Source organism: Callorhinchus milii, unplaced genomic scaffold, assembly GCF_018977255.1.
Source record: "Callorhinchus milii isolate IMCB2004 unplaced genomic scaffold, IMCB_Cmil_1.0 Scaffold7, whole genome shotgun sequence".
Classification (NCBI taxonomy): domain Eukaryota; kingdom Metazoa; phylum Chordata; class Chondrichthyes; order Chimaeriformes; family Callorhinchidae; genus Callorhinchus; species Callorhinchus milii.
Genome location: NW_024704748.1, coordinates 25,473,106 through 25,534,053, shown reverse-complemented (window position 1 = coordinate 25,534,053; position 60,948 = coordinate 25,473,106). Strand labels below are relative to the sequence as shown.

General features: G+C 39.9%; 1 protein-coding gene and 1 non-coding gene across 2 annotated transcripts; one reads left to right on the top strand and one right to left on the bottom strand.

The window, feature by feature from the left end:
- Positions 1–4,565: 4,565 nt before the first annotated feature.
- On the top strand, positions 4,566–52,262 carry LOC103185424 (WD repeat-containing protein 11). Its single transcript, XM_042336883.1, is given in 30 exon segments — positions 4,566–4,708; positions 11,914–12,025; positions 13,910–14,063; positions 17,866–18,039; positions 18,789–18,972; positions 20,170–20,335; positions 21,083–21,197; positions 21,773–21,971; positions 22,877–22,986; positions 24,146–24,322; positions 25,095–25,179; positions 30,805–30,911; positions 33,941–34,016; positions 35,000–35,076; positions 35,079–35,107; positions 35,825–35,949; positions 36,649–36,796; positions 37,708–37,814; positions 40,211–40,325; positions 40,752–40,923; positions 43,289–43,397; positions 43,741–43,803; positions 44,324–44,389; positions 44,626–44,797; positions 45,301–45,396; positions 45,805–45,970; positions 47,684–47,781; positions 49,081–49,226; positions 49,471–49,550; positions 51,483–52,262. Coding segments are annotated over 30 exon segments (3,678 nt in total). The 5' UTR covers positions 4,566–4,622; the 3' UTR covers positions 51,647–52,262.
- On the bottom strand, positions 7,696–7,767 carry trnal-caa. Its single transcript has one exon. It is a non-coding gene; the product is annotated as a tRNA-Leu (tRNA).
- Positions 52,263–60,948: the final 8,686 nt, after the last annotated feature.

Here is a 60,948-nt window from a genome sequence, read left to right as displayed (position 1 = left end):
TCTTATATGATACAGTAACTTCACCTACTGTGAATTTGCCTTTCAAGATGCTATTTGTGTCCTTGTATAGTAGATTTTGATCAGTTGCATGATTGTTATTATTATATCAACAGTATTTAGCACATTGACTATTCTACCACATTGAAGTGCTCTGGTGTGCTATCCTGTGTGGAGGGTGCTATATAAATGCATGTTGTTGTTGTATGACATCCATAAATAGGTAAGCAGCCAAATATAACAATTAGTTTAAATATTGTAAAAATTGTTATTAGTTTACCTGATTTTTTGGGGGGACCAGGTGTTAACTTGCAGAACTTAATATCTCTTCAGTACATTACAATTGTATAATATCATCTTTAACATAATCAATTTTCATTTGTTTCCATTACTTTTCAGCTGTGATCTGATGTCACATGAAGTTCAGGCTCAGTAAATCAACTTTGACACTAAACCAATAATTTTCCAGCAATCAAGACTAGATTTGGCAGATGTCTTGTAAATCATGATTTCCCTGGAGCAGAACATTGTTTGATAGCGTAAAGGTCAAAATGCAAATTTACTTAAAAATATCATCATGCTAAATATCTAAACAAAATTAGAAGTAAGCCTATTCTTGTAAAACGTTGAGGTGGATTTTCTTAATTAGGAAAACCAGAAGCCCATGACGCCAACTTATGGGAACATTGCTCCAAATGGGGCTCCCTCGAGTTGGATAATGTGTGTGACATGTAAGTAATGTAAGTAATCCATTTCTTAAGAGATCTGCTCAATAATACTGCAAAATTGACCCAGTTGGAATTTGGTGAATCTTCACTGTCCCTGGCTTCTTAATAGATTTTGCAAAGGCAAGAATTTGTCTGCAGGATTGGAGAACAATTCCTTTTTTTAGAAAACAGTATCAATTAATTATGTATTAAGATATAGAAAATGCACCATTGGATGCAAGGGTTGTGGAACATATTTATTCAGGATTAACATGACACACTTTTATGCAATAAGCAACCCAAACCGAGTAAGAGATAAGTGTTGATGGACTACACTTTATTTCCAATTCCTGTGTAGGTGGTGAAGTATGACAAGACTGAATTGATTATTCTATTTTCTACCATGGATCCCCAAATTATTAATAAAATCACTTCAACAGATTTTCAAACGCTCTTGCATTTCTACCCTGGAGTCCCAAGGCTCACCTCGCAAGTGAGAGACCTGGGTTCGATTCCCAGCAGGACAAAACCTTGGGCAAGATTCCTTACTCCACACATCTGATAATAATTTTTCAAGAAAAAAACTATGATAAATTGGTTACTTTAATCCATGGCTGTTTGTGGGACACTGCTGTGCACAATTGGCTGCCACATTTCGCCCACAAATGTACAGTATCATTGAGATAATTGAGAAAATGACTCAATATGGTGCATCACAAATGTTCATTGCCTTTTCTCCCTGAAACAAGTTAAGGTATGCATTCATGGGTAAAAAAATTAAATCAACAACAACTTGAATTTGTATCGTGCCCTTCACACTGAGTAGAATCTCGGAATGCTTAAACTAATATCAGTACACAAAGATTTGCTTCTGAAAAATTAGCTTGTTTAATGGATGCCATCAGTACATCATAGAGCAGTTGACTAACATAATTGTAACAAAAATAATTTATTGATAATAAATAATAATTTACACAAATACAGAATATAGAGTCCTTAAACTTCTTCTCCTTAAACTCCTTTGTATTAGGGTTGGGACTAAACACTCCCATCCAATTTCAGAAGGATGATTTTTAACGCAGCCTCACTGAAGTTCGGAGTCCTGCAGCTCAGTGGTTAGAGCACTCGCTTTGCAAGCGAGAGACCTGAGTTCAATTCCAGGCAGAGGGCGAAACCTTGGGCAAGTTTCCTTACTCCACACAGAGCCTAATAATAATCCCTCCAAAACCAAAAATAATAATAAATTGGTCATTTTCAATCCATGACTGTTTGTGGGACATTGCTGTGCGCAATTGGCTGCCGCGTTCGCCCACAAATATACAGTCAATTCACTTTACAGTGTGTTCTGTGAAGTGCTTTGGGACGTCCTCCCGACGTGAAAAGCGCTATATCAAATGCAAGGAATATTATTATTATTAATAGCAGCATTTTTTTAAATCTACTTGTGGGAACAATGATTCAATACTGCTTCATCAGCTACTGTCTTACAGTTAAGTTCCTTTAAATAACTGCAGAAAAACTGCTTCTGGATTCAATCTGGGACCTTCTTGATCTGTATGAGTTTATTCGACAGTGGGTGGTGCACTTTGTTTAAAAGGAGCTACTTTAGCATTAGATTAAATTGGATTCTTTTTTTATATTTGGCTCGCACTCTCATTCACAGCAAGCAATACAAATAAATAATAATAATCCTTGCATTTGATATCATGCCTTTTATGTCAGGGGGACACATTAAAATGCTTCACAGTATAGTGCAATGACTGTGTAATTGTAGGCGAGTACGGCAGTCAATTTGCACGCAACAATGTCCTATAGATAGCCATGATGCATTTGACTCATGTAGTTCATTTCTTCCACTACTACGCAAAGCCTACCCTTTCGTGGACTCCATCCCACGCTCTCAAACCTGTGGGAAAAGTTTTGAAATAGATAATCCCTGATCCATAAAAGTAATCAAGCAAACACTCATGATATTTTTTCCATCTCCTTATCTTCACTGACCTCCTTCCTGACTTCCTTCCCTTACTGACAACATGGAGTTGTTCAATTCCAGGCAGAGGGCGAAACCTTGGGCAAGTTTCCTTACTCCACACAGAGCCTAATAATAATCCCTCCAAAAAACCAAAAACAATAATTAAATTGGTCATTTTCAATCTACGACTGTTTGTGGGACATTGCTGTGCGCAATTGGCTGCCGCGTTCACCCACAAATATACAGTCAATTCACTTTACAGTGTGTTCTGTGAAGCGCTTTGGGACGTCCTCCTGACGTGAAAAGCGCTATATCAAATGCAAGGATTATTATTATTATTATAACATAAACCCCTAACTGCCTAGAAAAGTTGTGGCTGATAAGACTTTTATATTAACATGTTTTAAAACAATCTTAAATCTCACAAATCTAAAAAAATAACAGGTTTTAATCTGAAATCAAGTGAACTCTGAGTCAATTTGGATGGAAACATGGATCGAAGCAAGGGAATCAAAACTAATTATTGTTAATTGCTTACAAGTAGAATATAAACGTCAAAATAAATATCGAAAGCATGTGGGAATGGGATGATTTCAATTGAACAGCCTCCAATTAAAGGCGGCACAAAGTGTGAAGTACCCAAAAGAGGATGGTAAACTAATTGGATTGCTGTTTGCTGCAACGTACGAACGTACACGTGAGCCAGGGAAAAGACCACATTTCATTCAGCTTGGAAATGTATTCCATTCGTGTTTGTGCAGCATCAAAACCACAATACAGTACCACTAGATTTAATATTGTATCAAAAAGACAATCAGAGTATAATAAGAACAGAAGAATACATGAGGGAGAACAACAACAACAACAAAAAACATGTGTAAAGCGCCTTTCACGTCGGGAGGACGTCCCAAGCCGCTGGAAAGACGGAGTTTCGGACCCGAGTTGGGGGTCGGGGAGAGTGGAGGGCATTGGGCGGAAGAAAGGTGACTGAACGCACCGTCGAAGAGGGGGGTCTTGAGATGGGTCTTGAAGGAGGCGAGGGAGGGGGCGAGGCGGAGTGACTGCGGGGGGTGGAGAAGAGAAGAGTGAAGGTCATCGGAGGGGGATAAGGAGAAGGGATTCGGATTTGGTGGAAAACCGGGTCAACTATAAACGTCGGCGCCAACAATTTCACGGCAGATAAGGATCCGTCGCCGTCTTCGGTGCCACATCTTCCGCAACACGCATGGGACGGAGCCGTAATAAAAAAAACATAACAATGACCCTCGCGTGCGATGTAGCGCCTCATCACGTCTCCGAGACCTCTCCGAGAAGTTAACTTTGAGTAACCAACGCTGAGGGAAGTCACAGTAAAGCGGACATCGTCATTCTCCACTCCTCCGCCACACGGAATGATAATTCATCATAAGAGAACACACGGAGGGGTGTGGGGGGCGGTGTCGGGGGGGGGTAACAGGACTTTGTGAACACCCCGTGCAATACATTCGGTCACTTCAGCCCACGACGGTGCGCCATCGGCCGCCGCGTCTTCGCCCGCAAACCACGCAGTCACTACGCTTTACGGTGTATCCCGCGAAGCGCTTTGAGACGTCTCAGAGCCGCGAGAAGGCGCTGGGTCAAAGGCCAGGATTATTATTATTATTATTATTATTATTATTATTATTATTATCATTATTGCTGTACAACATAAACAACCCGCCCAATTGGGCGTGAAATCCGCCTCCATTGGGCGTGAAAACCGCCCCAATCTGGTGACGTGGCTGCGGGACGTCTTCCCTTCCCTTCCCCTCCTCCCGCCCCGGAACCTTTGTCAGCGGCGCCCGGGACCAGCCGGAGCCCTGAGCAGCGGCACCCGCGGCCCCTGACATCACTTCCTGTTTCCATGGTTGCGGAGTCGGGGTCGGTCGCTGTCCGGGGCTGAGGCTCGAGCTCGGACCGCAAACACCATGTCGTCGTTCGTCGTCAACATCAAACTGTCCGCCAGGACCCTGACCGGAGCTCTGAGCGGCCAGAACCGGGGGGCCGTGGACTGGTGAGTGACCCGGGGCCCGGGGCTGCTGACAGGGCCGGGCATCATCCCCCCCCCCCCCACACCCCACACACCCCTCACACACTCCCCCGCCCCCCCCCCACACACACACCCCACACACCCCACACACCCCTCACACACTCCCCCGCCCCCCCACACACACTCCCCTCACACACTCCCCCCTCCCTCACTCCCCCCCACCCCCATCCCTCACACACACCCCCCCCACCCCCTCACACACTCCCCCCCACCCCACACACACACCCTCACACACTCCCCCCCCCACCCCCACACACACACACACCCCACACACCCTCACACACTCCCCCGCCCCCCCCACACACACACACACCCCACACACCCCTCACACACTCCCCCGCCCCCCCACACACACTCCCCTCACACACTCCCCCCCCCACCCCCTCACACACTCCCTTCACACACTCCCCCCCACCCCCCCACACACACCCCTCACACACTCCCCCCACACCCCCTCACACACTCCCCTCACACACTCGCCCCCCCACCCCCTCACACACTCCCCCTCCCTCACACCCCCCCTCCCCCTCACACACTCCCCCCCACCCCACACACACACCCCTCACACACTCCCCCCTCCCCCATCCCCTCACACACTCCCCTCACACACTCCCCCCCCATCCCCTCACACACTCCCCCCCCACCGACCCCCTCATACACTCCCCCCCCCCCATCCCCTCACACACTCCCCCCCCCACCCCCATCCCCTCACACACTCCCCCCACCCCACACACACACCCCTCACACACTCCCCCCCCCCCACACACCCTCACACACCCCCCCCCCACACACACCCCTCACACACTCCCCCCTCCCCCCCCCCCCTCACACACTCCCCCCCACCCCCACACACACCCCTCACACACTCCCCCCTCCCTCACCCCCCCCTCCCCCTCACACACTCCCCCCCACCCCACACACACCCCTCACACACTCCCCCCCTCCCTCACCCCCCCCTCCCCCTCACACACTCCCCCCCACCCCACACACACACCCCTCACACACTCCCCCCCCCACCCCCATCCCTCACACACTCCCCCCACCCCACACACACACCCCTCACACACTCCCCCCTCCCTCACCCCCCCCTCCCCCTCACACACTCCCCCCACCCCACACACACCCCTCACACACTCTCCCCCACCCCCATCCCCTCACACACTCCCCCCACCCCACACACACACCCTCACACACTCCCCCCACCCCACACACACACCCCTCACACACTCCCCCCCCACCCCATCCCTCACACACTCCCCCCCACCCCACACACACACCCCTCACACACTCCCCCCCCCCCCCCACACACACCCCTCACACACACCCCTCACACACTCCCCCCCCCCCACACACACCCCACACACACACCCCTCACACACTTCCCCCCCCCCCCCACATCCACCCCCTCACACACTCCCCCCCCCACCCCCTCACACACTCCCCCCCCACCCCCTCACACACTCCCCCCCCACCCCCTCACACACTCCCCCCCCACCCCCTCATACACTCCCCCCCCCCACCCCCTCACACACTCCCCCCCCACCCCTCACACACTCCCCCCCCACCCCTTCACACACTCCCCCCCCACCCCCTCATACACCCCCCACACCCCCTCACACACTCCCCCCCACCCCTCACACACTCCCCCCCCACCCCCTCACACACCCCCCCCCCACCCTCACACACTCCCCTCCCCCTCACACACTCCCCTCCCCCCATACACTCCCCACCCCTCACACACTCCCCTCCCCCTCACACACTCCCCACCCCCTCACACACTCCCCACCCCCTCACACACTCCCCACCTCCTCACACACTCCCCACCCCCACATACACACACCCCCACATACACACACACCCTCATACACACACCCCCTCATACACACACCCCTCACACACTCCCCCGCCTCACTCCCCCCCCCCCATATCCCCCCTCACCCCCCCCCCCCCCACACACTCCCCCCACTCCCTTACACACTGGTTTTAGGTGGTGAAATTCCAGCAGTGTTAAAGGCACAGTGGGGTCCTCAAAACCCGCCTGTTGCTAACTTACACATAATATTTGCGAGAATAGGTAAGTCGGGTGCGTCCCTCCATGAACCAGGAGTGCAGCTTGAAATGATCTGTTGCTCAGGTCTTTACTGTCTGTTATGCTCGTAGGGTAAAAAATAAGTAGTGATGATGTGAACTGGGGAGTTTTTTTTGTACGAGGTAGAATGGGGGAGTTGATGCAATGGAAGCTTTCTTTATCTTGTCGCATTAAGTGCACATTTTTTAAAAAAAACTATTATTTTCTGGCATAGCAGAATGGCTAGAATTCATTTGGCTTGGATAATCCATTATTGTTGAATTGGTAGAGAGGGAAGCTCACTATCAATCTCTCCGTAAACATCGGGTAACAACGAAGTGTGGCAAACTTGATCATTCTTTTGACCTTGTGCTTTTAGAATCCAGTCATTTGTTTCAACTCAGTGGGTGTATGAGCAACTGCTTTTGAAGAATTACTGAACCTGATTGTGCAAGGGAGCTCAAACTAATATGCAGTTTGCATTGTGCGAGAAACAAAGCACCTGATTAATGGCTATTGTATTGATTGCTTTGAGATAGGTCAGACTAGGGAACTCTTTTAAACTTCAGGTTGCTGTATTGGGAAAATAATAATAATTACCCTTGCATTTGATGGTGCCCTATCATGTCTTCTAGACGCCCCAAAGCGTTTCACGGAATATACTGTAAAGTGAATTCAATGTATATTTTGTGGGTGAAACGTGGCAGCCAATTCCGCACAACAGTGTCCCACAAACAGTTTTGGAATGAAGTGACCAATTTATTATTATTTTTGAAGGAATTATTACCCCCGGAAAAACGATGCGCCAATCGACTAACAATCTGGTTGCTACTGATTGTTAGGTTAACAGAGGTGTGTGGAGTAAGGAGACTTGTCCGACATTTTGCCCTGCCGGGATTCGAACCCAGGTCTTTCGCTTTTGAGGCGAGTTCTCTAACCACTGAGCTACAGGACAAAGTGATTCTTTATGGTGTATATTTGACACTCCATTATACCTCATTTCAACCTTTGGCCCTACACCTAGGTTGAAAACAAATTCTTAATTAATCACAATGTTTTTAAAATAGAATTTTGTTAGCACCACTTCCTTTTCCAAGTGATATTGTCACTGACAGTGTTCCTTTACCGTAAATAATTATAAGATTACAAAGAACTAGCATTTATTGTTTAATACTGACTTATGATGATACCTTCAGGCAATGAGTTGGATAATTTTCTGAGACAGATGGTTGTTAGGGGACTAATTAGCATACAGGTTTGAAGCTGAAGCACTGCTGGGTATGTGATTACATCTCTGCTCATGTTAGTTCATCTCACAAAAATTGTCATGCTCAGTACCTCGGGTTATGTTACAGTATTAATATTTGCTGTTCAAATATACGTATTTATAAACAAATCCAAAATAGGATAAACAGAATTTTGTTAATGAAGAATCTTTGTTTAACAAAAGTGTTTTGCAAATAATAATAATAATCCTTGCATTTAGTATAGGGCCTTATCATGTCATCGAGACGTCTCATAAAGCGTTTCACAGGATCTATTGTAAAATGGCTGACTATTTTGTGGGCGAGCCTGTCAACCAGTTTTGTGCACAGCAATGTCCCAAAAACATCCATGGAATGAGTGGCCAATTTTTATTTTGGAGATTGCTGGCCCGGACACTGGGAGAAATTTCCTTCTCTTTTCAAATAGTGCCATGAGATCTTTAATGTCCACCTGAACAGATAATAATAATAATAATAATAATAATAATCCTTGCATTTGATATAGCGCTTTTCATAGATGGGACCTCAGTTTAACTTCTCATTCCGGGAATGTTGACACAGTTCCTTCAACTCAAGTTCCTAGGTTTGTTATTTGCATTATGTTTGGATTATACAGTTTAGCAAAATACACAATCACATTTCAGTAGTACAGCAATGCAGAACAGGAAACAACATTTATACTTCCTATTCCCAATGATTTTCTCCAGTGTTCAGAATTGCCTTGCAGTATTTTTTTTAAAAATGTTCGTCTTGTGACTGGCCCTTTGATAAAATTAAAAACATTTATATAAAAAAAAACTTTAGAGCAGAGGAGGAATTGATTCAGGCAACTTGTATTTTGATATTCTGCTGAACACATTTTCCTTAAGGTGGTCTTGGCTGTGGGACTCCATACGAATTACTTCAGATTACATCAGATTTCTGCTGCATTTTGTACCTTTTTTCTTGGCAAATTGCTGGAAACAGCGCAATATAAGGAATACAGTTATAACATAATCAAATTAGTGGTTCAGATTGGTAGGAATTCTTCATACTGCGTTCCCTTGTGTCTTTTTTTTGGCAGACTTCTGTTTCAGATGTTAGTGTTTTTGAGCTATTACTCAATGCTCTTTGCAGCTTTTAAAATACAATTATTTTGGAGCTTATAAGACGTGCCAGAGAACAGGAGGACATGAGGTCACATCTGTTCTTTTTGGGCATGTGTTTTTTGTTTCCTGATTTTGCTCTTGCATTCAGAAGAGGAAGTAAGAAATTTCTTGGACATTTCGAGCAACTGATCTTAGTAGTGGTGAAAATGGACCATCTTCACTTTTGGCCATGCAGTGTCATTATCAAGCATTTGCCTCAGTATTAAAACCCTCACCCTGTGCTTTAACCCAACCTTAGAAGAGGTCCCTAACTGCACGAGTCATGACATTTTCAATTTCCTGTACCAATTGTAACTTGTGGGCTCTCGGAACGAGATTGCCAATTTAGAGAAAGTTTTGTACTGTGGATTCCTGCCAACTAGAAACTGGGGAGAGACTTGTCAGACTCATTTTATGTTAGGAACCTTGCAACCTACAGGGAGAGAAATGGTACAGATTTAAGAGTTATACTTGAAAAATATTGATTTTAGCCAGTTTCCCTTTTAGCGAGTTCTCCCTCCCTCCCTCCCCCCTCACATACACACACCAATTCATTACATCGTGAAACACTTCTCAATCTGTATATTTGTGGGAGTAAGTATTCTTTTGCAATTTTAATGTATTCAGTTACTTCAAAGACTGTGCTTGTCTATATTTATGCACTGCTTTGTAGCCATCAGTTATATCAATTAGCTTTGGGACCATGCGAGCTGAGCTCATTTGTGCGGGACTGGATGAGCCAAGCATCAATATTAGTATTCTATTGAGAATCTAGTGATACAACAATTTGGTTGTTTGATAAGCCCTGATAGCCCTAAATGTGATCGGAGAAGTCCAGATTCGATGTAGAACAGTCATTTTTGATATTGGATTTGAAAAGTAAATATTAACTTATGCATCATGAGATTGTCGGAATATTTATTGTGGTATAATTGGGACAAGATGTTTGGTGTAATTTCTAGCGGTCAAAGTGTACTGTCTTATACCTTGCTCGTGTCATGGAGAGATTGAAATTTAAACTTGAAACAGTGGTAAAGATTAGTATATGTAGTTTAAATGTGTTGTTGCATACCCCTGCAGACATAAATTACTGTTAAGTTATTGTATGGACTTTCATAGGATTTGTAAAAAAGAAAATAAGCGTAAAATAAACCTTACGTTTGATATAGTACCTATAATGTCAAAAGCATTGCATGCTTGCTGTAATGTGAAGTGACTATTGCGTTTGTAAGGGAACAAGGCAAACAATTTGCACACAGCAATGTTTCACAAACATTCAAAATCAACATTTGAGCAATGACATTTTGGTTTGTACAAGCGAATACATTTTGAAGTATATTAATTTCAGTTGCTATGTCATGGGTGCTTTGGTAGTATTATAGCTTATGGTTTGTCATGCACCTAGAATATTTTTGAATCTGTATTGCTCAAAATCTTAACCATTTCCATGTTCAAATGATCTTGCTTTAATACTTCAAGTGAATATGCCTGCTGCACAATTTGTAGTAGATATTTTTTGCTTCAGTAAGTGCTGTGAGAAGCTACTTTCCCTCTTACAAAAACCTTCATAGCCTTCCAGCACATCATGTTTGAAGGCTTTCTTATGCCACTGTCAGTCTGTCATTCTGATTGAAATCAGCTTCTTGAGGAAAGTTGTTTTGTACTTAGCTGTAGATGATCCAGGATTTGTTATACTTTTATAAAGTTGGCTACTGCTTATTATCGGACAGATTTGTTTAGCTGCAGCCGAAGTATCAAACATTTTGTTGCGTGAATTAATCGGCATTTCGAGGAAATGGCCTGGTATCTACTATGTTAAACAAGCTCAGTATGTTTGAATTCTAATGGGGGGGGGGGGGGGGAATGTTCCTGTGCAAAGGAATGGTAACAACTTAGTCGCCCGTTCTCTGGAACTCTTCTGGACACCTTCTCTGCTTTCAAAATGCATTTAAAATCTACATCTTTGTTTGTGCCTTTGGCTATCTACCGCCCACCCACCCCCTGCCCCCGGGTTCTCACTCCATTTCTATAAAGTGCTTTGAGGTGTTTTCGTATGTGAAGGGTGTTAAATAAGCGCAAGTTGTAATTATTGATTGACTAAAGCACAGGCACTACTGTGAAGTCCGAAAGAGAACTAGCGTACAATGAAAACTCACCTTAAGGTCACCTCACTGATGTGGTCAATAGGAAGAGAATCATGGAGTGTATATACCACCACTTTCCATTTCCTAAAGTTCTATTTAATTCTGTGGAGAAAAAGTGGCCTTGTGTATTAGGGGCATTCTCCATAAAATAGATAGAGCAAAGGAAAGATATTGCATCCTGAAGGCTTCTTTTATTTCATAATGATACATTTGACTTAAGCATAATTGTGCTCCTGCAATTTACTTAATTTAAAATGCACTCGTTCCCCCACGTAAATTCATCCACAGTTTTTGACTTTTATACTGTTTAACTTTTTTTTAAGATGCTGAAAACATATTGGTACTCAGAAGATTAACCTTTACATATTTTGCATTCTTTGCTTGAGGCTGTGCAAATCTGTTTCTTTTGAATTTGCATGTTTTAGGTTTCAGTTGTATTATTTTACAGTTATATTTAAAAAAAACATTTAATACCAAACAGAACTAAAAAGACACAAAATGCCTTGAATGTTTACCATGTGTATTTTGCTATAATGTCATATTTACTGCATTTTGTTTCTTTCAGGGGTTGGCAGGGACTATTAGCTGTTGGCTGTCATTCCCTTGTATTGATCATTGATCCTCGCACTTCGCAGACTATCCAAGTGCTGGAACGGCATAAAGCAAATGTTGTCAAGGTAATTATAATTATTTTTTATTTTATGTTTTTCATTGGGAACAGACTTGTTTCTTCCATTCCCCGGTTAAAATGAGACCACTATACAGTATGTGTTGATTGATTTAAAGTGCACCAGTAAACTTATTATTAAATAAATACACTTGTATTTATTCTTGTAGCAGATTTTTCAAGTTGCTGGGAAAAGTTGCTGCTTGGATATAAAAATCCTGCACCTGAAGACAAACCATGAAACAAAATTAAAGGGTACAACAAGTCCTTTAATAATAATAATAATCCTTGCATTTGATATAACGTCTTATCACATCTTCGACACATCTCAAAGTGCTTCACAAAATATATTGTAAAGTGAATTGACTGTATATTGTGTGGGAGAAACACGGAAGCCAATTGCACACAGCAGTGTTCCACAAACAGATGTGGATTGAGTGAAGAAATTATTATTATTTTAACTATAATTACCATCATCAATTCATAAGAAATCTTTGATGTTCTGCAACTGATAGAATAGCAGACTGATGCATATGTACCTACCACTAGCTGAAATGCAGAAAGTCTAATGTATCTGCAGATCGGTGGCTTTACATTTTGAATTTATAGAAGTGGAACTATAAAAGGCCTAGAATAAATCTTATGAGCTTTACTAATTTTGGGAGCACATTCTTTTTATGTTTTTAAAGGGAAGGGAGAAGTAAACAAAAAACACAGCCAATCAGAAAGCTAAACGGAACATGTACAGACAAACAGAAAATTAAACTCCCCGAAGTATACAACTAGGTATATTTACAGAACAGACACAAGGTCTTCTGCTCATTCAAATGGCTTCATTTGCAGTTTTAAGGCTAAAAATAACGTAGCATTGCAGTTTGCTCTGAAAGGTTGTCCACATGATTTTATTTTTTCTTGTAAGGCTTATCAGCAATTGACTTGTTGGCATTGGCCGACAATATCTAGGCAGTTAGGAAACATTACCAATTAAAATTCATTAACTGCTTATCTGATGTAAATTATGCATGACATGGCTGATCATCAACTCAGAAGCACTGTGGTTACCTTGTTGTTCAATGTAAGTAATTAATAGACTTGATTTATTCTGTGGTCTTTGATGATATTTTCTATCCTGAACAATTCCTAAGGAAGAAAAAATTCAGGATTAATGGATTGATGTGGTAAATAAGCAGCAGGTAGTAACAAAATAGTTACTGCTGTTCCCATAGCCCTCCGAGCATATCATTTTTTATTTTGAAAGTTTGCTGAAATGATTGCTGCTCTTGAAGTGCCAGAAAGCTCACACATGGAAAGCGCAATCCAGTGTCTCTTTGAAGACCACTAGTGACTACCAACACCTGAGGCCATAAGCCCTGTAGTTGACATTATTCAATTCAAAATATTAAAAGACCCAAACAGAGTCTGATCATTAAAGACTTGTGCTGCTCTTACAGAGTGTGACATAAAAGACTACAGTACTTTGACGGGAGAAGGAATCAAGATGGCTAGTCCTTGACTTGGACACTTGCATTTGGTGCAATAATGTGACATTTAATCTTTGCTTGAGGGGTTTAGGATTTGGAGAATTGCTTTAGATGTGTATTAAGTGCTTTAATTGACTTAAACACAGATTTTACATAATTGAGTAGTTTAGCCATCCTATCTGTTTTAATTAAAACAATACTATGTGCTTTACTGCCAACTTTATAAGGGTTGGTTTTTCTCTATATATATATCGTTTGGCATTAAGTTGCAAGGAAGTAGTGTGTGAAATTTTTTGTTTTTTATCCATCACAGACTTATGGACTTTGCTGCCAGTCGATGACTTTTTCCACTATCCGTCTCCACTGTCTTATGGCTCTTAATTTAATTTCAATCTCTGTATTAATTGATGCAGGTGAAATGGGCCAGAGAGAACTACCACCACAACATTGGCTCTCCCTATTCCCTGCGCCTGGCAACTGCAGACACCGTAGGAAAGATCATTGTATGGGATGTGGCTGCAGGAGTAGCTCGATGTGAGATTCAGGAGTACACAAAACCCATTCAGGGTAAGCAAACGCGTCTTGATACAAGTGAAATCTGTGTGCATGTCTTGCTGTTGATAATAGTATTCCTTTTGTTTGATATATCGCCTTATCACATCTCATCTCAAAGCGCTTCACAGAATATACTGTAGAGTGAATTGACTGTATATTTTGTGGGTGAACGTGGCTGTCCAAATAAACTGGAAGGAAATGAAATTTTGATGCTAAAATTACTGACCTTGATGGAGTGTGATTGTAATTGCAAATTCACACTCCAGGGTAGTTGCCTTTAATGACCAGCAGAACTTCACAATGGCTTATTCTGATTTTTAAGGTGGTAAAGTCGCAATCAGTCCTTTTTTGAAATTTAACCTGGACAATTTTAGTCTGCGCTGTAAATTTATGGTAGGTAGTAAAATGCATTTTGAAAACGCTGTTAAAATGTTCAGATTTTTCTTTGTGTTGGTAGAGAGCGGTAATGAAAAGAGTTGGGAGGTTGTATTAATAGAAAACTGAAAACAAACACAGAGGGTTCAGCAGTCCGGTACACACACGATGGGTCAAATAATCATCTTGCCTTTTGGGATTTCACTCACAAAATGTTCACAATCACTCCACCTTGCAGAGTATCCTTTGAAGCACTTGGGGACATCCTCCTGACGTGAAAGGCTCTATGTCAAATGCAAGGATTATTCTGTTCATCTGCGCTAAACATTTCTTGCTTACACACTTCATTGAGGATAATGAATCCACTGGATTGACTTGAGTCTTAACAGTTCTCGGGCTCATTTGTAATAAAGTAAACAGGACACTTACTTTGTTTCTTCCTTTCTGCTGCTGTGGTCTCCCCACACCTGAGATGATGGACGTAGGGGAATCTATTTATAATAATCCTTGCATTTGATATAGCGCCTTATCACGCCTTTGAGATGTCTCAAAGCACTTCACAGAATATACTGTAAAGTGAATTGACTGTAAATTTTGTGGGCGAAACGCTGCAACTGTTTGGCGCTAACAGTTGAGCATTCACCCGGTAGTAATGTATATTGATGGCGTTATTCTGGTGAAGTAATCTGGATTATCACCTGATATCCTTGTAGCAGTTCTGTTGCAGTGATTAATCTTACAAGTTCCATGTCTTCCCATTTCAACCACAATCATTGGGTCTTATATCACAAGAAAAGGCCATTTGGCCCATTGTATCTGTGCTTGTGAAAATGTCAGCACCCAGAATGGATGATTATTATGTCCATAGATCTCCAAATACTGGAATGGCCACTGCTGGGGAAAAGAACACAATTGAATTGGAATGAGACCAATTTTTAAAATATATGTTCCAAACATAGCCAATCCATCACTGATTTCATTCGATAATTTCATTTTAGTATTTAGAAATCTTGTAAATCACTTGCATTTTGCTATTGCAGTTGTTGTTGCTGTCTGAACTGTATAAAGCTAATGCCTTGTTGTCACTCCTACCCCCACTCCACTATTATTTTAAACGCAATGATTTTCGCGCAAACTGTTTTCCTAATGGCATGAAAACATTGAGAAATGTGGATGAACGTGTATCTCAATCCATAGTCCTTACATTTGGTAAGTATTAATCATTATTGTGGCTTCTGAAACTCACTCACTAAACATATTTACAGGGAAAATATGCAGATATATTCATGAGCTTTTGAAGCTTTCCCATTACGTATTCATAGAAAATACTTTACAGAGCATCAATCCCCATTCAACCAACCCAGATTAGCCAACTATGGCTCTTTAGCGTGCCAGAGTAGTTATGATGTAACTTAATGATATGAATATTGTCCGTGAACCTTTTTTGTTCAGTAGTTTAAATGCACAAAATACAGTACACTTGAGTTATAAGTAAGCTCGCACTTCAGCGAAGCACCTTATATTGTCACCCAGTATTTTGACGAAGCTGGCAAAACTGGTGATGTTTGAAGTGGCCAGAAATTGTGTGGGATGGATGAGTTTCAGTGAGCTAAGTGCTCTTCTCCCCTTCCTAAATACCTTTCATACCATATACTGTAAGGTGGTGTGACCTTGTGTATGTATGTAAATGACACACAACTAAATTAAGTGTAATTCTAGTGAAAAAGTTATCTTGTTTAAAATGGAACCATTTCTGAGATTCTTGTACAATTTTTAGGATTGTGTTCGTGTATAATAAGGGGTGGATAGACCTTGAAATTTTAAGTGCAAGGATGTTCAGTGACTGGGGTTTCAGCAGGTCAATTAGTGCGTTGCTGTAGTATTACGTCTAGTGCTATATCAAGTTAAATAATAGACTTTTGCTTTAATGTTCAATTAAAAATATTTGGTGTCTTTGAAATTTTATGTTGCTATGATCCTATGATTTATGTTGCTATGGACCAGGATTCTGCATGAAAAGAAGTATAAACGTAAAATAATTCTTAGATCTCTATGACCACAGTCCCATTGGAAACCTGGTTTGCTTTTGTAATCTGCAAATAACCAACTCACCAGTTGCCTCTGCTCTTCAGGCACTGACCTACCTCATATCCCCCAGCGTACTTGCCCCTCATTTGGCGGTCGGGCCTTCAGCCTTTCTGCCCCCACCCTCTGGAACTCTATTCTGGAGTCCCTCCACCTCACACCTTCCCTTGCCTCCATCAAAGTCCATCTCAAGACCTTATAATAATAATAATCCTTGCATTTGATATAGCGCTTTTCACGTCGGGGGGACGTCCCAAAGCGCTTCACAGAACACACTGTAAAGTGAATTGACTGTATATGTGTGGGCGAACGCGCAGCCAATTGCGCACAGCAATGTCCCACAAACAGTCGTGGATCGAAAATGACCAATTTATTATTTTTTTTGTTTTGGAGGGATTATTCCTCTTTGATCACGCCTTCAGTCTTCCCAGCCCTCTTGCCCCAACCCGCCCCACCCCCCCACCCATCTTGAATCCAACCCCCAGCTTGGGTGCAAATTCTTGGGGGTTCTTAATATAGTTCTACCCGTACCAGGAGAATATAGAATAGGAAAGGTGATCTGAAGGATAAGGTTGCAGATCCAATTTATCTTTCACTTTTTCAGTCCACTAGATAATCCTCCGGTGTGATATAGGCAGAATCTGTGGTTGCTTCTAGGTCAGCCATAACAAGCACCAGTTTTCTGTTCTCTCCAGTTTTCAAGAGCCACTGCCTGAGGTCAGGGCACGAGTAGAGAGCTCTCATCTGCTTCTGCCTGGCTGAACAAAATAATTGGTTGAAACCACATCACGTGTTGAAAACATTGAAGGCATTCCCAGTGTATATTGTCACTGGTGTGTATGTTTCTTACCCATATACTCCCTCTTCACATAAGTGTTTTCATTGAGTGAGGGAAGTGGCACACTAAGCTAATTTTAGCAGCCAGTGCCAATGTCAAGCACCGAGGCAGTCAAAGAATGGGCCAATTGAATACTAAAGATCAACTCAACAATACATTTAAATTCCAGTCCAGAAAGAGGATCTCTTCCTCTGCCCCCTACCCCCCCATTGCCTGTCTGCATGAAAGTGTCAAATGTATATCACTTTTGTGCTGTGGGTTTTACTTATGTTTGTCTGTCACCCTTACATTCAGTACTGATGGACTGATCTGAGCAGCTAGTCGAGTGATTTGATCTCAAGTCCTAGAATTGAGGTGACGTTACACTAACTTGCTGTACTAATCACTCCCCAGAGTGATATTGCTGTGCTAATCACACTCCTAGATGAATTTTGTATGTTATGGTGGTCATCATCTGTACTTCTGTTCTCAATCCTAAAGAAAACCTTGTTCATATTTTCTACTTTTCACTGATAGATATGGAATGGCTGTGGAATCAGGATGCCTCACGGGACCTTCTGTTAGCTGTTCATCCACCGAACTACATTGTCCTTTGGAATGCAGATACTGGTACAAAACTGTGGAAGAAAAGCTATGCAGAAAATATTCTCTCATTTTCATTTGATCCCTTTGAACTATCAAATCTAGCGTGTAAGTTACTTTTCCCCTTATCATTAAATTGTATATAACAATTCAATTTACTGATGTGCAATACTCATTATTCTACATATTTCATCCATGTTTTACTCTTAAAAAGAAACATCGGGTGTTTAGAAGTATCTTCATCGTTTGATGTTTTTAATGCATCTTTTGATTATAAGAGTTTTGGATGAAACAAAAAGGCTCTCCAAATCATTTGATCTCATTTTTGATATCAATATTACCGTTCTCCCATTGCAGTTCCTAATTGTTTGAGAAATTAATTCTGTTACAACTTAGACATGTTCAGTTACTAGAATGTGGTAGATTGAACCCGAGTGCACAAGGTCTGGATGATGAAGTGTTGGAAGAATTTTACGCAATATCTGTGTTCAGTGTTGGATAAAGGAACATGACTAGTCGGCACAATGTGATGAGTGTTCTGTCTTGCTGTGCTAGAAAAAGTAAAACATGGATTTACTGTTGTAATTATTACACCAAGGAGGTTGCCCACCAGGAGACACTGAACAGGGAAGAAAAATCAATTATCCAGTTCCCCAGTCATTTTTTGAATTCCTCCTGCTTGCTAGCTGGAGAATATTGTTAGCTGAGGTCTTAAAGCAATTTGTCTTTTCCTTTTGCTGGAGTCTTGTATGGGAATACAAATTATTGGAGAATGGGGGAAAAATATAGTTTTATGAATATTGTGCAACTATTATATAAGCGATGATCAGAAATGTTTTCTTTTGTCTCTATTTTAGTGTTGACCAGTGAGGGGATAGTGTTCGTCTCAGATTTTTCACCTTCCAAAGCTCCTAGCAGCTCAGGAAAGAAGGTTTACATATCCAGTCCTCACTCGAGCCCGGCCCACACAAAACCAGCAGCAACTGGTGCCAAGAAAGCCTTAAATAAAGTCAAAATACTCATCACTAATGAAAAGCCCAAGTAAGTTGCATTTTAAAGATCCTGTGCTATTTTTTTGTGAACATTTTTGCCTGCACTGAAGCGAAATGTTTTCCCACTGTAAATTCTTTTCCAGTTTGAGATGCTACTGGAATCTTTGCACGAGGCTTCCGAGTCAGACTGGATTGTTAGTGGATTTGAACGCTCTCCTCTGGGAACGGAGTTCAAATTTAGGCCAGTCTGAAGTGCTGAAAGGTTTTTGTCTGCAACTTCATATTTGCAATCTTTTTCTCACCTGAATGCAGGTTTGAAAATAAAATTTTTCTGGCACTCTGTTTCAATATTTTATCACACATGCTCCATGTGAAAAAGTGGGTACATTTCCCTCTTGTTTTTTGTTCCCTTTTCTGTTTATTGCTAGGACAAAAACAACAACAACAAATTACGTTTGTATAGTATTCTTCACGTTGAGAGGATGTCCCTAGGCACTGGAAAAAGGGGAAAATGTTTTCAATTTCTTCATTTCTAATTTTATTAAAGACCATATTTACACGTTAAACTTTCTCTCATTCGTAAACCCTCCTATTATTAAGTTCTGTTGTAATTATAAAGGCTGTACTTGTAGCTTTTCAGACTGGGATACAGGTCTGATAATATTTTAGATTGCATCATGGATCATAAATTAAATGGAATTGTGCATTTGCAGAATTTGTATAATCTGCAAAATATTAATATTCTGTCTCTGCCCACTGAACTCCCATCAGCTTTATATGTTTTTATTTAATGCTGCATTTGTGCAGTGTGTTTTGACAACAAACACCAGCAGTGTTAAGTATTGTGTTATTTAGAAAAAAAATTATATAACTGTGGGACATGTAAAGCTGACAGAACTTGATGTGCTTACGCTCGAGTGTGTGGCTGCAGTTGTATTGCATCAGTGAGAGGTTTGAGACCCACAATGGAGCTTCTCACTGTTGTTAAATGTTTAATCTCATAGCAAGCATAAGAAGATACACTGACATTTTTTGGCCTTCTCAGTGCACTTTTGTGGACTGAATTATGCATGTTTAACCTCCTTTCACGTATCCACTTATACATATACATGTTGCCGATTGTGCTGAGGATAGCAGTCACCCGTGGGAAGATTGTGCACTATGTTAGTTCTTTTAACTAACTAAATAAAATGTTCACGTGATAAAGGATTTTTCAAGCTTTTCGTTCTTTGCCAAATTGTTATAGTGCAGATTCTGTGACACTGAACGACTGCCTGCAGTTGTCATATCTGGCTTCCAAGAGGAACCATATGCTGCTTCTATACCCCAGAGAAATCTTGATCCTCGATTTGGAGGTAAACCAAACCGTAGGAATAGTGGCAATTGAACGAACAGGAGTTCCTTTCCTACAGGTAAATATGTGCTTCCTTCTGCTAATACTGGTGCATTCATAAGCCAATTAATCTGTTTACTATAATTATGGAGCTAAGTCTGATTGTTATTTATTCAATTTAGCAGCATAACTTACTGTCATAAGCGCTTAAAAAAAGGGTCCTTTTACTAAATTATAGTATTCCTCTGCATTTTAGTTCTTGTATTTAGAAAATAGATTTTTATGATCAATTAGGGGCTGCTCTTTCAATGGAATGGTATGTTTTCCAAAGATAATAAGTGGCGTCTGGTTCAGCTTTTCAACTATATCTGATATTTGAAGTTCAAATTTGTAGAGTTTGAAAATGTCTATATAAAAAGAAAAGAGGCATTCACTGCACATTGCCATTTGAATCTCGGTTGCTGCCATTACATTTTGATTCTAGCACAACTGCAATGATGATGCCTTTCGTACTTCTGCAAGGGAAGGTGATGAATATTTCGGGTACCAATAAAATTGTTGATTTCCATCAATCTCAGAGGAAAAATCTTAACTGTTGAAATTAGCTTTATTATTAACAATCCATCAAAACAAAGCTTTACTTTGAAATCTGTTCATTGGAGATTGCTACATTTTATTTCATGTTATATATATAAAATCCCGTCACATCCCGAGCTACATTATACTATTAATTTTTCAGTATGGCATCATTCAGAAATAGGTACCAGTGAAGCCTGCGTGAATTTTTTATTTTCTCCCCCCCCCACCCCGCCTTCCTCCGTACTAGGTAATTCCTTGCCGTCAGCGAGATGCTTTGTTTTGTCTTCACGAAAACGGCTGCATAACATTGAGAGTCCGCCGATCGAATTGCAATTTGTTGGCTCTCCCTAGTGAGGAACCAGGTGAGCGTGCAAATTTCATTAAAAGTTTTTTTTAATATATTTATATATTAGATTTTTCTGAAATTATCAGTATTTCTCACTGAATTTTGCTGAAACAATATTTTGTTGTGAGTTTAAAAAAATCTGTTCTTGTAAACTGGGCACAAGACTTTACACAAGGTTTTGTTTTTTGCAATCATGGCTTTATTATTCTTTCTTTCCCCCCTCTCTCTCTCTTGCCAGACAAGCATTTCACTTTTATAGTCCTAATTCGCTCTCGGGATCTTTCATGAGCATAACCAAGATCACAGTATCTTGAGATCTTATAGATATCACAAAATCACACACACAGGGTGACCAAAACGTCATGATATCCTATTGTCTAAAAAAAAATCATAATTTCTTTAAGACTTATTAGACATTGTGATGGTATTACGACTTTTTGGTCACCCTGTATATTCTTTATTTTTGTTTAGCAGCAAATATAATAGTGCAATAGTTAAAACTCAAGAGAAATAGTTAATTCCTACCGGGCACAGTTTAGTTGTATTTTTTTTAAGCTTTTGATTAATATGCCATTTGTCTAATTGTTTTAGATCCGGATCAGCCAGTTCAGGAGCTAACCTATGACCTTCGCTGTCAGTGTGATGCAATCAGAATCACTAAAACAGTGCGTCCTTTTGGTATGGTGTGCTGCCCGGTCAATGAGAATTCCGCAGCTCTGATTGTAAGCGATGGCAGAGTGATGATGTGGGAGCTAACATCTAACCAGCTCTGGCAAAGTACTACCTACAGGTAATGAGGTCTTCGTGGTTGTTGATTCTGTAGGAGAGAATGCAGCAGCTGCAGCTTTTACTTATTGTGTGTTTGGTGAAAGATTATTGCCAACTTTGGCTAATCCCATTCAGATCATAATGGATATAGATGGAGAATACCCTTATGTACAATTTAATCTATTCCTTTCAGATTTCCCACTTTGCTGCTTTCCCGTTACAGTATCGACTTCTTAACTGAGTACAGAATTGTGGCCTGTAGCTTTCTTCCTGGTAACCTGTTCTTGCTATGGATGGGTTTGTGTGAAAATAAATGTTTTCTCGTCTCTTCTAAAATTGCCTTTCACAGTTTGAACCTGTGCCCTCTTGGTCTGCTGCTTTGGCTTATTATTCTAGGTTTAGTTTCTCAATCCCATTTTAGCATCTTGTACACCTCTATAAAAGGTTGGAACCAGAATTGTAAATTAACTGGCGGATTATTCTACAATCACTGTACATAATTTTACACCACTGTGAATAAGATTACTAACTCATGTGGGTAGATTTGTCCTGTGGATTCCGAGCTGGGTTGAATCTGCCTGAACTCCATTGCAAAAGCGGGAGAAGACCTATCAGTCTGGCTGTGACTTGAACCCACCATAACACAGGCAAAGGGATAATACATAAATCCATCTAATCCTCCATCCTCTCTCCACCATTCTTGCACTTTTTTTTAAGAATAGTAGAATGAGTGTTTTAACTTGTTTCGTTTTGTAAATTAGTATGGAATTATATGTTTCATGTGAGCCTTGTGTTAGTTTGCTATGTTTTGGGGCTAATCCAATTGCAGTTCCACGTGGAGAATAATTGATAAACAGGGATCTCTTTGGTGTGCTTTGATATTTTTATTTCCATTTAGACTGTTTACTTGCTGCTTTGTTGTAACAGTCACTCAGGTTCCACTGCCTCCCCTTTGTACCGTCCTGTCGCATTTTGCGGTATTCCTGTGGACATCCATCAAAAAAAGCTGCCAGATCTCTCCTTGGATTCCATGATAGGTAACTAACTCTGCAATGTGTCCCTAAAGTTCTTGCACTTCTGTGACATACACCAAAGGGGGCAGTCTACCTACATTTAATAATAATAATCCTCGAATTGCTTCATGCACTATTGAACATTTAAAAGGGAGGAGATGTAAGTTTGATATAAATTTATTTTTTCGTTTAAGGTCATTTCACTCGTTTTCAAATCCTTACATGCCCTCGCAACTCCCTACCTATCTGATCTGCTACCACGCGCTGCCTCTGCTCGGCTGGCTCCAGCCTCCTGTTTGTCCCTCATCCCCTCCGCTCTACCATCAGTGGCCGTGCCTTCAGCCACTACTCCCCGAAACTCTGAACTCTCTCCCTCAATCCTTCCGCCTCCCTCCCCACTTTCAAATCCCGCCCAAAGACCTTCCTTTTTGATTGTGCTTACGGTCACCTCCTCCCTCCCTTTCACTCAGGCTCGGTGTCGGACTCCGCCACTGGCAAGCGATCCAGGACTCTAGCCCACGTGAAGAGCGCTGTATAAATGCACATTGTAGTTAAGGAACGAAGACCTCTTTTTATCTTTTTTTCCTTCCCTGTGCCTTCTCATTTCTTTCCATGCTCAGTCCTGAATTGGCATTAGCGATGAGACTTGACAGCAAGTGATTCTGTAGGTGGTTGTGCAAGTCAGCATCCACTGCCAAATAATTGATTCTTCCCCAGAAAAGTGCCTTTGTCACATACTCGAAGGAAAAAAAAACCCTTACTGCCACTTTCTACTTCCCACTCTCACCCTCTGACATCTCTGAGTAAGCCTCCCAATTAACAGACAATTCTGTATTGTGAGCCTATATCTGATAAGGAAATAGGTTAGATTATGCTTATGTTTCTCCAGTTCTATTTGGCAATCCAAATAAAAATAATTGCTACATTTGTTTTATTCATATCTCTCAGAATTTGGGCTTATGCTCCCTCTCATTCCTCCATACTCCAGTGAAAGCAAGGTCATGTTCTACGAGGTTTTCTTCCTAACTTTGACTCTCAAACCATACTTGTTTCTGTTCTCTGAACACTTGTGTCTTTTTAAAGGTGTGATGCACAAAAGTAATTCAAATGGGGCTTCACCAATAATCTATGCCAGGGTAAAATAATTTGTTTTGTTGCTTGCTGTGTTGTTTCATGAATATAGGACAAAGCATGGCGGCTGGTGAAGAGCAATCTAAGGTTTGCGACCAACAAGAAGTGCAATTGAAGTTCTTGCTTACCGGCTTTTTGTCAGGACTCCCACTGCCTCCCTTTGTCATACGAATGTGCCCACCTCTCACCACCAAAAACATAAAACACTATCAGTCTCTGTTGTGTGTGGGTGAGTACTTGAAGATGTAGGGTGAGCACTCTGTTTTCTCAAGATTAACTGGAAAGACTGAGCAAATGCCGTAATATACAAGGGTTTCGTTTATGTTCATCCGTAATTATTTCTTCATCAGAAAAGGGGGGAAGAGGGAGATTGAGTTGAAGAAAGAGCTGTGTTTGTGCAAATAAGCTTCATAAACAGTGTTGTCTCCCACGCACAGGAATCTTGTGTCATCTGGGAGCCTTAACACATTGCAGTTGTAACTGCTGCTACTTAGTTGACACATGGTATAATAGAAATATCGTTCACTCCACTATACAGGTTTTCCTATTGTTATGTTGATAAAATGCCTTATTCACTGAAGTCCCAATTTGTTCATATTTCCATTATGCGAGTGTTCATTTTCATACCCCTTTTCCCTGGAGCTTTATTTAATCTTTACTTGGTTTGGAAAAAAAAGTTATCTTAAGTGCAGTTAGATTTTAATGAGCTCCCTTGGCCTTACTGTAAAAATGAAAGCCAATTCTGCTGTGAAGAGTAGTGATGTGTGGGCACATGGGGCTTAGGTATTGTTACTCGTATACCAATGTTAAATAACAGTGTGCAGATCATTATTTCACTGGAATTAATCACTGCTCCTATGTTGAGTTAGTTGACAAGCAAATACTTTTGCAAACAAAGCAAAAAAGATTTATGACCAAATTGATAATGGATAGTTTCTTTGATATGAATCTAACCATGAGTTTATTTAAAGTCTGATGGGTATATAAAATGTCCGTTTCAGGCACCAGCAATGGATCTATATTGGTTTACCATCTCACCAGCGGATTGTTGCACAAGGAGCTAAGCATTCATTCCTGCGAAGTGAAGTAAGAGTTATTGTAGTGTCGCTAGCATATTTACATGTCTATTAGTAAGCAAGGAATTCCCACTCTCACCAAATTCCTGTTGTGGGGGCCTCACTCTGTTCCCACCTCATTCCGTTCATTGCACCAGCACAGGCATCATCAAAAGAAGTACGGAAGGGAAGGAAGTAATTTAAAGTGTCATTAAGTTCAATATAAGTGAGCTGCTTGTTAGATTGGGCAATTTAAATTGGATTATTAAGAAGTTGATCCCATTGGACAAATGTTTTTGGAAGGTGAACTTGTTTTTGCTCCCCTTTCTCATTACTGTTGTCTTGGGTAAACGTATATACGGCCACATTCAATTTGTTATTACTGATAAAGTTGCACATCAAAATACCATCAGAAGCTTTACAGCATGAAATATCCTCCAGATTTCAAACAAACCGACATTTATTCACCCATATAATTACTCGGCAAGGACAGCTGAAGTTTCATTGTTTAATGTAACACCTGCTTTGACGCAGAGAAGCTGCCTCTAATCACTAATACTTCAGTGAAGCTTTCCAGGAATAAGAAAAATCTGAAATGATCGTTTTTAATAATATTCACATGGTACTCAATGAACTGTTATTGCTGCAAGCCGTCGCCAAGTTTGCAATCTCTTTTTAAAACAGCTGTGAAGTGTTAATGATCAAAAACCTACTGTCACTTTCAAAGGCCAGCGAGTCTATTTGCTTGCATTTAATTTATTGGTTTATCCTTCCTGTACTCTTTAGAGTACAGCTGGAGTCTGAGTCAAGGCACTTGACAGACGGGCAAAGCCTGAAATCTTCTGGAATGCACTCCCCCCAGTCCAAAATTATTCATCCTTTCAACAAATTCCGAGGAGAGGAAAGAGGAAAACATCTTCAAAAGAGAATCTTTTTCTCAGATTTCTTTTAAAAAAATCCTTTTTCAGATGAGCACAATTAACATTCTGATAAGAAGCGTGCATGAAATGGGTGCACATCAATTTAAGTATATTAGAGAACTTTTTAAGCTAAGTGTTCACTTATTATTTAAAAGATGCCCTTTGAGCTTCTCAAATCTAACACAATAACATCTGCAAGAATCCTTCACACACATTCGAATAGATTTCTATCTTTGTTAGTGTATCTGCTGTTATTATCATTACTGTATTTCTTATTGACATATAATTCAACACAATCATAAGATCAAGGAGCTATGCTGTTCTAGGCAACTGTTAGGTTAACTTGCATTTCTTAGCATGTATTTAGATGTATTTATTTTCCATAGAAGATTCTCCAATCTGTAATTCTTCTAAGTATTATTTTAATGTATGCGGAGAGTAAATGCAAACAACAAGATTTCCAAGTAAACAGTAATGCTAGATCTATCTACTTTCGATGTTGTCTTTTTGTTATTTGTATCCTTGACATATAATTTTTCCACTCTCCTATCCGCTGTCCTCTCCACCTTAGAATACATGGACTTGAATACTTGCCTGTAGGTGTGGGGTTACCTGCAGTTGCAGTTCTTGTGAACAAAACCTTTAGACATTTTATTTTGCTGCATTTGACCCCTTCCTATTGGGGAAATAAAATCCAATAAAAACGTACTCCTAGTTATAAAGGTATTTCCCTATAAGAATTGTCATTTTATTACGGCATTTCAGACCTACCCCTTTGTGCAAAGGCCACTCTGGTGATGTTTGTGATGGGAAGGAACTAGACTTTATTATCCTTCTAACCAATGTAGAGGATACGTTTCATTTAAACATTAGAAAAAGAGTTGAACAATTAACTTTTGGTACATTTTCCAGAATAGGGATGTTTCCTCTCCCTCTGGCCTTCAACCCTCACCGACCCCTCTTCTCCTCTCTCCCTCCTCCACAATATCCTCTCCTCCACACTCGATACTCTTGCCCCCATCACTTCCCGCACTGTCTCCTACTCCCGCTCCTCCCCCTGGTACACCACCCACCTCCGCTCACTGAAATGCCAGGTGCGGGCTGCTGAGCGCACCTTTGTCAAATCCGGCTTAACGGTCCACCGACAAATCTGGCTGGACCTCCTCAAAATTTACCGCTCCACTCTAGCCTCGGCCAAGTCGTCCTTCTACTCCAGGATAATCCTGGAGGCGAAGAACAACCCCAGGCTACTGTTTTCCACCACATCCCGACTCCTCCGTCCCCCCCGCCACCCCGCGCAGGTCATCTCCTCCAACCTTCACTGCGAGGAGATGCTGGATTTCCTTGAATCCAAGATCAAGGGAATCCGCTCCGCGGTCACTTCCCCTCCAACTTCCACCAACCACCCACCCCTTCCCTCCCACACTCCGACTCCTACCCATCCTCCCCTACACACCTTCGTACCCGTTTCCCCACCCTCTGTCACTGAACTCATCCTATCCCTAAAACCAACCACCTGCTCCCTTGACCCCATCCCCACTCCACTCCTTATCTCCCAGCTCCATTTTCTTGCCCCACACATCACTGACATCATAAACCTGTCCCTCTCCTCTGGCTCTGTCCCCATTCCATTAAAAACTGCCATCATCACGCCCACCCTGAAAAAACCCTCCCTTGATGCGTCGCAGCTATCAAGCTACCGGCCCATCTCCAACCTCCCCTTTCTCTCCAAGGTCTTGGAAAGAGTTGTCGCCTCCCAACTGCGCTCTTTCCTCTCCACCCATTCTCTTTTTGAACCCCTTCAGTCAGGTTTCCGTGCTGCTCATAGCACAGAAACTGCCCTGGTCAAGGTCACCAATGATATCCTGACTATCTGTGACCAGGGCTCCCTCTGTCTCCTCGTCCTCCTCGACCTATCGGCAGCATTCGATACGGTCGACCACGCTATCCTACTCCACCGCTTGTCCTCCCACCTCAACCTTCAAGGCACTGTCCTTGAATGGTTTAGCTCTTACCTTTCCCACCGTCTTCACTTCGTCTCAACGAATGGCTTCTCCTCCACCCCCCGTACTGTCTCATGTGGTGTCCCTCAGGGCTCTGTCCTCGGTCCCCTCCTCTTCACCCTCTATATGCTCCCCCTCGGTGACATCATCCGCAAACATGGGGTTAACTTCCACATGTATGCGGATGACACCCAACTCTACCTTTCCTCCTCTACTCTCAACTCCACGACCACCGATGTCCTGACAGCCTGCCTGTCCGACATCGAGTCCTGGACGAGAGACAACTTTCTTCAGCTCAACGTGCGAAAAACCGAGGCCCTCCTGATTGGCTCACGTCAGCGCCTCCGCACCTCAGGCGCTGACACCATCAGCATCCAAGGCTGCACTCTCCACCTCTCAAAGCCAGTCAGGAACCTCGGCGTTTTGTTCGACCCTGAGCTGTCCTTTCTCCCTCACATCCGCACCACAACTGGCACCGCCTTCCATCACCTCCGGAATATCGCCAGATTACGGCACTACCTCACCCCTCACGCTGCTGAAACCCTGGTTCACGCCTTTGTCACCTCAAGGCTGGACTATGGGAACTCTCTCCTCGCCGGCCTTCCCGGCACCTCCCTCCACAAGCTGCAGGTCATTCAGAACTCTGCAGCTCGTGTACTGTCCCGCACCAGGCTTCGGGACCACATCACTCCCACCCTCGCTCGCCTCCACTGGCTCCCCATCCCCCAGAGGATTGATTTCAAGATCCTCATCCTCACCTACAAGGCCATTCACGGCCTTGCTCCCTCCTACCTCTCCAACCTACTATCCCCCTACCTACCTGCCCGTACCCTCCGTTCCTCTGGCTCCGGTCTGCTCCACGTCCCCCGCCCCAACCGCCCTACTATCGGTGGTCGGGCCTTCAGCCTCTCAGCCCCGAGGCTCTGGAACTCCATCCCCCAGTGCCTTCGCCGCTTCCTCCCTTTCCTCCTTCAAGGCCGGTCTCAAAACCTTTCTCTTTGACCGTGCCTTCAGCTCCCCTCTCGACTCTCTTCCTCCTCCTCGCTCCCTCCCTTCCCTCCCCTCACCCTGACCATTTCCCCCTCCTCTCTCCCTCCCTTCCCTCCCCTCACCCTGACCATTTCCCCCTGCTCGGGTCATGACCCAACTGTGCAGCGCCTTGGGACGTCCTCCTGACGTGAAAGGCGCTCTATAAATGGAATCTTGTTGTTGTTGTTGTTGTTGTTGTTTTATAATCTTGTGAGTACTATTCAGTACTTTTCATTACAAGTCCTCGCAAGTGCTAATAATACCATTCTTGGTATTTTCCAAGATACACATTGTGCTGTGCAATCCTTCTTATAATTTGTTAAAGCTTAATCACTTATAATCTTTCTAATGCACAGATGTTTCTCTAGCCCTCTGAGTGCATTATATTGATCCATAAAAATCTAAAAGCTCTTGAAGATTATAGCAGTTATCAGAGATAGCATACGTAAATTATACATGTTCCTCTGTTGGGGAAGCTAAACTGGAGAATGAAACTCAAAATCAGTCTTGTCTTGGTTTTTACGTTTTAATTTATGACATTAAATCAAAAATTATTTTCTAATATGGATTGCGTCCATCAGATTTGTCCAGCACAGCATTTTCCTGCTTTCACTATAATTAACAGCTTGTTAAATGAGAGGTGGTAGACCCAAATTATTGCCCAAGTCTAGGAATAGTAATTTAGACAGTACATTTCTTTTAAAATAGGTCAGAGACTTTACATAGATATATGAGCTCAGTTTTATGGTAGGCCTGAGCACAATGAGGAAGTAATAATCCCTAGACAATCATAAAATGAACATATAACCCATTTTCTGGATGCAGAGGTGAATTCCTTGGAACTTTTATTCATATTTCTATATTAATGGTTTTGGTGGTTTGCTGTAGTTATGGTTTTTGGGATCTAAATTGTGCCGATCAGCGATGGGGTTGCTAATGACTGAATCACGATCAGTGGCTTTTTCCAGGAGTTGGAAATCCATTGCATGGAGCTGCTGGTATTCCACTCCAGAGGCAGATGGCATCAGAGTGAAAGACTTGTGGTTCACGTGAAATGTGACAAGTTATTGGAAGGAGTCACAATGCATGATTCAGAGTCATTTAGATCCCATTATGGGATAGCTAAAGGTTAAAGAATCAGAGAATATTACAGCATAGAAGGAGGCCGTTTGGCCCATCATACCTGTGCCGGCTCTTTGGAAAAGCTACCCAGTCACTCCCACTCCCTCTCTCTTCCTCCATATCCTCGCAAATTTTCCCTTTTGAAGTACCTGTCCAGTTCCCTTTTGAAAGCGTGCCAGGAAGAGCGGGGAGGTGACTGTCGGCATGCACAGTCGAAGAGGAAGGTCTTCAGGTGTGACCTGAAAATGGGCAAGAAGAGGGCAGGGTGGAGCGGTTGAGGCAGGGAGTTCCAGAGTTTCTGGACACCGTGGCCGACAGCACGGCTGTGCTTTCACTTAACATATGGATCATATAATCATAGTAAAGTCAACGTAGTGATTTGCTGACTAGGCCTGAACTCCGATGTCCCTATTCAATACACGTTACTATGATAAAAATATAATCCTTGCATTTGATATAGCGCCTTATCATGTCTTTGAGATATCTCACAGAATATACTGCAAGGGTGAATTGACTGTATATTTTGTCGGCAAAACCACTGTTTGTGTTAAATAACCGAATCTCTCCATTGTCCATGTACAGAGGCATTGAGTGGGTGAGCCTGACCAGTTTCCTCTCTTTTGCCACTTCAACCCCAAACAATCTGGGGTTAGTGCGGAACGAGCTACAGCTGGTTGATCTGCCAACAGGTCAGTAGAAATATGCTGGTTCCCAATGTTGCCAAGTTCCTTTTGTGCAAGTTGGCAAACAATTAGATATTGTCATCTCCTTGAATTATTGATTGGTTTAAGTAATTGTTGTTTGAGGGAGAAATTGAACCACAGAATTACACATTATTGAAGAATCTTGATACTACTGCTGGGACGCTGAAAAAGCAGTCATAGATTTGAGAAGTCTTTTTGAATGTGATCATTTTTCAGATAGAAATCTACATATATATACTACTGCTTTCACTGCATTATTGATTGTTTTAATAAAATGAAATCTCATTGATCATTTTAGTAAATAAAGTAAGATCTCAGGGAGTCAGTGTGCAGTGAGGCCCTGAAGTGGAACTAAAATGTACTGTATTTGAAGTGATGAGTCTAAACTTTTTAACTAATATCCATAAAATATTACTCTAATAGACATGTAGTATCCTCTGTTGCCTTGCAGAAAGAATGAGCATTGCGCAATGCATATGAAATGCTTGCTACATTTACAGAGCTACCATTGCTTTAATGGATTTCCAATGGTTTGGGTCGGAGATGAGCATTTTTAAACTGTGCTTTTCGTTTCCTTTCCCTTTTGACAGTTCCTTTGCTTCGAGTTTGTCAATTTCCACTTCAGTTGGTTGTTGATATCCTGTACATGTTGTGTTGAACTCATTACAGTTACAATCTAAAGCTGTTTCCGTCGACAAAATGGTGCAGTGGTGCAACTTAAATCGCATTGTTATTTTGAATGTTCTATTTTCTGCAAAAAAAATAAAGGTGCAACTGTATTTTCTATAGTTAGGTGTAGTTACATCAAACAATTATCTATATACAATTTGCTATTGTCCTATAACTCATTTAATTGTTGCAATTGAGAATTGTGCGCACAACATTTAGACAAGAGCTACCGGCCTTTATCAGAACAGCACATTGGCCCAATGGATTCAGTGTGCCGTGAAATCAGTTCACATATCGTGCCTCAGCAAGGCTTTCACTCGCTGCAGAATTGCTCTACCGTGGCGAGTCATGACTTTCAGCCTCTGCAATTGTAAAATGTAAGCAGCAGCTTAATTTTTTTAAAAAAGGATCATCTTGTTTTTGCGCACCTTGAGATGACAGACGTCAGCCTTGGGAAATTGGACGCTTGTTACTTACTATAAGTATCAAGGTTATCTGTCAGATATAACTCAAGCTGCAAATTAAAGTCCCTTCACTCTGTCCATAGTATATCATAAACCCTAACTTAAACAAAGGAACCTGTCCCCTCCCAAACACATATACACTGTAGATCCGCAGCCTTAGGAACTTGCTTGAGATCATCCTTATTCCTCGAACTCTCTGGGACACTACCCTGCGTGATGGGCGAGTTGTTCTCGTACAACTCAGATTAGACAATTCCAGTAGTTTATGCTGATTTGGAGCTGCAGCCCCCAGAAGATAAGACAATAGTCATCTTTCTGAAGTAGGTTTACTTTAAAATATTATCATAAGCTTTCGCAATATATTGAGAGATACACATTTTTTAATTTAGGGCCAGTAACAATATTTTACCATATGGAAACCACTGAATTCTGAGTAAGGACTTACTAAGCAGCAAAGATAAATAGAAAGTAAACCTCTGCTTTTATACTACTGTATGTAATAGAGCGGAGACATTAACATTCTGGAGTTGGGCTGTATAATAATCTCAATTTCTCAACCAATTAGATTAATTTAGGGATCACTGTGTATAGGTGTCTCTCTAAATTGATATAGATAAACTGGCTTTTTTGTGTGGTTTCTGTAGTTGAGCCCGGTTTTGAATTGTAGGGTTACTGATGTGGCAGTATATTATTTTTATTCCGCTGAGTTATTTATGAACTGAGCATTAAAATGAACAGTGGTTTGAATAACTTGTGAAATGATGCAAATTGTTGAATGAGCTGCTCCTGTGAGGAGTTAGAAGCACTCAGTGGTGTCCTGATGTGTGATTATCTTCACACTACAAAACCTAATGACTGGGAAGCAATTCAGCATTTTATTAAGAATTATTAATTTTTCTTGGTAACTGGGGGACATTTATGGAAAGTAATCAGTTAATACAAGACACACGTTTTGTTTAGTTGGAGCTGTTAAATCCTTGTAGCAAGAGAGATGCTCAAATAGTTAATACCTACTGGCCAAATGGTGAGACGAGATAACTATCTTGGATTTGCACTCAATTGTCACTGCAAACTTTACAATATATTCTGTGAAGCGCTTTGAGACGTCTCAATGACTAACAGCTGCTTTCTCCCTTTTTAGGTCTCCCTTCTTATCAAAGAGTGCAACAGATTATTGATAATAATAATAATAATCCTTGCATTTGATATAGTACTTTCCACGTCTTCTAGATGTCTCAAAGCCCTTCACAGAATATACTGTAAAGTGAATTGACTGTACATTTATGGGCGAAATGCGGCAGCCAATTACGCACAGTGTCCCACAAACAGTCGTGGATTGAAGTGACCAATTTATTATTTTTTTCTTGAGGGATTATTATTAGATGTGTGGAGTAAGGAAACTTGCCCAAGGTTTTGCCCTGCCGGGAATCAACCCAGGTCTCTCGCTTGTGAGGCGAGTGCTCTAACCACTGAGCTACAGGAGCCCACATGATGCCATTTTTCCTCCTTCTATAAACGCAGTATCTGAAACAACAATAGAATCATCTTTATTATTAATTGCGTTTTGGTGCAAAACATTTGACTTTTTTTCGACACGTGATGTATAATAAACATGGTCAGAATGATATTTTTTGTTTTGAAGATAGACAAAGAACTTGTCAAGGGCTGAATGATGCATTCACATACATTAGCTGTATTGTAATTATCTAAGTAATGGTAGCCCAAGGTATTATAGCTATTCATGGAGCCTGAGTTGATTCTGAACCTGTTGAAGTCCTACATCCTAAGATGTAGGAAACTTGGCGAGTCAATCATATTTGTTTTAAGTCTTTTCTATGCGGTTTGTTTTCCTGACTCTTTCTGAAACATTCGGTTCCCCAGGAAGAAGTATTGCGTTTAGAGGCGAACGAGGCAATGATGAACCGCCAATAGAAATGATTAAAGTGTCCCATCTGAAGTAAGTATGGAAATATTCCCAAATGCTTTAATTATCCACTTAACCTTCAACTTTCATGCTTTCTGTTTTTACAGCGTTCAATTGCTCACTTGCTGCACGCTTGACTGTTTTGTTATTATATTAGATGCATAGAGATGAGATGAATGACATTGTTTGACCTTAAACATGTTGGCTAAAGCACATCATTTCTGTTGTGTTTGTGTACTGAGCACTTATCCATCTATCCTCGACTCCACTACAAACAATTTAAGTATAATCTAGGCTACGTGGAGTCCTGTAGCGCAGTGGTTAGCACTCTCGCCTCGCAAACGAGAGGATTCAGGTTTGATTCCCGAATGGGGCGAAATGTTGGACAAGTTTCCTTACTCCACACGACTCTACCTAACAGTAAATAGGAACCTGGTTGTTAGTCGATTGGCGCATCGCGTTCTAGGGGTAATAATGTCTCAAAAAATATTTTGGTCACTCAATCCACAACTGTTTGTGTGACACTGCTGTGCGTAATTGGCTGCTGTGTTTAGCCCACAAAACACAGTCAATCCACTTCACAATATATTCTGTGAAGCACTTTGAGACGTCTCAACGATGTGACAAGACAAGGTACTATGTCAAATGCAAGGATTATTAGTGTTGCACAAAACAAAGGACTGACATATTCACTTTTTAAGACTGTTCACATCATTGTCGTCATTCATTTGTTCTGATAGACACTTCTGAGCAGAGCTCTAGATGTCACAGTAAAGTCTCTAGATATAGATAGAATTATATAGATACGATTGTAAATTTTACATTGACAATTGTTGCATAATTAGATTGCAATACATGTCAATAGATTATTAAATTCTATGTGCATACAACTTAAAAAAATTCTATGTGGCTTTACTTGTTTCTAATTAATTAAAATGCATATCCTTTCATGTCATATTCATTCTTGATTGACCATGACAATTTAGCCTTAAGGATGATGCATTTGTTTTATTTAGGCAGTATTTGGTTATCGTGTTCAAAGATAAACCTTTGGAGCTGTGGGATATTAGAACGTACACCTTGCTTCGAGAAATGTCAAAAACTTTCCCGCAGTGACAGCATTGGTAAGGACTTCATATTTCCATCTGCATTATAATAGGTGTCAGCCTGCCTCAGTTGGTTCTCAGCATTCCTGCCTCTGATTCAGAGGGTTCAAAGCCCACAATAGAGTTCATAGTCTAGGTTAAGCCTCTCGTGAAGTCCTGTCGGAACACTGCATTGTCAGAGGTCCTTCAGGTGAGACTTTAAAATGAAGTCCCGTCTACCTGTTTAAATGGGCACTGAAGGTCCTGCAGGACTATTCAAAAAGAGAAGGGAGTTTCTCCTAGTTCCTGGGCAACAGTCCTTCAGATAAACTTGGTCATTCACGTCATGGCTTTTTGTGGATCATTGCTGTGTGAGATTGTCATGCTCACCCACAAATACAGTCTCTTTACAGTACATCCTTTGAATCACAGTGACAAGTTTCAACAATGTGATGCAGTATCACAAAACTGTTAGAAACTGGATCGTAATGAAGTATATTTTAATATTCATGGTGATTTGGCCACTCAAGCAGCTGGTCACAATCTTTTATTCTTTCAATTTTAGATATTGTTTTCTACATGTTTAGTGCAAATGCATATTATCTTACATACAAGCATGTTTTTTCAGACGCTTTGCCTACAAAATGGTCACCAGAGGTGCACTTAACAGTAATTAACATTGAAGCAATGGATTTATTTTGATGTGACAAGAATTAAAAGAATATTTTACAGGGTCTTTTTTTCCCCTTTCTGTAGGAGTGGTCTCCATCTCACAACCTAAAGAGTCTACGTAAAAAGCAGCTGGCAGCCCGAGAAGCCATAGCCAGACAGACTGTTCCATCTGATATGGAAACCAGTAGTATTGAGTCTTCAATGATCAGGTGATAATGAAGTATGGGGTCGTTGGTTTATGGTTTATGCCCATTTTACCTTTGATCTTCCGTGGCAGGATCCAGTCCAATGTCTTGGATAGATACAATTCAGTTTTTCTTTAGTTTTCTGTTACTTTTATTCATCCACAAAATATACACACAGTCTCACCACTTTACATTATATACTGTGATGTACTTTGAGATGTCTCAACGATTTGGTCAGGCACAATATCAAATCATGGATGGTTATTATTATTCTCTCTATTGTTGCATTAGTTTCTATAAATGATCATGCCATTTCAAAGCTCAGTGTTTCAATTGCTCTTTTAGTACTGTAGGCTTCTGCAAAATAAATTTGTGCTTTTCAATTCATTTTGGAATAAGCATCTTCACAATATAGTAATATTGCATTGCATGCGGAATAATAATGTCAAATCGCTGTATTTAGGAATGTACTCAGTTGTATATGTATGAGAATAAATATTTGGTTTCAGGAAATATATTACTTTACAAGACATAACTAAGAAATATCTAACTTTGTTACATACTGAATGTCTGCTTAAATATTCAATTTGTCTTTAAATTTAGGAAATAAAATTCAACATGTAATGTTACATAGTAGAACACAGTTTCAATATAACATTGTTAAAAAGTTAATCTGTATGAATTCTGATTCAGTAAATCTTGAATTTAATTTTATTTCTCCAGTTTGCTGCAGGAAGCAGAAAGTAAATCTGAAATTAACCAGAATATTTCTGCACGGGAGCACTTTGTGTTCACTGATAATGATGGGCAGGTCTATCACCTCACTGTAGAAGGAAACATAGTCAAAGATGGGGCCAGAATTCCTCCAGATGTAAGTACAATCAATGTGAGGTATTCTGTTTGTTTTTCACATAACTGCAATGGTACACCCTAGCTTTCAATGGAAATAAAAATGAACAATTTAACCATCTGGTGAAATAAGAATAGATGCTAAATTTCTGTGATGTCACCCTCAATGGAAAAGTGACCTGACTAGTAAATATTCCACATTTGTTGCCAATTTGAATTTGCCGTTTTCAGTAGTTATAGTCAATGAATCGTATTGGATGAATTTTAATGTTTCTTTGTCGTAGTTGAAAATGGTTTGCAGCGTTGATACTGCAGATGATTTTCTTGCGTAAAACCGCAAGATGCCTTTTCTTTTAGAACTGTATGTTGGCTTTATTATATTCCGTGATGTTCGCTGAGGTGATTTAGTTAATGTCATGCGTATTTTAAAACTGATTTCAGTCATCTAAATATTTTCTGAAAATTATCTAAATTATATCAACCCACAATCTATTCAATAACTTTATCAATCTGAATGAGGTTTATAATGATTCCACTTTATAGTGAATGCTGTAGAAGAAATGTACAGATTTGTCATGTAGTTAAGTTATGAGATCGTGAACAACTGCCAAATAATATAAGTAAAGAACAATTTAACAGCTATCCACAAGCTAACATCACAATTTTCGAAATGTTAATGTGTCGTGTTCATATCAGCAAACCATAAATATTATGAACCCTGGAAAATTCTGTAAAAATATATAATTAAGTGTCAATTATCAATAAATTTTCCGTCCTTAATGTGTATGTTCTATTGGAATCAAAATATAATTCTCCCACTTTGTAGCTGGAGCACAATGTCCAGTCCAATATAAATTCTGTAGAATTCATTTTCTATTTAACAGAACCCTGTAAATTTTAATCTGTTGAACTCGTCTTCAAAATGATTTGCAGGGAAGTATGGGCAGTATTACTTGTATTGCTTGGAAGGGAGACACCCTGGTCCTGGGAGACAGTGATGGCAATCTGAACTTCTGGGATCTAAAAGCCAGACTTTCCAGGTAATTAGAACACTGGACAGCTTTGCAGTCTCACACCTATCAAAAAGCTATCCTTCAAGATCAGTAATGTAAGGCAACGTGATGGCACCAACTGACAGATCTGAGGTACAGTGGACAGGAGCCATGCAAATTCACTCAAGTGGCTTATCTTTTTGTTCCACTCTGCACAGCTTAGTTGTCTGTCTCAGTCACATCACGGTTCGGAACTGTGAAGCATAGGCCAGCGAAGGTTGAGGCAATGTAAAATATTGAACTTCATTCATAGGCCGCTCTTATGCACTAGACTTTTTACTGTGGTTTCAGAGTTGTCTAGACAGAGGCACATGCTGCCTATCCACCTGTTCCTGCAACGTGAGAAGAGGTCTTTTTTTCTCTCTCCACTTAAAACAATATTTAAATTATATTTGAATCATGCTTATATTAATATTAAAAGGACAGAAGATCTGCAACTTAATACTGATTTTTAGAAAATATCTCCAAATTAAAAATGGCTAACTATTCTGGGGCATTTTTGTTCAAATTGTAAAGTTGTACAGCTGTAAAGGCTGTTAATATTTTAATTCTATATACTGCTAAGCTACATGGAATTGAGTAATGACATAACGAGTCTTTGAACACTTTGAACTGATAATGCGCTAGATTTTGCTGCTGTCTTTAAAGTTACATTTTACTGCAACTCTGCTCCTACTGATTTACACAGCATTTGCAATTTAGAAATCTGATTATTTAGCATCAAGTAAATTGCCATGGGCAGAATCCATAAGTTATTTCAAGATAATTGCATAGGTGCTTGAAAAAGCAGAATTAATATAGGGAGCATGCAGAAGGCTGGAATTAAATTAAGCTGATGTGGAGAAAAACACCAGTATAATTTAATGGGCTAAATAACTTGTTTCAATGCTGTAGCATTTTTTGCTTCAATATTTGATCAAACACCTTGTTTACCGATTGACTTCATAACAATATTAGGCAGGAATAGAGCATTGGTCCATGTAGCCTACCTATTTTTTTGAAAAGAATACTGTATGTTAAAATCACTTTTTCACATCATTATACGATTAATTACTAAGGGAAGATATACTGGATCTGTTAGATTGTGCTAGAAATCATTTTTTGCATTTCATTTGAATTGGTGGGGAAAGGGTCACTGTCCACAAATTCATTAATGGCCTAACTTTGTGAATGAGATTGGGTGTTTTAGGGAGGTTAAAGTTACATTATAAGCAAGAGTAGAATTTTGAGTGTTTGATTAATGCAACCCCAACGCAAGAAATTGTACATCCTTGAAGTGCATCCTAACTCGTCTCATTCTCTAATACCATGGTGCCATGGGAGCTGCTCATTCCACTATAAGTTATGTTTGATTTTGCCAGTGGTGGGTTGTTGTGGGAGACAGCAACAGCAGGCTTCTGGGATTAAATTGCATGAATTGATCTGCTGTGCTGTTGTATCACGTGAATTGAGCTGTGACATTAGAATTTATTCACCTAATTTTACAGAGGAGACTTTTTTTAATATTCATAAAGGACTGCATATATATATTTTCTGAACACCATAATTTTTCACATACAATTTTGTATTGGAACATATGCCTGAAACTCAATTGATACAGTAGTTATATGTAAGTCCACATTATATGTCCTAACGTTTTATAGCAAGTGAAGGTGTAGGTGTGCATTTTGGTAGAAAATTGGAGTTGTATTACAATCACACAGGAAGGAAGGTGTATAATCTTCCAAAACATGGAGCAACACCGAGACTAAAATGTGATAATAGAAAAGTAATTGAAAAGTGTTTGTAGTTTAGATGCTACAATTGTTAAGGTTAATGGAATGTTTGAATGTGTAGTCAGATGCACAGAGTCCAAAGAAATACTGTTAAGCTTCTGTCACGAATTTTTGAAAGTGCACTTAGAATATGTATGTAGTCAAGTTATCAAAAGAAGTATTGTTGGAAAGCAATACAAAAGAGAGTTCAGAAGAGAATAGGGTGCAAGCAATTTGTTCCAATACAAACAAATTTTTGAAAGTGCACTTAGAATATGTATGTAGTCAAGTTATCGAAAGAAGTATTGTTGGAAAACAATACAAAAGAGAGTTCAGAAGAGAATCGGGTGCAAGCAATTTGTTTCAATACAAATACTAAACAAGAGACCACAAATTGGGGGAACAATATTGTGAGATTAATAAATAATGAGCTAAACCCGATATGATTTACATTTTGGAAATTTCAGCTAGTTTAAATCACTTGGAGTAAACTGCTGTAATAAGCTGTTGTAATATAAGCCTAATGAATGCGAAATCTGTTCAATCATTCAAAATAGATTCATAGGTAGGAACGTTATTGGAATTTTTATTGTAAAATCAGGAAGGATTGATTTTATTCTTTGTTAATAGAGGAATTCCTACTCATCGTGGTTGGGTGAAGAAGATCCGTTTTGCCCCTGGAAAGGGAAATCAGAAGCTGTTGGTGATGTTTAATGATGGAGCTGAAGTCTGGGATACGAAGGAGGTAGTCAGTGTGTCATTTAATTATCTTCTTATCATTTTCTACAAGAATTAATGCTGTTTAACCTTTTCGCCCACAAAACACACAGTCACTACACTTTACAGTATATTCTGTAAGGCACTTTGAGACGTCTCGAAGACGTGATAAGCCGCTGTATCAAATGCAAGGATTTTTTAAACTCTAATTTATTGTACTAATAAGTATTATGTATAATAGTGTTATTGAATTAAGAGAAATATTGTTTCTATTATTTTTTTAAAGCCTGCTTGGACCGTATGCATTTTAGTTTTCGAAACAGTTCCTGAAACAAATATTTAATGTATTGAACTTGGCTGAATCGCTCTCTCCCTGTCTATATATTTTATATATATATATTTTTTTTTAAAATTCAAAAATTACTTTGAATCTCTTAAGATATTTTATTTTTAGATTCAGATGGTGAGTAGCCTCAGGACTGGTCGGAATGTCAACTACAAGATTCTTGATGTGGATTGGTGCAGCTCTGACAAAGTGGTCCTGGCAGCCGATGATGGATGCATCCGGGTTTTAGAGATGGCCATGAAATCAGCAAGCTACAGAATAGATGAGCAAGAGTTAGCAGGTAGGAATTCCTAGCCAAGCTGACAGAAGAATATTGTGCTGTGGATCTGTCTTGATGACTGTCCAAACCGCTTAACACAAAGTTTTAATAAGGAGTTAATTGTATTACGCCTTAATCGAGGGAATTATATTTTAAAGATAATATTTAATTTGTTTCTGCTGATATGATTAAACTTTCACCACCCAGTGGATCAATACTTAATACTTGCAATTGATAAATTCCCTCATTACCTCGTAATGTTTCAAGCCAGGTTTAAATGAATTGCTTTGAAGCAACAGGAAGCTCAATGCGATTGCTAATCTGTATTCGCAAATTCACAAAAACAGCAAAGAAATAGACTAATGTAATCTTTTAATAAATTGCTGAATTTTGGATGAGAAATTAATATTAACCATAACATCAAGAGAGCCGTCTGTTCTTCGAATTAGCACTTTATTTAACCTAAATCACATACTGTTTGGTCTTATCTTGCAACTTCATCAACATTTCCTCACAATGTACATTTCTAACACCTAACATTGATTGCTCACCTCTGTACCCTCTCAAGAGAAATAATATTCTTTGAGAACAGATGACTAAAAATGCAAAGCAGTGCTCCAGATGAAGTCTGAATAATGCCTTGTGCAGCGTAAATATAAACCTTTATTTTATTTGTCCGTTGTTCCATTGCAAATGAGGCACAGCGTTTTTTTTACTGTTGCCAAACTCTGGACTGATAGTTTCATTGATTTATCCACAATGACTTTGGATTGCTTTCCTGATCAGCATGGAACACAAAATCTCTCTGTTGGGTTTCATTCCTGTACTCATTTTTTTTCCCTGCTATTGCACATCGTATCTGCACCTGTCACTCCAGGTTCTCAGACTCTCTGACTTTATCCTTGGTGATGTTCAGTCAGGTTCACTTGTTAGAATCAATGGGAAAAAAAAGTCTGTGCTGTATCTGCCACATTGTATGAGGTATAATGAGTTCCAGGTGTGTGTGCAGTCAAGAGAAAATCCATTTTTAACCCACTCAGCACATGGCTGCAAAAGTATAAATTAACTGTCTTTCACACTCCACAGAGTTGCTCATAGTATAATGATAGGTTATAGGTAGAATTACTGAAATAAATCTGATTTGCATTTCATATAGAAGAGTGCAGTCCCTTTTCTGAACTTTAGAAGCCATATTCTCTGTGTATTACAGAGAGTGTTTTTTACTTGGGTGTCAATGGAGATGGAAAAAGGTCTTGTTGGAAAAACGGAAGCTTAAATGCCACCAACAGGAGAAATTCCACATTAATTTAGATTTACTTTATCTATATAGCAATGCAAAGCGCCCAGAATCTATCAAATTGACCCCCCCCTCCCCCACACCCTTAGTGCTAACACTGGGTTTCAAAATTGAAAACGAATTCCACTCTACAGCACTCCTCACAATTCTCATCACAAAAATATTTTTACGTTTTTAAAAAAAAAGGATGTTATTCGTTTTTAATAAATTCATGTCAATTACCAATGTGAAGAGATAGAAGTACAGCAATGGAAGAATGAGACATCTTGAAGACATACTAAGACGCTATATCCAATGCAAGGATTATTATTCTAATGATGGGTAGGTAGATTAGCATTAATCCTTGTCACATTTCATTGTTCATTCTCCCTAAGTGCAACTGCACCCCCACCTACTGATAGAATTGCACCATTGCAACAGACGAGCTGATCTTTAATCTTGGTGACCTCCACTCAACTCAAATTACAGGCACTGATTTTGCCTTTAGAAAAAGGAACAGAGTTCTAAGTTTTTCATCCTTAAATTGTAACTCAATACTACTGTAATTCCTCAGTTGTAGCTTACATGAGAGGGTACAGAGGCGAGCAATCATCCACTTACGTGTTTAGAAACTCCTTCATTTTCTTTATTTGCTATGAATGACTTGTTTTATTCATTGTTCAGTTATAAAGTAAAATCTTCAAATATTTCTCTTTATCGTTCCGTTATCTTTATTTTTGTTCTGAAACATTTCTTTCACTTTTGTCTTCTTTTTGCTCAACATTTGCTAGGAATGTTTACAACCAGAAAGCGACCTTGTTCCCAAGTCTAAATTAGAAATCTTGCACTATATCTCTCGTAGCCCCCAATCAATAATTTCGCCTCCTAGCAATGTAATCCTGGTTAGTTCCACGTATTCGCCATTTTCTGTGTAAAGTAATAACGTAAAAATTCGTCATTCATCCTCTCTCTTCTGAGCTTGAGTCTGTGTCCCATGCAAACTTACCATCTTCTGTGTTGTTACAGTGACAATTATGCTTAGGGTATTACAATTGATGAACCCTGCTACATTCATAGAATGGCCAATCAAATTGTATTTTCCTTGTTCAGATCCACTGTGGTGTCCTTACCTTCTGCTTCCCAGATGCTGCCTTGCATTGAAAGCTTTCTTATTACATCAACCGTGGAATGAACAGTATTCACTGGATATTATGCAAATGTAAGGAAGAATAATTTCTAATATTCTCTTTTATATCAAAACCGGTCAGAAAGTATATGGAACATTTGGAGAGAAATCAAGATTTCATTCAGAGTACAATAACTCAGATTTTTACACTTCTTATTAATCTTAAGCATGTTGTAAAAATAAAATAGTAATCCTTGTGTTTGACTCACAACGTCTCAAGACACGTTACGGGATTTATTTTTGAGTGCAGTGACTGGAGGGTGCTATATAAGTGTAAGTTTTGTTGTAGATATCTAATTATATTATTTTATTTGTGAAGTGGCATGAACATATATATGCATACGTTTAATTTGACTTTTTTCTCTGTCTCCTACAGTGACTATTTAGAAAATGAAGAAGTAAAATATCTCATCCAAGAGCAACTGAACTCATTGACAAAGTGAGTCATAATTTATGTGAAAACATTAATGTTTTATAGCTGTGCCTGGGAGTTTTAAAACAAATCTTTTGAACATGATATGTTACTGCAGTCCTGTTGTTAAAATAATCCCCTTGTTACTGTCTCACAATGCACCACAAGGTTTAACTGTAAAGTGTAGTGACTGTATATTTGTATGTAATTGTGGCAGCCAATTTGCACGCAGGAATGTCCGAAAAACAGCCATGAAGTAAACGATCAATTTTAGCCGGGGATTGTTTGTCAAGGCACCGGGAGAAATTCCCTTCTCTTTTCGAATGGTGCCATGGGATAGTTAACGTCCACTTAGGCAGGTGGGGCCTCGGTTTAACGTCTCATCAGAAAGACACCATCTCTGACAATGTAGAGCGTCAAACTAGATTGTGAGCTCAAAGTCCCGATGTAGAACTTGAACCCCAAACCTTCTAACTTAGAGGCTGCTAATTGAGACAGGCTGACAGCTTGGTGTAACCTGCATTCTAATTCTACTTTTCTTCTCTAGTGACATGAAGAGTCTTTTCCTGGATCCAGAATTCCACCTGTTGCAGAGATGCTTGCTAGTCGCAAGGTAATTTGAACAACGATAGATTAACATTACCCAGAAGTGATAAGAAAAAGGATGTGCAATTTCCTGTGACTTTTCTTGGAAGATAATAAAAGTATATTATTTCCATTAACATAATAGTTAGCTCTTTGTAAAGTCTCCTTCATTACAGTTGATACACTCCTGATGACTTTTATCTTGAATTTATTTTTTTTCTCTTTACTTCCCTCGTCCTCTCCCCAACCCCGGAAAAAAAAAAGGCTGTTTGGTGATGAGTCAGAACTGCACTTTTGGACTGTTGCTGCTCATTATTTACATAGCTTCTCGCATGGAAAACAGCAACTTGAACCCAGTACGATTCCTGTTCACGAGAGCCAAGAAAACCCACTGGATATTTGCTGTGACATACTCTGCGAAAATTCCTACTTCCAGGTAACTCAAATTGTGCCTGACCGGATGTCAGTTTGGGTGAGAGAAGTAAATAACACAAAACTGCTTTTGCTGGCAAGCGTTCCACATATCACCAGAATGACGTGCTTGGGCTGAGCACATCTGGTTGTGTTCCCCAAATATTCCACGCGTTTTTGAATAAATTTAAATTGTTTAGAAAAACAAGAGAATTAAAGATTTGGCATTGTTGCATTCATTTTTCAAGTGAATGGCAAAGCAGATTCTTTATAACATGGATATTTGGGATGCAATACCGTAAAACGGAGTTGAGCATCCTGTTCGAAAATATATTTCGAGTCTCCATTTTCATTCAATTATAATATGAAGCCCCTGTTTTAAAAATGTTTTGCCTCCAATAAGATTTTTACAGGGGATGGAGGAATTGGATGTTTTAGTAATATAGTTTCATTTTTGCTCAGCTTTGATCTCACTGCAGGTTTGAGTTTAAAAAAAATTAATCTGTCACCTTTGCCTTTTATCTGTAGAGATCCCAGATCGAACGGGTTAATCTACAAGAAGCAAAGAGAACAACTTATGATCACACAAGGAAATGTGCAGACCAATTACTCTTGCTAGGCCAGGTAGGAAATCCATCTCTATCTCAACCCCGAAAAATCCAAAAGCATAATGCGCTTGTATTTATTGCCTGGGGATTATGAGTACTTCATTTTTAAGTTTAAACAAGGCTACTTTATCGAATTTTTTTTTAAAGTGACAGTGTGGCTGTTGTCAACTGCACAACTGTGAGTTTAAACAAGCATAATGCTATTGAACTAAATGAGCTTAAAAGCATATTTAAAGTACATGGATTTTTGAGATGCATTGTGATTTGAATAATTAATTCAGGCTTTCTAATTGGTTATGCAGTGGATTCTACGATCAGCTGCCTGCTACAAGAAATAGCTCAGCTAGATCAGCAAATAAAGTGTTAAAGGTCTTTGGAAAAAAGAGAAATTGTGCTGTCTGATCTCATTGTGTGTGTTTGACAGACAGACAGAGCAGTACAGCTACTGCTGGAGACCAGCGCAGAGAATCCAAGCTATTACTGTGACTCCCTGAAGGCTTGTCTGGTTACAACCATTACTTCTTCGGGTCCTTCCCAGAGCACTATAAAACTAGTCGCTACCAACATGATAGCTAATGGGAAGCTAGCAGGTAAATTTCTCTCTATGTATTCATATGTAGTGTCTTCAAACTTGTGCCCTTGTGTCGTAGTTCATTTGTGTCTTTGGGGGCTTCGAGTCGACAGGGAAATGTAGGCGTCACAATTGGAAACGCCATCTATATGTCACTTCATTGGTTGCTACTTTTGTACACTGAATACGTGCATTCTAGAACTGAATGTGCATAGGGCATTGGGATGACATCCTCCTACAGCAAACACAGTACATCTTGTGTGGTGACGTGACCACCTTCAATTGCTTGCCACTGCCTGCAACAGCTGAGCCCACCTCAGCACACAGTGATATCAGCAGGTTCACCATATCTCAATTACTGGCGGAAGAAAAAGAAATTCATTACAGCATTGGAACCCAATGAGAAACTATTAGAAGCAAGATTCGCAAAAGTATCTTTGATTCTAGACGTTCGACTGGGAAATCTGAACTTGCTTGCCAATCGAGACTGACATTCTCACTGGCCTGGAGAATCAGCGAGCTACTCAACCAGGTTCTTTAGAGATGAAAGTGAATACTGCTCCAGAGAATGTCACTTCCTGGTCAATGCAACTCCTGAGAGCTGATAAGGATTCAAACTCGCAGGTCAAAACATGCTGAAAATATTGAGTTTCTACATTGCTGAAATCACAAAGAGCTTGGAAATACTACAGTAAAACCACTTGGTGCTAAATCTAAATATCTATCCAGGGGTTGAAACCGTTTGCAATATTCTTCATAAGTAGACAATTAGGCTATCTACCCAACATAATGCTTACAAAATGTGGGTCAACCGTTAGAACTACAGTGATTTGAGGTGTGGAAAACAACCACAACGGAAAGAGCCAGGCCTGCACGCTTACAGGCGATTTCTGTACAAACTGTGACCCAGATTCAGTTGCGTGATTTTTCTAAGATTAGATACAAAGAAAGGAAGCATCAGGAAGAAAACTTAAATGCCTGAGTTGAAATATTTACTGTGTCCCTATGTTATCTGTCAGGTTAAAGATTTATAATTCACTGAGTTATAAATAAACATAACATAAGACATACTTCTGTGCCTTTGCCATTCTCAACACTAAAGTAATGAGAAATATGGGAAACTAAGTAGAGTAGTCTAGCGGTTTATCCCTTCACTTCTGGGACTCATATCAGTCAGACTGATGGGATGAAAGTCTCCTTTGTCAGTTCGGTTCAGTTATATGTGAAAGTGAACTTGAGTCTCAGCTCAGTTGCTAGTTTGTGTGTGTTCATAGCACCCAGATGGCTGGTTTGGGAAGTAGAAAATGCTATTGCAAAGGTGGGGTGATCTCGTGAAGTTAAGCCTGAGTTACATAATTTTAACAATGATCGATGGAACTTTGCTCTGCATCAAAACAATTCTGAAAAACGCTCGGTGCTGTCACTGTGTGCCCAAAGTATTCCAGTTGCTAGCATCCTCACCATGACGAGCAGAAAAATAAATTCTGTTTATCTATTAGCACTAAATATGCACGGCCTGGGATTGAATTACCTTCAGGAGTGGAGCGATAATTGTGCACTCGTGCCAAGATGGGAATATTGGAATAATCCAGATCTCATGAAATCCTCAAAAATACATTCAGCAAACCATCAGCTACAGCTCTATCCACTACACTGTTACTCAATCACCCCAAAATTACACTACGGTACTATTGTCTGATTGTATTGACTCCGCTTTGTTTTACTCTCATAGAAGGCGTCCAGCTGCTTTGCCTAATTGATAAAGCCGCTGATGCTTGTCGGTACTTGCAAACCTATGGGGAGTGGAATCGAGCTGCGTGGCTTGCAAAGGCAAGTGTCCCATAATTCATTTTAGATTGAAGGACAAGACATAGCAAATAGCATTTCCAGAGAATATCTAATAATAGACATTTTAATTTTTGATTAGATGTCATTACAGATTCTTTAATCAATGCTGGACCGATGATTTCCCATGTTGGTTATTTAAAGGTTACATTTAAAGCTCGAACAAAAATAGACCCTATAATATGTTTTGTTAATTCAGTAAGCCAGGTGCCTTGATATAGATCTTTTTTTTTATGTGGCTCTTAAGAAAACCATGTGGTGCTTGCTTTCAATTACATTTGTTATCAAATCCTAGATATTAAGTACCAGACTGAAAGGCTTCTTTGTTGGTCCCAATTTTAGTTGGATTTTAATTACTTTATTTCTATGCAGCTGACTTTTTTTGCATATTAAAATACATCCCAAGAAAACGAAAACAATGAAAGCTTACGAACTTGGCGAGACAGGAAAATGCGTTCTTATTACGCATTTAATCTAGTTTTTAATCTAGTCCAGGGTAGAAGCAAAGCTGTTAAGAGCAAGAGTTTATTTCAACCAGAAATTCAAATTAGCTTCACTTCTGAAACACCATGACACTGTCTTATGAGATGTTTTTTTTAATCAACTGCCGTCTGAAGTACCAAATCACACAATTAATGGAAGAATAACCTACATTTAACCGTTTCTTGCTTGCTTCTTCACTCCTATGACTTTAAAGCCATTTCAAAGATAATAATATAATAATCCTTGCATTTGATATAGCGCCTTATCACGTCTTCGAGACGTCTCAAAATATAGAATATACTGTAAAGTGAATTGACTAAAGATTAAATTGATCATAGTATAACGAGAGGAGTAGGATTATTTTTGTTATCTAGTTACGTTGCTGCTCCACAATTCTCTCTTATCCTTAGTTGGAAGAGTGGGATTATCTAGATGGTGATTTCTCCAGATGTGGTCAATGATGTACTTCAGTACACCCATCAGGGAGATTATTTGAATGTTGTATAAAGACAACCCTTATATCTGTCAGATTCTTTGGGAGTAATAGATGTAACTGAATGCAAATGTCCACGAAGACTGGAATTCATATTCAAGTCTTATGCTTGAAAGTTTAAGATTCTGTTGCTATAGAGTATTATCTATCCACAGTTAACATTGTTAATTCCCTAGAAATCTAATTTACTGCTGTGAAAATTGTCATGAAATCCATTCGTTGGAGAAAATTATTTCTTTCAAGTCCTGCAGCCGCCCATATTTGAACTGGACTTGCTTCATTCTGACGTCTTCCTTTCTTCCCTAAAGGTGCGTCTCAACTCAGAGGAATGTGCAGAAGTAATAAAGCGGTGGGTAGACTATCTCTGTTCACCACAGGTGAACCAGAAATCCAAGGCCATTCTGGTCTTTCTTTCGTTAGGCTGTTTTAGGAAAGTTGCAGAAATGCTGCACAGGTAAGAAGTGTGGTTTCTACCTAAATATATTTTTAAATAGATGTATTTATGTGGAGAATGTATTTGTACCTATACCGCAATTCAAGAGTTTTCATGCAAAGCTGTTATGGTTTGAATTGAATTTGAAAATATAGTGATGTGATATTCCAGGGTCCTTTCTCTTTGTTTTTTCAAAAAATCTGATTTTTAAAAACGTAAGTTAAAACTTAAATAATGCTGTGTGATTTCTTGTGTTTTATTTCAGCATGCGGTATTTTGACAGAGCTGCACTTTTCCTGGAGGCCTGTCTCAAATACGGGGTCTTTGAAATCGATGAAAGCACAAATATCCTTTTATTAGAAAAATTCCAAAGAGAAAGACACTTCTGTGGCTTCGAGGTCTCCACTTAGTCTTTCTTTTGGCCACTTATAAGTGCTCATTACATAATATTTCCAAAAATGTAAATTGATGCAAACGTATCCGGGTTATATGTTCTAAGTAAAATTAGCTTCGTGCTGGTGGAAGGGTTAATCCCATTCGTAAAAGAATATTTCTCACATGCTGTAATGCCGTTCTTATGTCCGAACATCAACTATTTCTGTGGCCTCTTTGAGTGAAATTATCCATTTAATGCCATTTTGTAGACAGGCTTGTATGATTATGACCTCACAGCTATTAGGAACAGAGTTGATCTGCCCAACTCATCAGAGAGTAAAGGCTTTCATCGTATCCACATTACATGTATGTTTACCCTGGTGGCTTCTGTTCTTCAACCTTGGCATAAAGATTGGGAAAAGTTTTTTTGGGGGAAAAGTAGAGTTCAGTGGCATGAACATACAAGCTCCAAAACAAATTCCGTGGCTAGGACTTTAATATCTATCCAGCGTGTGGCTCAGAGAAGAATCGTTTTATGCTTTGGGAAATCATTTGTGACTGCTGGCTCAGGAAACTGCAGCATCAATCAAATATTTTACTTTAAGTCTACTGAAGCCGTTCTAAGGATAAACGTAGAGGAACAATTAGACAAATGTTAAAACCATAGAAAATCTTATTCTGTTAGCACGATAATAAAATAAATAAATATCAATAAAATACTATTAAAAGATATTATCTTATTAGCTTGGGTACAAGCACTTCACTGTCAAGCACCTCGGGACTTCATCCCCACCTGAAGGACATTGTGGAGTCCTGTAGCTCAGTAGTTAGAGCACTCGCCTCGCAAGCAAGAGACCTGGGTTCGGTTCCCGGGCAGGGTGAAACGTTGGGCACGTTTCCTCACTCCACATGCCTCTGTTTACCGGGAACGCTTTGAGACGTCTCAAAGACGTGATAGAGCGCTATATTATGTATTATGGAAGGCACTGTTTCAATACAATTTGTTGTTATGTTTCTTCAATTCTTTTACAAAATATTTGAGCTAAGCTGTTAAATATACCCCCAAGATAATTGTGTGTTGTCAAGTGTGATGTTTTTCGTGCCTTTTAATTTACTGTGCCACATTACTACAACATACGAAAATTATCACAGTGTGAAATATAATACTTTCGATGTCGCATCGGTCCTTGGCGTCCACATGAAAATCCTCTGCATGTGAAAAAATAATGACTGATTTCAATCTGGAGAGTCCAGATATTATAAAAGTGTTCTGATACAGTATATTTCAAAGTGAGCTTGGCACTGCGTTTATATTTTATTCAGGGGGAAAAAAAATTGAAATTTTAAACTGTAATTGTATAACATGCAAAAAGCTTTGCAGTAGCAACAGTATGATTGAAAACTTGGCCAAGTTCCAGGCACTGAACCACAGGAATTAATCATTTGCAGAATGTATTATTAAGTTAAACACCTACTTATTGATCATTTTGGGTGAATTGAATACAGTACTCTTGTTTATTACAGCTGCTTAAAATGCAACTCCACAAAGCAGAATTTGACCAGATCTTGTGCAGTATATTTATTGATTTAGTTTGAGTGAACCGAGTACATTTTTTATGATCACAAGTTTGCTGGATCTATTTATTCTGTGTGTGTGTGTGTTTTTGTAATATATATGCTTATCTATCTGAATAGCAATACCAAAACAAAAACAATACCACAAGACTAAATTTATATTTTGATTATATCGCTGCTTATTTGGAGCTTATAGGTAGTTGTATTAATAGAAAATACATTGACCGTAATTATGGTAAGTTCCGTAAGAGAAAAAATTGCGTGCTAAATTATTTAAATCGAACAATGGTGATATGAACAATTTTATTCTCCTTAATGTGACTTCACGGAAATTTTGCAATTCAGTGTATGCAGATTATGGAAGGTACTTGAAGATGCTGAACCTAAGGGAAGGAGCGATTCTCTTTTCCACAAAGGGAAACGATGCCGGCTCTGAGTTGCTTAAGGAACTACAGCAGGGTAAAGAAGATAAATCCGCTTCTGTTTCATGACGTGCAAATGTTCACCTTTGAAATTATAACAAGCCCTCTGCATTTTCCAAGATTTTAGTTGCAACAGTCTGTGATCAACATTTATGACCAACTTGTAGAATTTTGAATATTATACGGAGGGTTACTGTTGTGTGATCTAAATAAAATACATTGCAGTGAAAATAGTAAACAAATTAGATGTACCCTTAACGCTTCACTCTTAACATTTTCTCACTAAAAAGACCTTTGATAATAGCAAGAATTTATTCTGTTTTTCATGATCTTCACATTCCCCCTCCTATAATACTTTTTATGATTCCCATGAAGCTTTCTACAGTTTTAACTGCAGGGTTTACTTTGTGTTTGGCAACAGATAAAAAGCAAGCCTCTGATTGTCTGATCAAGCAAGAGAATGCGATGTGAATCTGTAGTTATTTTCTGACTGCAAATTGTTTTCTGAGTATAATTACACTTTAAGGCATTTATTTACTGTCTGCTTGAATACTGAAAAATGTATTCAAATGTGAAATGTTCTATTGATAAATAAATCTAAATAGCGTTTGTATATATTGTAATTGAATGTTTAGTTTACCATGATTTGCTAATTCCAAAAGTTATTAAACATTTAAAACATTGATCCAGTAGCATGTGCACTTCTTGATTTCCTCAGGTTGAATTGACACATTACATTGGATAATGTGGAATTGCTCAGAAAATGAGAAATCTACCTTACAAGGTCTTTCATTTTATAGATATCTCGATTGTAAGAACCCAATTGCACTGAATGACCAATTCTTGTCTGTTTTCATCTGTACATTCAACCGTCAGGAATCTGTTGCCTTAGTAAACTCTGCCCGTCAATATTAAATTAGTGCTTTTTATATAAAAAGAGTGGTTTGAAAGCTATCCTTTTCCCAAAGCACAGTAGAACCCAGACCTAGTTCTGGAAACTTCCAAGAGTTGGTTCATTTCTTTAAAACTGTCGCCCAAACCAGAAGTGATACCATAAGTAAGACAGTTTTTTTGCATGTCAAGATCGCCCAAACGAGTTTTGCTTTCATCATAAATCGTTGCAAGATTTATTAGAGCTCACTGGGGAAAGAGTTCGTCATCATCACCGATAGGTAAAAGGATTGGAGATTTTTAGAGTTCAGAATAGATGAATTGCAGAAATCCTGTGGGAAATTGAGTGGATAGACTAGATCTAGATGGACTGATGGTCTACTGTCAGAAATTGTTTCACGAATTCTTATCTAACGAATGGTTATAGCATTTGAGGCCATTAAAGTTCAAGCATTTCAAATCTAATGTTCAAAATGCCTGGTGAACTTATGATTTTTAAGGCAGTTTGCTTTTGTGGCACAAATATATTATCTGCTGTTTCATAATCATTTGGAACATTGTTAGTGGTTGGTATTTGTTCACTTCACCTTGTTCCTTATTGTTTTGTTCTCTAATCTCAATCGCCCTGGGGAGTCAATGAGCAGATGTGTCACGCTGGCTTCTACTTGATTGAAGGTTCAATTCTAATTTCCACCAAGTCTGGCAAGAACAACTGAGTTGTCGAGCTTGGATTTGATTGACGCCAAGATGCTCTCGTGACACCAGACTTTCTGTCTCAGCTCCCAAGTAATAATTATTCTGTATCTGTTAATATGATGGAATGTACTCCAGGGAGAACAAAACGTCAGGTCAGTTCATGTTCAGCTCACTGTAAGACGACTGCATTGATCCTGCTGTACTCAGCTTAAAATTAAGTTTGCTGAAAGATTAAATCGTACTGCTAAGTACTTGTCCAATTGGGTAAGCATGCAGTGCTCTCTGAGAAATATATTGGAGCAGTGAAGCATATTTGCACAGAACATTGCCCCAATATTTTATTATTAACCTGCTTTATATGTCTGCGAAGCCCTTTATTTGCTCGCCGCTCCTTTATAAGGATCAATTGTTTTCTCCCTGTCTGTACCTGGCATTCAAACTTCTATCCTGTGTCGTTAAGTTTAAAACAAAACACCTTAAAGAGAACTAGAAGGAGTCCTTTTCATTCAAAGAGCTTGCAGCAGAAATCAAGGAAAATAAAATACATTACATATCACATTGATATTTCTCAAACGTTGTCTTGCCTTCCCCTGGATTAGTGTTGCTCTAGTTGCACATCACAGGGAAGAGAAGCTGCTTTGAGGTCAGCCGTGTTGGGTCCTTCAAAATAGCCTGCCAACTGGAATCTAGAACACTAATACAGCTGGGTATGTGTACTCTCTGCAGTTGAACTTTTCCCAGGTCCCAATAACATGAGGAAAATAAATGAATTTCGTCAAGCACCAGGAGGCACAAATGATCTTTGCTCTGTAATAACCACATGGTTTTAAACCAAAATTGGGCCATCAAATCTTGTATTAAGAAGAGCCTGGAGAAGCAATGTAACCACTCTTAACTTCATTAGATGTTCTGAATGCAAAAGCCAGCTCATGATTGAGTCTGCAGCTTTATTGCATTCCTGGTGTGATGCTGTTGTAATAGTCCTTCATTGTACTTGGAAACCAATCTAACTGGATTCCCGTGCAATAGAATGAAGAAGCTGTTTCCAATTTTTTTGTAACATTCATTGAACTGTTCCATGACAATGTCCCAAATATTGGAAGGTTTGCACCAGCAATATCTTCCCTATTGTTCTAGATTCCTTTTCATTTCCACAAGGGCGATGCTCCAAAATAAATATCCGGGCTAGGGGTTCTAATGAAATTCTTGTGTGTAGTTCATTTTCCACACAAGTGATTCAAGTTGGAATAATTTGTTCATAAGGGAACACAAATGCAATGGATTTATCCAAAGGTTCATGGTTGCTTTACCAGAAGGTGGCGCTCTGAAGTACTTGATAAACCTTTGCGAGTACAGCACTGGATGTGACCGCAAACCCGACTTAACAACAAATTGGGATTTGTTTAAATTACCAGTGTTAATTCTTGTTGTTAACGTAAATCATGCATGATACGTGGTATCTATTAATCTCACGAGGAGACAAATTAATTGTTCCATGTTTTAGAAATCTTAATTATCTTGTCTCAAAATCTTAATTATTTTGTCTCAATGTTTACTTGCTGCCATTGTGATGAATTGAGTAAGTTGCTGTAATGTTGTTCAATAAGGACACTGGTTGGAAATGGGAGTAAGGCACGAAAGACTGATAGCGACTGTTGTGTAAAATGGTTGATTGATTTTTGTTTTACCTAAAACTGTTAGATGACTTCTTCACCATCGTTTAATTTTTCTATAGGTCCTTGCAGGCAAGCAGTATCATGTATACTTAAAATTAACGCAAAAAAGTATACAAAAGCTAATACAAGCTTTGTGCCTATTTCTCTAGCCATCGGCAAAGATGTAGTTGGAATAATCTGTTTAAGATTCGCTTGCTAAATCTGCAATTTCAAAGCCTATCAAGGTAAAAGATCTTTCTCTGTGAGCAGATGAGTTCTGGGGGGGGGTTCAAGGAGAAATTAAATGCGACAATGACGCGAAAATGTAAAAGTTTAATGAAATGCAAATTTAAAAATACTTGCGTTTTATGCATTGTAGCATCCTCTTGTCACAAAGCACCTCCAGATGATAAGTGACTTTATTTGTATGATCGCTTTCATTCCTAAAGAGTGGGCTCTCAAAAGTCCACCTGAGCAGGCAGATGCGACCTCCGTTTAATATCTCATCCAAAGGACAGCACCTCTGACCATAGAGGTGTTCCGGGACTTTGAATGGCGCTATATGAAAGCAAATTGTTGTTGTAGGCAGGTCGCTAGGCTAGAGGTGATCAGGCGAGAGGGTGCTCAGACCCCACGGCCCACGTGTGAGCCTACCTCACGTCTAACTCAGCATCTTCAGAAGTCCAGAGCAAAAGTCATTACTTCTCTTCTTCAGTTACCGATAAAAGCAAACCCTTAACATCTGCCTGCTATTTAGTGGCTCTCAAGCTGCAAACTTAATTGATTGTATTTTCACAAAATTTGTTTTTACATCGTCAGATGCACAAGTTAGTGGAATAATTTGCAGGCGGTGAACGCACTGACTCAGCAGTTAATTGTCCTGTGTTCCTTCGCTCTGCACCGACTGCATCGAAAGCAGCTGAAAAAACATTCACAGCTTTTATTAATTGAATCCGTCTGGAGTGCGTCACTTAACCACACGCAAAACACAAGTTAATCCACTAAATAGTCTCTATTTAGTGTTGCCATTTTGGAAATGCTGAAGAATTTTAGTTACAAACAATTGTGATGACGAGACAATTGTCCTCCCAAAGCAGCATCTGGTATGTAGCAAAGCCGCCATTATCTCTAACTATATGTAGTTCTGTTTGTCTCCATTTAAACGCTTATCAAAATAATTCAGTTAGAATCATAGAATGTTACGGCACAGAAGGAGGCCATTCGGGCCATCGAGATAATGATAAAGTTAAGATCCATCCTTTGTTTTTTTTTGTTATTTTAAAGAAAAACAACAGTGCCTGCCACTGGAACGATGACAACAAAAACAACTTGCATTTAATATAGCGCCCTTCACGAAGGGTAACGTCTCGGAGTGCTTAACAGTGAAGGAGCCTGATGCTGAGCCAGGGGGGCAAGGGGGGATGTGAGCGTAACATGAAGGTTATAATAATCCTTGCATTTGATATAGCGTCATCAATTTGAGGCTCTGCTTCACACGGTTTTCTGTGCCTGTAGGTGAATGCAGCGGCCAATTTGCACACAGCGACTTCCCGCAAATGACCATGAATTGAACGACTATCTATTTATCTGGGGGCTTGTTGGCCCGGACACCAAGAGAACCTCCTTTCTCTCTTCCAAATCGCACAATTGTATCTTTAACATTCACCCTAACAGGCAAATGGATTTTGGTTTCATGTTTCATCCGAAGGACAGCGAATCTGACAATGCAGCATTCCTCCAGCACTGGATTAGGGACTTAACCCACAACATCTGACCCCGAGGTAAGAGTGCTATCGGTTGAGCCAGATTGATGCCCTATCAGAATATGCAGCGAAAGTCCTTGAGTTTCAGCATGAGTTCTTGACGTCTCTAGTCTCTTTCTGATAAGGAACTGGATACTGTGAGGGGAAGGAACATCATGACAATTGTCAACTTAATTTAACTGCAAAGTTTTCTTGTTGTTTTCTCTCTGTTTGTTCTCTGTATCCTTCTCATTCTTCTGCTGGTCACTCTACAATACCTCACCCTAGTCGCTATGATCCATGTGTGAGTCTTGCCAATTTGATATTATACCAAGCTTTTCTGCATTTCGCGTATTCTTGTGGAGATGTTTTACTGTATAACAGCTGCGTTGACAAGCTTTTAAATGAGTGCGGACAGTCATCTGCTGGAGCAGAGCAAAGTTGCATAAATCTCAATTAATCAATGGATGTGTGGAGAGTTGTAGTTGTGTGCGGGGTGGAAGGAGATGGAGATACCATTCAGTATCTCTTCGTAAGCTGCATTTCTTCCGTGCCAATTTTTACTCTCCTCTCAGGAGGTGCTGACTATTAATTCCACTCGCTCTAATACCTCCCCCAAATGGCCCTTCTTGATGTGAGAACCACCTGGACAGATGGTAAGTGTTGAAATGCTAGTTGCTCTATCAGTACTTGCATTTTGTATAGAGCTTTTCACATTAGGAACACTTCAAAGGATTTATTGTGTAGTGTAGTGACTGTGTGGTGTTGACAAACACAGCAGCTAATTTGCACAAAGCAACGTCCCACAAAAAAGCCATGAAGTGAATGGGGGATTGTTGGCCAGGACATCAGTGGAAACCTCCTATTCTTCTTCAAATAGTGCCATGGGATCTTTAACATCCACACAAAAAAGGCAGATAGGAACTCAGTTTAAAGTCTTATCCATAGAATGACAACTCCACCAATGCAGCACACCCCAGCACTGCATTGGAGCATCATCCTAGACTGTGAGGCTTGACCCGCAACCTTCTGACTCAGGGACAAGAGTGCAATTAAGAGTGAGGCAGGCTGATATCTTAATAATGGTCAGAATAGGGAACTGCAGCTGTATTTTACCTACTCTTGACCAGGGCATTACTTGTAATATCTCATCTATTACCCCGACTGAGTACCCTGGTTGGCACAAATTGTGAACCAAACCTGTGACCTGGTCGGTATATGCTATGGATGTTCGTATGTATGTATTGATCCATTAAGAATCCAGGATAGCTTTTTGTTCTATGAAAGATGCTGTATGATTTCAACGGTTCAAACAGGTACGAGTTTGGAATAACCTTTTGGGCCCCCTTGTCTATTTGATTTCGACATTCGTAATCAAAGTTGTTTTGAATTTCTGCCTAACAACCACTTTTTAACCTAAACAGACTCTTGGTCTTCACTGGCTCAAGACTGTAATCAGAGAACTTAAGCAAATATGGCTGGTATTTTACTGAAAGAACATTCTTTTTTTATGGTTGGTATGGTGCAATGTTTTCTGGAGTTTGGCCCATTTACAAGGCTTTAGCCAATAACAACAAAATTCATTGACAGATCTTACCAGGAAGGACATTAAAGAAAGAGCTTATACAGCAGAACGGTCTCTGTGAGCCTGTTATAGACTTGTTTCTATTATAAGCCATGAGAACGCACAGGCCACGAAAAGACCATATAGCACTGTCCACATACATATGCCTTTCATTTCAGTCAATCGAAGTTCACAGAGGTTATTAAAGGCCAGCTCTTACAATAAGAAACTTATTGGAACTAGTAGCTGAGGTATAAAGGTGCAAGTTTGGTTATGTGTCTTCAATGAAGGTGGCGGCAAATCGTGCACTTATTGGAAAGGTTTCCCACAAACAATCTCTTGATTGCTAAAAGAACTTGTGTAAAAGAAAACCTATTGGGTGGCATGATTGCAATTAGCAAAGCTGATTTGATGTGTCTGTCACTGCTTGCTATCACCGTGCTCTGTGATGTCTTGATGTTTCTGTGTATAATAATCCTTGCATTGGATATAGAGCCTTATCACGTCTTCGAGACATCTCAAAGTGCTTCACTGTATATACTGTAAAGTATAGTGACTGTGTATTTTGTGGGCGAAACTCAGCAGCCAATTGCGCACAGCAGTATCTGACAAAAACAGTCGTGGATTGAGTGACCGAATTATTTCAACAAAAGGCTTTGAGCCAGCTTCAACTTTGGCTGAAAAATTGGTTCCTTTAATAGTGATGGGCATCTAACCTTACTCTACCCAGTTTAATTCATCTTCAGTCGAGCCGCCCTTCAAATCAAGCAGGAGAATACTGTGAGTCTTAACAATTGGCTGCTGAGTTTCGCCCACAAAATACACAGTCACTATACTTTACAGTATATACAGTGAAGAGCTTTGAGACATCGCAAAGACGTGATAAGGCGCTGTATCAAATGCAAGGATTATTATTATTAATTTGTCGTGTGTGGGATCCTCTTGCCTGCTGCAAATGACTGCTGTGTTTGACTACGAATAGTCACTGCACTTGACAGTAATTTCTTGTACTTTGAAAGGTTTCGATGTGATTAAGGCTAGAGAACCCGAGGTTCTCATATGTTGATTTCTGTGGGTGGAGAATGTTAGGGAGGAGCCTTCCAGCGGAGGGCAGCAAATATCAGTATAGCTACTGGATGGGATTTATTTTCCTCTCCATANTTTTTCTGCAAAATTGCACCACTGCAAATTACACCCATAGCCCTAACGTGATCCACACATTATCGCCCCATTGCCAACACGGTGGGTGAACTCACTCCACGACTGTTTGTGGGACACTGCTGTGTGCAACTGGCTTTCGTGTTTCACTCACAAATACACAGTCGATCCACTTTGCAGTGTACAGTGTGAAGCGCTTTGAGACGTCTCGACGATGTGATAAGGCGCTATATCAGACGCAAGGATTAGTATTAGTTTTAGCATTACCCCAGCTCCCCGCGTATAAGGTGATTATTGTCTCTCGTGATTGCTGCTGTTTCCGGGATATCGAGAACAAATTTGGTCACTGAACCCAGATCGCACTAAGTGCACAGATTGTTCCATCAGTCGTCCGCAGATGTTTGTTTAGAATGGGCACGAGTCACTGCTAGAACTGCTTCACAATGAGGTGCTGATTCCGACTGTCAAACAGTGCAGCTGCAATGCCCGACCGCCGAGCCCACATCAATGCTCCTCTCAGTCAGACTCCAGGACAGCAAGTGTACCTCAAACAAGCGACCATTCTTTTCCCCTTTTTTTTTTGTTTCCAAAAAAAAACTTCATTTCTATCCGCAGTTTACTTTCCATTTGCATAATATTTCTTCTTCTTACCCATGCAGCTGTTCACTTCTTACAGCCCTGTATCTTCCCTGGCTGTCAGCAATCTCAGCTACGCGGGCGCTGTAATAAATGCAAGTTGTTGTTGTTGTTCCTGCCAATGTTACTTGGTGACTGGCTGAAAGAAGCAACAACAGTTTAACTTGATATAGCATATTATCAAGTCGTGGAGACATCTCTCCAAGCGCTTCACCAATTCTTTTCATATTTTTTCTTCAAATAAAAATAACACATTGTAACACCACACATCATATAATGCCAGATGCTAATAGTATATGTATAATGATGCTTAATAATCCTTGCATTTGATATAGCGCCTTATCACGTCGTCGAGATGTTTCAAAGCGCCTTACAGGATGTTTCTGTGAAGTGCAGTGACTGTGTATTTGTCGGTTAACTTGGCAGCCAATTTACACATGGCAATGTCCTCCAAACAGCCGTGAACTGAATGAATAATTTTATCTGGGACATAAACAGAAGTGGCTGGGAACACTCAGCAGGTCAGGCAGCACCTATTGACTCGTTGACTCGCTTTCCTTTCTCCATAGATGCTGTCTGACCTGCTGAGTGTTCCCAGCCACTTCTGTTTTTGTTTCAGATTTCCAGCAACTGCAGTATTTTGTGTTTAAGTTTATCTGCGAGATTGTTGGGCAGGGCACCAGGAGAAGCTCCCTTCTCTTTTTGAATGGTGCCACAGGATTTTTAACGTCCACCTGAACAAGGCAGCACCAATGACAATTCAGCACACCCTGAGCACAAGCTCAGTGATGATCAACGATAAAGAAAATACGTACTTCAAGGTATGGAGATTAGTGCTGGATGCTGTGGTTGAAGCAGAACATATCAACACTTTTAAAAGAAAGCATGATACATGCATGAGAGGGGAGGGAATAGAGAGACAGGGGATTAGGAGTGTCGGAGGCTCATATGGGAGTATAAACACCGGGCTGGAAGAGTTGGGTTGAATGACCTGTTTCCATGCTGTACAGTCTGTGTGGTTCTATGTCA